The 72,089-nt window shown below is 34.6% G+C and overlaps 5 protein-coding genes and 1 long non-coding RNA gene across 14 annotated transcripts; 2 read left to right on the plus strand and 4 right to left on the minus strand.

Annotated features, from left to right (window-relative positions):
• Window positions 1–5,743: 5,743 nt before the first annotated feature.
• On the plus strand, window positions 5,744–8,192 carry LOC127107537 (protein NRT1/ PTR FAMILY 7.2). Its single transcript, XM_051044815.1, has 3 exons — window positions 5,744–6,297; window positions 6,560–7,107; window positions 7,271–8,192. The coding sequence occupies exons 1-3, from the start codon at window positions 6,058–6,060 to the stop codon at window positions 8,133–8,135; spliced, it is 1,653 nt and encodes a 550-aa protein (XP_050900772.1). The 5' UTR covers window positions 5,744–6,057; the 3' UTR covers window positions 8,136–8,192.
• Window positions 8,182–11,041, minus strand: LOC127107538 (arginase 1, mitochondrial). 4 transcript variants are annotated; one of them, XM_051044817.1, is made up of 7 exons: window positions 10,893–11,041; window positions 10,184–10,326; window positions 9,866–10,025; window positions 9,344–9,477; window positions 8,970–9,179; window positions 8,696–8,806; window positions 8,182–8,575 (listed from the first exon to the last, which is right to left on the minus strand). In XM_051044817.1, exons 2-7 carry the CDS (start codon window positions 10,322–10,324, stop codon window positions 8,315–8,317), a joined length of 1,017 nt encoding a protein of 338 aa, XP_050900774.1. In that variant the 5' UTR covers window positions 10,325–10,326; window positions 10,893–11,041; the 3' UTR covers window positions 8,182–8,314. The 4 variants fall into 4 exon arrangements, with proteins under 4 accessions (XP_050900774.1, XP_050900773.1, XP_050900776.1 ...); XM_051044816.1 differs by having other exon boundaries at window positions 9,866–10,021; window positions 10,180–10,326; XM_051044819.1 differs by lacking the exon at window positions 10,893–11,041 and adding an exon at window positions 10,794–10,891 and having other exon boundaries at window positions 9,866–10,021; window positions 10,180–10,326.
• A 13,019-nt stretch (window positions 11,042–24,060) lies between these two features.
• LOC127107539 (uncharacterized) lies at window positions 24,061–25,075 on the minus strand. The gene is made up of 2 exons (XR_007795769.1): window positions 24,751–25,075; window positions 24,061–24,609 (listed from the first exon to the last, which is right to left on the minus strand). It is a non-coding gene; the product is annotated as an uncharacterized LOC127107539 (long non-coding RNA).
• A 6,259-nt stretch (window positions 25,076–31,334) lies between these two features.
• Window positions 31,335–33,901, plus strand: LOC127107540 (uncharacterized). The gene is made up of 3 exons (XM_051044820.1): window positions 31,335–33,099; window positions 33,180–33,369; window positions 33,475–33,901. Exons 1-3 carry the CDS (start codon window positions 31,381–31,383, stop codon window positions 33,600–33,602), a joined length of 2,037 nt encoding a protein of 678 aa, XP_050900777.1. The 5' UTR covers window positions 31,335–31,380; the 3' UTR covers window positions 33,603–33,901.
• Window positions 33,902–43,076: 9,175 nt separating this feature from the next.
• Window positions 43,077–45,457, minus strand: LOC127107541 (ycf20-like protein). 3 transcript variants are annotated; one of them, XR_007795770.1, is made up of 4 exons: window positions 45,208–45,456; window positions 44,536–44,746; window positions 43,680–44,450; window positions 43,077–43,423 (listed from the first exon to the last, which is right to left on the minus strand). XR_007795770.1 is itself a non-coding variant. In XM_051044822.1 (3 exons), exons 2-3 carry the CDS (start codon window positions 44,709–44,711, stop codon window positions 44,060–44,062), a joined length of 567 nt encoding a protein of 188 aa, XP_050900779.1. In that variant the 5' UTR covers window positions 44,712–44,726; window positions 45,208–45,457; the 3' UTR covers window positions 43,512–44,059. The 3 variants fall into 3 exon arrangements, 2 of the variants coding, with proteins under 2 accessions (XP_050900779.1, XP_050900778.1); XM_051044822.1 differs by lacking the exon at window positions 43,077–43,423 and having other exon boundaries at window positions 43,512–44,450; window positions 44,536–44,726; window positions 45,208–45,457; XM_051044821.1 differs by lacking the exon at window positions 43,077–43,423 and having other exon boundaries at window positions 43,512–44,450.
• Window positions 45,458–49,005: 3,548 nt separating this feature from the next.
• LOC127107543 (uncharacterized) lies at window positions 49,006–51,535 on the minus strand. Of its 4 annotated transcripts, none has more exons than XM_051044825.1 (3): window positions 51,193–51,535; window positions 50,207–50,581; window positions 49,006–50,106 (listed from the first exon to the last, which is right to left on the minus strand). In XM_051044825.1, exons 2-3 carry the CDS (start codon window positions 50,551–50,553, stop codon window positions 49,452–49,454), a joined length of 1,002 nt encoding a protein of 333 aa, XP_050900782.1. In that variant the 5' UTR covers window positions 50,554–50,581; window positions 51,193–51,535; the 3' UTR covers window positions 49,006–49,451. The 4 variants fall into 4 exon arrangements, with proteins under 4 accessions (XP_050900782.1, XP_050900780.1, XP_050900783.1 ...); XM_051044823.1 differs by having other exon boundaries at window positions 50,207–50,587; XM_051044826.1 differs by having other exon boundaries at window positions 51,183–51,535.
• Between the last annotated feature and the right edge of the window lie 20,554 nt (window positions 51,536–72,089).

Here is a 72,089-nt window from a genome sequence, read left to right on the forward strand (position 1 = left end):
AGACGATTGCTTAGGCAGTCAAACCTGATTGATTGAGCCCCTTGTTTGGCTATAGTGCGTGTTATGTGGATATCTGATTGACATGATTGTGTGAGATGCCTGTTCTCATTTGATGTATGTTGATTGGTATGCTTGTATGCTTGTGTGCTAGCTTCTTTCCTGGTTAGGTTAGTTTGCTGATGCAAGTAGGATAGAAAACCGAACTTAGGGCGACTTTGCATGACAACATTAGGCTCGAGTCTCAGCTCCCTAGTCGTGTGTCTTTCCCCGGTTTCTGGTTAGCAATTTAGTCCCTTTCAGGGGAACTACATCGCCCTGATCCTTGTTCCAGACGAGGTATGTAGGCAGGTGGTCGTGCGAGACTACTCCGGGCAACCTTTTTCTTTTTTGCGTGTGTTTACTTGTTATCTGATTGTGTTTTGGCTCGGATGCCGACGTAAGTCCAGTAAGTGGCAGTCGGGCTCCACGTTTGCCCTTTTGAGTGTGTTTTGGTTCGGATGCCGACGTAATTCCATCAATTGGTTGTCGGGCTCCATGTTTGCCACCTTTGTTTGTTTGTGTTGTTTTGTGTTGTTTGGCGTGCGTAAGCCGAACTACAGTGGCTCTGATTCTTGTTCCCTACAAGATATGTAGGCATAAGGTGCGACGCCTTATCGAGCTCGTTTCTCTTAACCCCACCTGCGTTCCCCGTGTGTGTGTGGTGTTTAGCAACCTTTTCTTTATTCTAGGACGTGGATCCCTAGGAGTACCTAGGACGTGAGGGGTGCTAATACCTTCCCCTCGCGTAACCGACTCCCGAACCTTTTCTCTCTGGTCGCGAGACCATGTCTTTCCAGGTTTCTCTGAGCGTTTCCTTTCCCTATCTTGGGATAAATAACGTTTAGTGGCGGCTCTGTGTGTTTTTATTTTTAGGCTCGCCGGTTGATTTTTCGCAGGATGCGACAGAAGTATGCTAGCATTGTTAACATGTCGAATTAGGCTTGTTTGTTATGCCCAATTGTTTAAGTTAACTTGTTCTCTAAGTTAGCTTGTGTAATGGGATTGTGCGTAAAAGCCCATTAGTTTAGTGTGTTAGTTTTCTTATAAATAGCATACTAGTCTCTCATCATTGTATAACACAAATCTTGATTAGGGTGAGAGAGGTTATTTGATATTTTGTAATACTTATAATCTTGTTTCAAATAGGAAGTAAATAATATCACTTTATAACCAATTTCATCGTGTTCTTATTGTTTTCTTCTTTTATATCCTTGTAGGTTTCTTACCGATCAAGAAACCAATCATACTTTGTAATTTTGGCATCGTTTTCACAACAGATACCCAATGCTCCAATAGGTCTTATTGGCCTATTACATTTATATAGGATGCACCAATTAAGTTAAAGGGTCTTCCTTGGCCTATTAAATGCCATCCAATGTTACATGCATGAAAACTCAGACATAGTATCATGGGAAAATTTAACTTCTTCTTACTCATAATCAGTATTTTATCGCATATACTCCATTATTTTTATTCATAAACTTCACTATAAATACTACCTTCAGTCCATTCATTTTATCATCAACAAAACACTATAACCTACCACTTTTATTACTCAATTACTCATATTCTCATTCACCTTCTCATTAGAACAACTCTATTAGACATGGTAGAATCACATAAAAGAACATTCAACAACATTAATTCTTATGTAAGTTGTTTCTTCCTTTTCAATTTGATTGTTTTTTTAAGTTTTGGTAACTATACATTATAGTGAATAACTTATTTGGATCTTACTATGCTTTCTGTTTAGGACCTAAGCAAATTCCGCACTCGCGTCCATGAATATATCTTACTCACACTCTGAATTAATTCAACCTTATCTGGAGCACGTTGGTTTTGGTCATGTTATTAAATTTATGCCTTACTACATTAAGTGTATATCGACTGCGTGTATGATACACACATAATGCAATTCCTCAATTCTGGTACTGCTTAAAACACATTGCCTGCATGAATGTGTATCCGATATAGGCTGAACGCATTTATGTGATTCTGATACGACTCAAGCACATTCCATGTCTGACCACGTGTCTGATACAGACTTAACATAAATTTGCGATTTTGATAAGGCTTAAACGCACACCTTGCATCTAAGGTCTATTAATGCACTTTTAAGTAGCTGGTAACCCAATGCATTATGTGACTTGGTAAGAATGACACGTGCAAGGACAATTGCATCATCCTCACCTCTCTCAAACAACCAGACTCTATGCCCTCATATGCAATCCGCATAATATTTTGACAGATCAACAACACATTAATGGCATGGTCATCCCTGCCCTGCTCATTCTCTAGGATCTCCTCATGAGCAGGCCTAAATAGGACGTATAAGAGTGTCTGGTGTCACGACAGGGTGTGACACACTATTAAATCAAGTAATGTAACCATCTATAAAAAACCATTGAATCATGGCTGACATACTTTGATACTCCTATGGTACCAAATGACTCTCATAATCTGCTAGTATGTCATCAAGATGTCTGCGGACGATGCTGTTAAGACTAGACTCAAAGGAGAAACTTTGAATGATCTGCACATATCCAAACTAACGCATGCATCGTTCCAACAGATAGTTGTACATCATATTCCCCCCACATGCCAACCATCCTGAGTAAAACAAAATGGGGTTGAAGGCAACAATGTCCTGATGAGTGGTGTATGGTGTCCAGTCAATGTCATCATGTTGAGTTCAACCAATGTACACTCGCAATAGCCGCACAACATCATTCCCTTTGTACGGATAATATACACAAGCACGTGGCCAATTCTAAGTATACTCTACCACACGATCAAACCCGTGTATGCGGTGAAAATGGGATATGATACATCCCTTAAAATGAATAAGAAAAAATATTAGTAACAAGTTTTTTAAAAAAATGCTTTTAAAATTAACAGTGGCTCTGAAAATTATCGTCAACAGGGTGCAGGAGCATATCATTACCTTATCGTCCAAAGAGAACATTCGCTCAACTTGGAGGTAAAGGTATACCAAACAGGCGGTCCCCCAGTTCCACTCGGGAATGGTCGACAAGCCGATGAAGTACTTAAGGTATGCCACATTGACATAGGTTGAATTTTTATCCACAAACATGGATATGCCAACCAAGAATATGAGGAAACACCTCAAAGCATACTACCGATGATAGGTAACTTGTAGATCATCGTCGTCGACCAAATCCAAGTTTTCTTCATAAAGTTTCTTCAAGTATGAAAATTTGACACGAACACCTTTGGTGCTCTCACACTGAATCAGGGCATTCATTGGTTCAGCTCCCAAATAAATGACCATCATCTCCTGGGCTTCATCACGTTTGATTATGGAATGATCAAGTAACTTCTCTCTGATGAGAAGGTGTAGAAGGCAAGTGAGGTCATTTAGTGTAATCGTCATCTCACCATCGGGGAAAAGGAAATATGACGTTTCTTTATGCCATCTCTCAACAAAAGCCCTCTGCATCTCCAGAGGCTCCCTGACGAGAACATGACATATCAGGACATTTTTTGATATGCATCTCCGAAAATCCATAAGGACACAATTTGGAGATGCATCTCCGAATAAGCCCGTGTTTCTTAATAATGGAAGAAACACATATAAATCTTACTCTAACAACCCAAAATGCAACCAACTAAAAGTGCATGTCTCTAATATTTATCTATTCTGAATGTGACAACTACCTAATGCATTTAAAACAAACTATTTTACCTAATACATAATCAAAACTAAAAAAATAATGGGAAACTTACTCAAAAAAGTGTTGACGAGGATGAAAAATGTTGAATGCAGTAAGTGGAGTGAGTTGGGATTGAAAAGCTTGAAGTAGGGGTAATGTTGATCCTTGAAAAATGGACTGCAAGAATGTTGCTCACGAGCTCCAATGGAAGTATTTCAAAAGTTTTAGAAAACGAAAAAGGAGAATACAGAGGGTCTGCCGCGCGTTATATATTAATTAAACGCGTTCGAAGATGCATCTCCGAAGAACCTTCTGAATTTGAAAATAATGGTTAATCCAAAGATACATATGCAGACAAACACAAAAACATATATGGAGATACACCTTCGAATTTAATTTTGACAAAGTGAGATACGTTCACCCATCTTATTTTATGGGAAATTGATGTGTCCGGATGTATATCTCCGAAAATAGATAACAATTTTTTACTTTTTCACTAAAAATTAAAAAAAAAACATTTAAAGATAAAAAATAAATCCCCTTAATAAATACAATCAAATCGACCCATTTGTAAAGTAAAGCACCCCCTAAATATCTAACTATGCTTCATTCTACTTACATCAGTCATACATTCTGCACTTCAACTTTTCGCGCTGCACCTCAACCTTAACATTATATTAACAATATTTTATTGTATTATAAATTTATTTATGAGATTAATTACTATTACTTGTTTGCATTATTTTATGTATTATAAATTTATTAATGTCGATTCATCACCATCACCCGTTTGCATTATTTTAAAATAAAAGTCAAACTTATTTTAATATCCAACGTCTAAGATTAACTGACGGTGTAAAATCTTTTTACACTATCAGTGTATTTCAATTAAATCATTTATTTATTTATATTTAAAGATCTAGTTCATGTAAGAATTTAATTTTATAATTTTAATAGATTGAATTAATATTTTTTAATTACCAGTTCTAAATTAATTGTTAGTGTATTTTTTATTAATAATTTTGTTTACCTATTTAGTAAAAAAACCATCAAAAAAGTTTTTTAAAATAATTAGTATTTATAGCAATACTTTACACTTTAAATCATGAATATTTAAAATTTCAAATTCCATAATACTTTTTAATAATTTTTTGACAAAATTCATTTCTATAATAATAAAAATATAAAATATTATAATTAATAAATATACATTCTTTTTGACAAAAAAAATATATTTATCATAAACTATTACTCCGTTTTAAAATGAATATCGTTTTAAAAAAATTAATTATTTCAAAACGAATATATTTTTACTTTTTAATGTAAAAATGATTATTATTTTTTTCAATTGTATTTTTTAATTATTATTCTATACACTATTTTTAATATATTAATAAAAATATTTTAATAAAAATAAAAATATAATATCTTAAGATAATATATATATTTTTTTAAAGAAACCTTAAACACAGTCATTTTAAAAAGTATTTGATTTTTCTTGTTTCAATTCTTTGTATTGTATCTAAATAAGTATTTGATTTTACTTGAACAAAATGCTTACATAGAGTTTACAGAATTTGAAGACTGTGCTGTCTATAAGTCCAACGGCACTTGCAAGACACAGAAAGTGGATATTCATGCACAACATTCTATTGGAGACATATCTTTGACTCATTGAATTTAAAGGTGAAAGAAATATATATATATATATATATATATATATATAATTTTACTTTATATTTTTTACTAAAGTGATTTTGTTTAAGAAGGAGATTCAAGAGGCTAGGGGGAAAAAGAGACAAGGATGGCCAGTAGGGTAAGAGAGATTATATATATATATATATATATATATATATATTATATATATATATATATATAATATATATATATATATATATATATATATATATATTATTGTTATTTTCATTCATTTTATTAATTGGTTTTTGATTTGAATAGGTCTTTGAAATTGATAGCCATGAAGAGGAGAATACCAATCTTTGCACAAAAGATGGATCAGTTGATTAGGTATCCACACACTTCTTCAATGATATTCATATTGATGTTATATTAGAAAATACTATCTGCGCGTCTTTCAGCACACGCCAGATGGACTACTGTACAAGATCTAAAATTTGTGCAAGATGGACTACTGTACAAGATCTAAAATTTATTACAATTAAACTGTAGTTAAATAAAGTCTCGTAAAATATTTGTCCTGATTAAATTGAGGCCAACTATACAGTGCTTAAAAAAAACTTGAGATGACCCTGGAAACTATCTATCTTTTGTATGACTATAAACAAGATTATCATTAGAGACTTATTTTTTGGACACAAGTTTGATGAACTCTATAATTGAAACAGCGAATCAGTTTCTAGTTACATTGGCTTTCACTGGAGTTGAAGTAAATTTGGTTCTCTTTGCAAAGTTAGTGTTGAGACAAAGTAATGCAGAGTCAGCAAACACTTTCAGCACATGGATGGGAACTACCTATTTCTTCTCTCTAGTTGGAGCTTTTCTTAGTGACTCATACTTGGGAAGATACCTCACTTGCATCATATTTCAACTTGTACTCAACATTGTAAGTATTCAAATTCACATGCAACTTTATCATTACGTTTGTTTATTCTCCGTCTCAGGTTTGAATTCTACTGGGTGCCAACAATCTTTGTAGGTTTGAATTCTACTGGGTGCCAACAATCTTTGTGTTGGATCAGTCCAAACAGAACTTTGCTCTGACTTTAAATGGACCACCGCTAGTGGATGGTGGGATTGATCGGGATTAGTCGGTTTAGGATTTGTTGCTCCAAATCTAAAGTTCTATTTTCCTTTTCTTTATGTAGGGATTGGTGCTATTATCCTTATCAACTCATTTCTTGTTACTTAAGCCTCAAGGTTGTGGGAAAATAGGTTTTTTATGTGAACCTCAGTCACCACTTCATGTTGCAATACTTTACATATCAATATATCTAGTAGCACTAGGAAATGGAGCTGCTGATCCTGCATTAGCAACATTTGGTTCTGATCAATTTGATGAAGAAGAACCTAAAGAAGAAAAATCCAAGTCCTTATTTTTCAGCTACTTTTATGTCGCGTTGAATCTAGGATCATTAGCAGCAGAGACAGTTTTGGCTTACATAGAGACTTCAGGAAATTGGGTGCTTGGATTTTGGATATGTTTTGGTTGCGGCAGTTTTTCGTTTCTGGTTTTTATGGCCGGATCTCTTAGATACCGGCACATGAAGACGACTCGTAATCCTATCTTGAGGTTTGCGCAAGTGTTTGTGTCCTCTGTGAAGAAAATAAAACTTCAAGTACCTGCAAATGGAGACGGACTCTATGATGTTCGAGAAGGGGAAGATCGGAAAATGCACCATACTGAAGGTCTCAAGTAAGTGTTTTAAGGGCTTATCCTGATACAAGTGCTTACAAAAATAGCTTATGATATGTTAATAAGCAGTTTTCAACTTATTATTATAAGCTCTTTGAGAAAACTTATGAAAATATAGCTTAGCAGGAAAAATTTGAATTCATTTTATCTTGGTGAAAAACAGGTTTTTTGATAGAGCTGCGATTATTTCTACCAAGGAAGAGCACAAGTTGCTAGAGAAAAGCGAAAATCCAGATCCATGGAGTCTTTGCACCGTGACACAAGTCGAAGAAGTAAAATGCATTTTGAGACTATTGCCAGTATGGCTTTGCACGATCTTCTCGTCCGTCGTCTTCATACAGATGCTTTCTCTATTCGTCGAGCAAGGTTCAACAATGAACAGAAAGTTTTACAAGTTTGAAATCCCTCCTGCTAGCATGACAGCATTCGATATCATAAGCATGTCATTATTCATCATGATATTTGACATTCTCATTGTTCCATTATACGTGAAAATCGTCAAAAGAGAGCCAAAGCTTCCTAGCGAGCTACAAAGAATCGGCATTGGACTATCCATTACAATACTAGCCTTGATTGTCGCAGGTTTGGTAGAGAGGAAAAGACTCGAGTTCGCTAGCATTGACGGTAAAGAGACGAGTTCTTTGAGCATCTTTTGGCAAATACCGCAATATGTACTTGTAGGAGTAGCAGAAGCATTTGTGTATGTAGCACAGATGAATTTTTTTACATCACAAGCACCAGATGGATTGAAAAGCTTGGGAATGGGATTGTCCATGTCTACATCGGCGGTTGGTAGTTATGTCGCTGACGCTATTTTGTCTGTCGTAATGAAAATCACTTCGACTCGTGGAAGGCACGGTTGGGTTTCGCCTAATCTAAATGAAGGTCATTTAGATTGGTTTTTCTTCTTGTCTGCACTTTTAACTGGTACCAATTTCGTATTTTATAGTGTGTGCGCAAGAAGATATAAGTTAGTAGAAATGGAGAAACGAGAGGCGACAAATAAAGAGGAAGAAGTTGTGATTTGATTCGAGAGTTTGTCAGAAAAGTCGAATAAAATCACGATAAAACAAATTGAACTTCAATGCAGAGTTTTGTAATGCAATTTATTTGAAATATAAATCCGGTTCGATATTGTATAAGATCTTATATGAATACATCAACCTAGTAGAAATTTATTGTCCCTCTAAAATGTTAGTATCTTTTATCATTTTGAAATCTTTGCCGCAAGTTCTCTGACCAACTTAGCAGCTACCATAGCAGTCATTCCGTCAACAGTATCGCGTTGTGGGTTGAATTCAACGACATCTCCAGCAACAACATCACCTTGAAGATTGTGTAGGATGTTAAGAACATCGCGGAAAGAAAGGCCTCCCGGTTCAATATGAGACACTCCTGGAGCAAATGCAGGATCGAGACAATCCACGTCTATCGAGATATACACCCCTTTCACACCTTCCCCTAGTTTCTGCACAAGGAAATCACCAAGTCGGTATCTCTATACATGTTAGGAATTTACTATGAGCGCACTTGTGCATACGCGTGTAAACACACGCGCACACGAACACAGAGACAGAGAGAGACATACCAGGTTCTCTAGGAAGGGGCGATCTTTGGAAAATGTTCGCATTTCATATTGCTCGACCCCAAATTTTTTTGCTTGTGCGCGTCCTTCAGGTGTTATTGTTCGAAGACCAACCTGAAATAATATTAAAAAGCGTTATTTTGGCAAAAGCTACACTTTTTAGTTTCAACAAAATCACAGGGCCTTCTTGATTTTGCAAAACTCGCCGCAATCCAAACATACACTAAACTGTTTATGATATAAACAAAACATATACCTATCAAGAATAAAAGTTTACCTGCAAGAGTCGCCGAACATAGTCACCTTCCATGACACGAGCAAAGGAAGAAGCATGGGAATAAATGTTCCCTTCAAATGCATCATAGTTGTCGGGATGCGCATCAATATGAAGAACATCAACTGGTCCTCCAAGCTTCTCCGAGACAGCTCTAATAACCGGAAATGATATTGAGTGATCACCACCTAAAACTAAGGGTCTTAGTGGAGCCTGAAAGAATAAATAACACGATGATCAAGAAAGTTCGAACAGAAAGTTATCGACAAAACATTATAGTATTTCACATGATAGTGGAGTGAATGCTAAGAAACAATATATTGAGGATGATGAAGGTGCAATCTTTTTAAGTCCAAATCATAAATTGGCAAATTTACCTCTTCCATCACTAACTTGACAGATTCACCAATGACACTCATTAATCTTTCATCATCTACGCTACAATCTCGAAGTTCTTGAATAGGGACATCACCGACATCAGTTAGCACTCGTGGGTCTTTTAAATCCTTACCTGAAAAATCAAAACAGTATTGTTACTACAAGCTTATGATTATCATATATAATTACAGGGCTGATACAAGAAGCATGACGACACTGAAAACTGAGATTGCAATTAAGCTATATCCTGTTAAATAAGTTGCTTCTATGACCACTTTAGATTCATAGACAATGACTAATTGAATCGTGCTGTTAAATAGAGACTACATGGTAGCGGAGTTCGAACAAATTGATAACAATGCCTAAAATTGTATTCTTGATTCTTTCTACTACCCCTAGATTTCATGGAAAGAACAAACTACAATTTGCAGATGTGTTCACAAACGCATAATTTAGAGTCGGCTACACAAATAATCGTATTTAAGACTCCTATGATCCTAAGGAAAATCATGTGATGATACCTTCTTCGGTTGACGAGTTTGTGCTACCACACCAAATGGCCTCTCTAATGCGAGGTGGCGCAAATGCAGGCCCTTGAAGGAATGATGAATTGTGTCCCAAAGGAACTCCAAGAAGCGATGAAGTTGCAACAGCACCTCCCAAAGCTCGCACTAGTTCTCCCTGCAGAGAAGCAATTTCTACATTCATATTGTTTTCGTAGAAAGCTTATAATCAAAATCATCCAAATGAAATATAAAATTAAAGATTCATAGAATACAGCACCGAAAAAACAAGATTCAGTCAAGCAAAACAAAAGCAAAAACCGAACTATGACTTGCCTTAAGCTTTGCTCTTTCTCTAATGAGAGTAAGTGAAGCATCGATTACACGACTTTGGCCATTCTCTAGCAAAGCAGCAGATACCTTCGCGGAATTCAGTCTCTGCATGAAATGGATACCTCTGCGCGCAATCGTCGACATTTCTGTAACAAAATAATAGAACAATAAATACATAGAGACTAAAGAAATTCTACCAATTCTACTCATCACTGACTGAACTGGAATAACTTTGCAGGGTAGCTCAAGAATGAGACGGGAAGAGATTGGACGCAAAAGGGCGGCATCACACGGCGAGCATACTAGACATGAACCACACCACACGGTTCAGCCAGCGAGCTCCAACCCCAAGCCACATGAACCACATGACATACCATCAAACAAAGAGTGAAACCGATTCATTATATGCAGTGTTTCATTCCTTTTAAGCAGAAAATAAAACAGCAAAATACAAATCAGAAACATAGATTTCATTTTATAAGCAATCAAAATGAAAATGCTATATCTCAAATTACTATAACAACAAAAAAAAAAAACTTCGGAAAAAAACAAACATGGAGACTATCAATTATAATTTTGTGATAAAAAAAAAACAGACAAAACGATGAAACACCTATAATTGACGAGTGTTTAAGGTTTGAAAGTTGAAGAGTTAGGTTACAGATTCATGTATAATATTCAGAAGATGGTAAAAGTGAAGGGATAAAGATACCTGTGAAAGTTGGCAGAGAGAAGAGAGAAAACACGTTGCGGAGAGAGTGAAATTGCGGTATTTTATCATAAAATGTTCAGACAATGATTCATATCATTCTATTTTATTCTGCTCTATTAAATACACTTTATCTTATTTATTGATTTTTAAAAAGTAAAATTCTGTTAATAGATAAAAAAAGGGAAATTAATTCATCTTCTCGAAAGCATCAACACTTTTAGATTCTCAAATTAACATGTTAATCATAGTTTCCATTATTAAAATTTGATTAATTATTAATATGTTTTTAACCAAATTCATATTTTAGATATATTATTTTCTAAACAATTACTTTTTATAAATCTTTTTTCTTTTTGAAAACATTGTTTTTTTAAATATATATACATATAACATTTTTTTTTGGAAAAAACAATTATATCTTAAAAAAAAATTCTAAGCAATGATAGTGACAATGGTCCATCCTGAAGATACTCTGGTTGGATTCACTGCGTAATCGCATCCCATTTTCCTTACCAAGGACAAATTTATATAAAAAGTACCATCTCTTTATCTCTTTATCAGAAAAACACTTTTTTTTGCCATAAGGACAACTCAACTTTATATATAATATATATATATATATATATATATATATATATATATATATATATATATATATATATATATATATATATATTATATATATATATATATATATATATATATATATATATATATATATATATTATATATATATATATATATATATATATTGAGAATGTTTATATAAATAAATATAAAATTATTTTTGAATGCTAACAATTGTTAACATTTATTGATTATTAACTTTATATATATATATATTGAGAATATTATATTTAACATTTATTGATTATTAAATTTCATATGATTATAATACTTATTAAACTTTATTTATTGTCACTCTATTAAAAAGAAATAGGATAATAATAATAAGAATTCAAAGGTATTGAATAATTTTTTATCTTGTAACTTTTAATCTTTTTCTATAAATAAATATTACCTTTAAATGTATTTAAATATGCAATAAATATTTGTTATCATTTATTTATTTATAATTTATTATAAAATAGTTTTTTAATTTTTAAATCTTAAAGTATTTTTTTAGTACTTTTAGAAGTTGAGAAATATTAAAATAAAGGCATATTTTGAATATCATTGTTTTTTATTTTGTATCATTTTATTTTAACCTACCTATAAAAAAAGACACCCAATTAAATTGTTGTTTCAACTACATAATATGTTGAATAACATTTATTAACTCTATCTAATTTAAGAAAGAAAAAAACAAAATACATTGATAAAATAAAAGCATAAGTAGTGTTATTAGTACACACAATAAGCAGGAGTGGAGTCATGAAAGACTCACGGGTGCATTTGCTTCCACCCCCTCAATTAATTTTGAAATATTATATGATTTTTACACATTTTATTGAACTTGTTCGCAAATGTTTTTACCGAACAATTATGAATTAGATAATATATGAGATTAATTCGAAAAATTACGAAAATAATTTGTGCAAAACATGTGTACAAGAAAGTATGTGTGTAAAGTGATTGTGGATGTCTATATGCAGACAACGTGAGATAAATTTTATAGATGCATGTTCACGGGATACTCGAATGAGTTAAAACTTATAGGCTATGGTTCCTAGATCCAGGCCCCAGGAGGTGTATCACCAGTCAAGATATAATTTTCAATGAACTTGAGATGGATTTCAATAAAACTGGCGAAGTTAGTCAAATTTCACAGATATTTGAAGAAGAGCTAGGACATGAGGAGATTCATGTTTAGGTGGAGCATGTCGATGCTGAGTTGTGTATCCCAGATCAAGTTGAAGAAGAAGCACAAGATGCTGAAGATACTAAGGAAGTTGAGGAAACTGTCGATGACTACATGTTGGCAAGGGATAATCCGAGAAAATTCATCAAATCACCTCAAAGACTTGGGTATGCAGATCTCATAGCTTATGCCTTAATCTATGCAAGTGAGGTTCTAGATGAAGAACCCATAGACTATAAGGAAGTTATGAGGATTCGAAATAAGACTGAATGACAGAAAGTCATGGATGATGATATGAAGTCTCGTTATGATAACCACTCTTGATAACTGATCAAGAAACCTGTTGGAGCCAGGTTAATCAGATGTAAGTGGATTTCAAAGATAAGGAAGGAATCGAAGGAGTGACGTCGAAGAGATACATGACAAGATTGGTTGCAAGGGGTTTCACTCAGAAAGAAGGTGTGGACTTTAACAATGTGTTCTCCCCTGTTGTGAAACACATGTCCATTCAAATGTTCTTGCCATGATGGTATAATTTGACCTAGAACTGTAACAAATGGATGTGAAAACTGCTTTCTTGTATGAAGATCTAGATGAAACAATTCTGATGAGGCAACCTGAAGGATATGCAGAAAAACAAAAGGAAGATTATGTCTACAAGTTGAATAGATCTTTATATGGACTAAAGCAATCTCCCCGACAGTGGAATAGGAGATTCGACAAGTTCACAACACACATAGATTTCATTAGAAGTCAGTTCGACCACTGTATTTACTTCAGATTTTGACCTGGAAATTCATTTGTTATTTTGTTGCTTTATGTGGATGATATTCTCATAATAAGAAATAATGTCGAGGATATAATGAATGTGAAGTTTGTACTCGTTAACGAGTCTGATATGAAGGATATGGGAGTTGCATCCATGATTATTGGGATTGACATCCAAAGAGACAAAAAGCAGTCGAAAGTATGCTAATCTCAAGAGAAATACCTACGAAAGATTCTCGACAAATTTGGTATGTCGAATTCAAAGCCTGTTGTGACTCCGACAAACCCTTAATTCAAGCTGAGTATAGATCAATTTCCCAATACTAAGGTCGAAAGAGATTGAATATCATTCCATATGCTAACATAATAGGTTCTTTGATGTATGATATGGTTTGTACTAGATCCGACATAACATATGCAGTAAGTTTTGTAAGTAGGTACATGGAGAATCCTGAAAAGGCTCATTGACAAGCATTAAAGTGGATTCTAAGGTACATGAATGGGTCTCTAAGCAGAATCCTGATTTATGGTGGAGCATGTGGTGAAAATAGTAAAACAGAATTCGAAGGGTATGTCGACTATGATTATGCAGGTTATATGGATTCCAGAAAATCTATTTTGGATATGTGTTCATTATATTTGGCATAACAAACAGTTGGAAAGAAACACTTTAGAAGGTTGCTACCTTATCAACCACTGAAGTAGAATATATCGCCCTCACTAAAGCCGTGAAAGAAGCATTATGGCTTGAAGGTTTTGCTAAGGAGCTGAAACTTCAAGGTCAAGTTATCACTGTTAAATGTGATAGTCAAAGTGCTATCTACCTGTCAAAAAATTCATCCTATCATGAGCGAACCAAACACATCGATGTGAGATTGTATTTTGTCAGAGGGGTAATCGAGCATGGAGAAGTCTAAGTGCTAAAGGTTTCGACAAATCACAATGTTGCTAATATGATCACCAAGACATTACCAAGTTGCAGGTTTTTTCCACTGTATGCAATTGATAAAGTTGCATGAAGAAATCTAGTTTGTTCCCCTGATGTTATAGAGTTTGTTCCGAAATGGATATTTGTGTGATATTGGATCGAACTCTAGTATGGTCGAAGGGTAGTCTTGGTTTGACAACCCGACAGTACCATTAGCATGTCGTCAAAGTCTATTCACATGTTGTAGTCGAAGTATGCTAGGAATTGTTAGCATGTCGAATTAGGTTTGTTTGTTATGCCGATTTGTTTAAGTTAATCTGTGTAATGGGTCTGTGTGTAAAAACTCATTAGTTTAGTGTGTTAGTTTTTTTATAAATAAAATACTAGTCTCTCATCATTACATAATGCAAATCCTAATTATGGTGAGAAAGGTTATTTGCTATTCTATAACACGTATAATCTTGTTTCAAAGAGAAAGTAAAGAATATCAGTTTATAACCAATTTGTTGTGTTCTTCTTGCTTCTCGTTTTTTCTATCCCTGTGGGTTTCTTGCCGATCAAAAAACCTATTATATTTTGTTATTCCGATATCATTTTCACAACACACTATTTTATTCCTTTTAATTAGAAAATAAAACATCAAAATACAAATCAGAAACATTGATTTCATTTTATAAGCAACCAAAATGAAAATGTTATATCTCAAATTACTATAACAAAAAACAAAACTTTCGAAAAAAAGAAACATGGAGATTTTCAATCCTTATTTTAGGATAAAAGCAAAACAAACAAAATGGTGAAACACATATAATTGACAAGTGTTTAAGGTGATAGAGTCATCTATATAATATTCAGATCATGGTAAAATTTAAGGGATAAAGATACATGTGAAAGTTGGTACAAAGAACAGAGAAAACATGTTACGGAGAGAGACAAAGAAAGTGAAGTTGCGCTAATTAAAAAAAAAATATTTCGCTAGTGGTTTTTTTTATAGACATATTTCCGACATTCCTACGGTATACCCCATCCATTTTAATATTACTGTCGTTTAAGATTTTCACACATAAATTAAACCGCATTAAAGTATTGGAATTAATGTATAGTCATTTTATTTCGATCACTATTACATTAAAAAATTAGAATGACGGTCATTTTAAAACAAATTTTATGTATTATAGACTCATTTTGAAACTGAGGGAGTCATTTTTTTTATTATTTCTTTACTAAAAAATACCATTAAACCGAATCTGAAACCGATGAATGCATTAAATCACTTTCTATTTTTTTGTTTTGGACAAAATAACAAAATAAAAAAATGACTATATTTTATCATAAAATATTCGAGCGATGGAATGACATATTTATTTCATTTCATTCCGTCTCGCATCATTCCACTTTACTCCGCTTCATTTGTTTTACAATATCCAAACATAACATTCATGTTAAATTAATTCAATTAATAATTGTGCAAATACATCCATTATAGAGGTGGAGTTTCGAATCTGCGTCATCTTATTTATTAATTCTTAAAATTTTAAATTCGGATCACTAGACTAATATATTAAAAAAAGGAAAAATTAACTCACCTTCTCTGAGGTCAATTAAAATGACATCAACACCTTTATGGATGCTTAAATTAATCGATTATTTGAATTATTCATATCCATATCCAAGTTCGATTATTAAAATCGATTAATTATTAGTATGGTTTTAATCAAATTCATATTTTAGACATATTATTAGTATGATTTTAATCAAATCTATATTTTTGATATATATTATTAATATGATTTTAACAAAATCCATATAAAAAAATTAGTCTATTTTTTGAAAATCACAAAAAAAAAACTTCATTTTAAATTTTTTAAAATTAATTTTAAATTATTTTCTAAGAAAACGGTCTATAAATTGTTTTTCCTTCTGAAAACATTACTTTTTAAAATAAAAATAAAAGATGTTTTTTTGGAAAATAAATTTTTTTCCAAAAAATTATTCTATGAAATTAATGTTTTATGAAATATATTGAAATGGCATAGACACACTCCTAGGTATTGATGAAATTTATTTCTTAGTTTTTATTTGACACTAAAAATTTACTCCCTTCAATCTTAAATATAAACAACAAAAAAAATATTTAATGAACTTAAATATATGTAAAAATCATTTATAATTATTAATCACCTAGTGGAAGCAGGGTAAATTTAAAATATGGTATTAAATATTGGGGGTTCAACTCTCTTGAATTTATTTTTTCTAATTACTATTCATAGTATATGAATCGGACATGAATAGTATCGAAAAACAATAATGTTATCAAAAATAATTTTGAACAAATACTAAATTTGATTAATATAATATAAAATAAAATGTTGGTTAATAAAATTATATAGTTAATCAATCACACAATTTTATATCAATATTATTTAATATAATTTTTTAAAAATATTTATAAAAAAAATTATTATAATATTTTAATTTTTACTGTATTGATGAATAGTAAAAATACGGTATATCTGTATTATACTGTATGTGTTTTGGTGTATGGATAGCTTTTCTCAAATATATATATGGTGTAATTGTGAAGAAGGAATCTCGTGATAGGACAATGGTACATCCGGGATGTACCGTTTGGAATCTCAAATATTTATATTATTTTATTTAATCTCTTCCGTCTATTTCTAACTATAACAAGAACGTTAAATTCGAGTGACGTGATATGACAACAAAAACATTGATACGCATATGAGTCGGTATACGTAGTTAAAAGCTTATATATTGTTTAAACGGTAAGGTTATCCTAAAACAAAACCCGTGCAGTTTAAATAGTGTATCGATTTTTAATTATATATATTAATTCAAATTGTACATTTTTTTAGTTAAATGACACAAACGAAATATTAAAATAAGTTAAGAGACTTAATGACTAATTATGTATAAAATTAATTTTTGAAAGCTAATAATTCTTATAAGTTTTTAGTTTAATTAATAAAAAACTCGTGCCTACGTATATATTATCTAATATATATATTGTGTTAAAAAATTATATATTGAAAAATTAATATATTTTATATCAATAATATAAATTTTTTTCTTATAAAAGTAATTGTATTAATAATAGATTTTTTTCGTTTTTAAAATATTCATATTAATAATATATATTTTTTTGTTTATAAAAATATTTATATTAATAATATAATTTTTTCGGTTTATCGTAGACTTTTTTCTTATTTATAAAAATTATATATCAAGCATATATATTTTGTTGTTTATAAAAATATTTGTATTAACAATTATGTATTAAATTATCATAATTATAAAATACATTTTTTTAAGATGCAAAATTATGAATCACATTATCATAATTAATTTTGTTTAATATTTTTTAAAATAATTGTAAGGAAAATATATTTCATTGAGACATAATTGATATTAATACAATTAATGGAAAAATAATATTATTCTTATATTATTGGATTATTATAAAATAAATTATTAAAAATTACTATTTTAATCATTCATTTATCCCTAATTTATTATAAAATGTTTTTTTTTAAATCTTAAAGTTAATTAATTTATTTTTGTTTTAGTATTTTTATACATTGAAAAATGTTAGAAAAAAACATATTTTGAATATTATTGTTTTTAATTTTAGAGCAATGGTATTCTTACCCTCAAAATGTATACCGATATTTATACTAAATACTGTCACCGTATTTATATGGTGAATAATATATATTTTTTTATAAATAAAAAATACATTTTTAAAAATATTTTTATTTTTATTTTTTATTTATAACATAAATATATAATTTATGATTAACCACAAAAATATAGGTTATTAACTACTTATTTTTCTTATAATTTATTAATCAAATTTACTACTTCATTAACTAATAAATATTATAACATTAATCAAGTTCTGACATTAAAATATAAAATATAATAATCAGCTTTTATACTCTATTATATTTCATATTTTAACGTCAGAATTTGGTTAATATTATGAAATTTATTGATTAATAAAATAGTAAATTTGATTAATAAATTATAAATAAATTACGTGATTAATAATCTATATTTTTATGGTTAATTAAATAATAAAATTAATTAATTACATATTTTATATTTATATTATAAAAGTAATTTTTATTTATAAAAATAAAATAAAAAATTCTATTCACCATATAAATATGGTAAATAGTGTTAGATGTAAATATTTGATATATAGATTGACGTAAGAATAACATTATTGTTAATTTTATATAATTTATCTTATCCATTTTAACTTTCATATGAAAAGGACACCCAATTCAATTGTTGTTAATTTTATATCTTTATCTTATCCATTTTAACTTTCATATGAAAAGGACACACCCACTTTGATTGTTGTTTTAACCACATAATATAAGGAACAATAATAAGAAACAATAACGTTATTCTTATACCAATCTATACATCAAATATTTACATAGTGTTTTTTTATTTTTATTTTTATAAATAAAAAAATATTTATAAAAAAAATTATTTCTAAAATTATTTTATAACATAAATATAAAATTTGTAATTAATTAATTTTATTATTATATTAACCACAAAAATATAGATTATTAACCACATATTTTATTTATAATTCATTAACCAAATTTACTATTTTATTAACCAATAAATTTCATAATATTAATCAAATTTTAATATTAAAATATGAAATATAATAGAGTGTAAAAACTGATTATTATATTTTATATTTTAATGTTATGATATTTATTGGTTAATGAAGTAGGAAACTTGATTAATAAATTATTAAAAAAATATGTGATTAATAACCTATATTTTTATGGTTAATGCAATAATAAAATTGATTAATCATAAGTTATATATTTATGTTATAATTTTTTTTAAAAATAAAGTATTTTTTAAAAAACATTATTTTTTATTTATAAAAAAATTAAAAAAACAATATTCACCTATAAATAAGATTAAAAGTATTTAGTGTAAGATGTATATTTAGGGGTACGAATAACATTGATCTATAATGAATAACATTTATTAACTCTATCTAACTTTTTTTTGAAAAAATCCAAAATACATTGATAAAATGAAAGGTAAAGTAGTGCTATGGAGAGTGCATTTGCTTGCACGCCTCAATTTTGACTTTGCACCCTCTCAAAATTTGACTTTGCACCGCACAAACTTTTTGCCTCTACTTTTTGTGAAGTTCTCTTTCTTCTACAAATCGAGAATTAGCCTCTTTCTTCTTTATGGATGATTAAACCACTTTTTACAATATTCTCTTTCTTCTGTCAACATACTATAATTATCCAATATTTGACACAATAATGTAAGTATTTTTTTATCTAATATTGATTCAACAATTAAAGTAAACACAAAAACAAAAAATGTTAAATAATATTAATCTCAATTTCTAATCTCCCACAATTCCAAAGGTAAATTAACAGACAAAAACAACATTTATCAGTTTTAGACATTGTTTACTTTATCATGTACTTTCAAAGAATTATATGATGATAATAAAATGCTTCAATTTATGTAAACAAAAACATTTATTTCTTTAAAACTTAAATGACTATATTGAGAACAATATGCATATACTATGAAGTTTTTTTTTTTTACTAATATGTGACTTTTCCTATATCAAACATTATATCCACCTAAAATTGAGGTTGCAAATGGTATAGTATCCTCACAGATATAAGAAAAAAAAAACAAGGCAGTGAAAATATGTTAAAATGAGATTTTATTTTCAATTGAGAACAAACCATTGAGATAGTTTTCTCCACATCCACTTTATTTCTTCATGTTAAACGGTCTTTCAAATATTTCAATGCATCTCTTCATTTTTTTCTAGAAGAATATGTCATTCCAAAGATGACAAATTCACCAAATAAAATGTTAAGAGAAAAATCAAGACTTTGTTGAATGCAAAATAAAAAAGAAAGAAACCAATAAAATGTGACAAATTCTAATTCAACTAAGACTATCCTGTCAACAGAAAAATGATACTTATCAAATACATATTTGAATGACTATTTCTATTTACGGAAGGAAAAGAATCAATAGTAGGCTACAAGAAAATATAATATACATTTAAAAAATACATTATATGAAATATTAATTGGTACTGATATAACACAAATTCCTAACGACATCATTATATACATGTCCATAACATAAAATACTATGTATGACACATGGCATACAATAATGTCTAAAAAAATTAAGATCTATGTAAAATATCCTCAGTGCACATAATCTACAGTGAAAGATCACGATAACAAAGTTTTTGAAACATCATCGGACAAACTTGTCCTTGCCTTTAATATGCAAAGAATCAACTAAAAAAACAACAATAATAGTGGGATGAAATAATAATCTCAGTGAGTTCTCCTGTCCTATGGGTCCACTCGGCTTTAAAGGGATCTCTTATCGATTTCTTAACTTAAGTCATTCAACTTCATCTACCTTGTGTACACTTACACAATAAAGCAAGGACTTAAGCATCTAAGGGAATTTACGCTTCGTATGGAAAATACGTAACATGAGTTCATATAACTCAATGAATCACTATTCGGAAGCATGAAACATCATTCTCTGACCAGACCTACACCTAGGACAAGACTCAGTTCACGCATGTTCATATGATTCGACTTTCTTATGGATTCAGGCTATCCATAGGACTCGAACCCACTTCAAGAATTGTAACTCATATGTGACTCGAACCCACTTAGAGTATCTTTCATCGTATGGGTCTCGAACCCACTTAGAGTATCTTTCATCGTTGTGTCTCAAACCCACTTAGGAGTCCACTTCTCCTCAATGGATCCAATCCATAGTTGGAACTCAAACCCATTATGAGACACGAATAATTGGTGTCATATCCCCAATTTTACTTTAAATAAGCATCTCAATTGGGATGTGCACGATCAATGGTAATTTCTGAATACGTGACTAGTTCTAAACAAACAGCATGTGACTATTCACATTAAACACCATGTAATCATATCACAATCACCATGTATTGATATCACAAGTACCATATGATTATGTCACAATCACAATATATTACAATGTGTTTCCATACAGGTTAGTTCAATTCACAATTGGATCATCATTAACCATTCATGCCAACTGGCACTTTTCGTAAATGGAACGATCCATCTCTAGCAACTACTCATTCATAGATGCACATAGAGATATCTCTTAGATTCGAGCATTGCAACCTAAGTTATTTACCATAATCTAAGTTATCTTTCTAATTCATCCACCTAGTCACAAACCTATGTTTAGACTCACTTTTCATCATATGTTTTAACCAATTATTACACAATAAACACAAACAAGTAAGGCATAACATAATTCATGAAGTACATAATTGTTCATCGACAATAGGACTTTCGGAACAAAGGTTCCTCATTAAATAGCCAACCAATAATTGGAGTATAATCACGGGATAAGACAATCATAATCCAAAAATATGTCCACAAGTATTATTTTACTACACTATATAATAACTTCCTCGATAAGCTTTCAAATTCTTCGAGTCTCATATCAATCGGAATTACAGTTCCCGTTTTATGGTGAAAACAAGGAACAAAAACATTTTTCCAGCAAAACACAGCTCTCGGTTAGTGAAGCCCAGTGAGGCGCCCAAGCAAGCTCTCGCATAGCGGGAGTCTAGCGATGGCTTATAGAGTGATTATAGAAATTTAGTTTCCATAAAATTCCTTTGTCTCGCTTAACAATGACAGAGCGAGCTCCAAGTGAACCTTTGCTCAACGAGACATCTCTCTCGCTTAGCGAGAATGATAACACAGTTTTGTCATGGGAACTGGTTTGCTCGCTTAGCGAGTGGTTCCTCCGCTTAGAAAAATCTACAAAATTCAAACAATGGGAAAACGCAACAGGAAGGGAACAAATCTCATTTTTCTTCCACATGTGTCATCATAGTACACATCAATATATCACGTTTCAACACAAACATATAGGAAACAACAAGATATACATGCATCAAGATCAATTTCACACATAAGCATGTTATCACACAAAACCCAATTCTCAAATCATGCATTTTCTCCACCAAAACTAAATATACCTAGAAATCCACCTCAATCCAAGAAGATGATGAAGAAATTGAGATGAAGATGTCAAAATATTTTTTATTTTACAAATTAATAAAGGTCAACCTTACTGAGTGAGAATTAAGCTCAATTGAGTTCATTAATTACTCTATTTGTTCAACTGACAATAAATAGAACACATAGGAGCTCAATTCGTCCCAACTGACATGGAACGTAGCACTTAAAAGTATATGAGATATTATATTCTCCCCCTTAAATTGAAATTCATCTCCCAATTTATTCCAATTAAAGAAAGGAAACACTTCTTACGTCACTAACTTAGGTCAACTTTTGACTTTTCTTGGGTTCAATCCTCTGACATACTAAACCTTCCAACTTCTACTTACTGGCAATCTTCATTCCTTCTCGACTTCTTAAAACTTCTTGATCTAATCATATTCTTATTTTCAATCCTTGATTAACTTCTAACCTTCTTAAACTACCTCTTCTAATACACCATTCAGATCTATTTGGTCACTGATTTACCTGGAGTCTGCGACTCACTATTTCTTGCACTGAGTTAACCAAACTCCATAGTCACTACACCCTATCCTGATTGGATAGCCAACACTCTCAAATCTATGTGGCATTAACCAATGATTCCTGACTTACAAGCAATACTAATTACTATTCTCTTATAAACCTTTCAACAATTACGACAAGCTTTATAATCCACATGTTGATATCCTTATCAACTTCACTTGACCTGATATTGCATACTATACACGCACACGTATGATGTCTCACTTCATTAGCACGAATCCAATAAGATGTCACTTACTTAGTGCAAGAATGTCTTACTTCCAATCCTAGGAGCAATCACCCCTCCGATTCTCTATGAATTTTACTAAGCTCTTCCATTTATCACTTTCTAATGCGTTACTCTGACTCAAACAATGTGGAACACATGGGATACAAGTCCACTACTGATTTGTCATACTCTAAAATTATCCCACCATTATCTTTTTTCGTTTTAGTTTATCTTGCATTATATCCATTGCATTTTAAGGCCTAGATCAATTGAAACTTAAGGTAAAGTTGATCATGGTCACTCATTGCATTGCATTTTGTTGATAGTTTGATCACTTCTAAGTTATTGCACCTTCATTCATCTTGCTTTGCATTATCCATAGTAATAAGTCATTTTGGGGCCTTTTGCGATGGTTACTCATATTTGTTTTATGCACATCATCACCATTCAAATTGGAGCTTTGGGTTCACTTAGTCAAAAGGATTAATTTCTTTCTCTTGAATAAAACTTGGCATTTGGATAACAAAATAGTCATAGTTTTTTTTTTCATTTCTACTTCATGCCATCATCACCTTGTTTACATCTCATTTTATCATCATCATCATTTGAGATCAAATTCAAATTTAAAAATAAATAAGGTTGGAGCAAGTTGAATTTGGTTTCGTCATTCATGTCATTCATCATTCATGCGCATATTGCAATTGGTTTGAAATCAAAATAACATTAAAACAAATTTAAGTTCAATTGTTCCATTACATGAGCTTCCATCACATATCTCAATAATATACCACACACACACAATGATTTTTTTTTTGCATTTGAAATTCAAATAGTTATATTACAACATCAATATAACCTTTACACCATATTCATCCCATCAATGCATACATACATACAAAGAAGGGAAAAAAATTACAAACTTTTTCATGTTGTACCTAAGTCATCCCTTCACATACATTACATACATATATAAAAATGAAAAAGAATGGAAATATCTTGGACTTGAAGGAAGCACAAGCTTTATGTTGCAAGGGCATCACCATCTCAAACCATCAAACCATGCCTTGTTCATAGCAATCATCACACCTGCACCATCCATATGCATACATAAATGAATTAAAAAAAAGATAAAACAAGTGGAATTGAAGGTCACGAGTTCCCCATTGTTGCAACCATGTCATCTCCATCATACCATTGCATAACCTTGCACCATGCATCATTCATACATACACATTAAACGAAACGGAAAATTAAAAGAGGAGAAGAAATTAATTTGTTGTTGTCACGAGTTCCACAACCTTGCTACATCAACAACATACATCCATCTCCATATCCTACACCATCCATATACGTACATGAATAAATTAGAAAAAAATGAAGAAAAGACTCGCCGAAAGGAGCAAGAGAAGAAGGAGACAGAGTAGAAAAACCAAAGAAGAAAACATAAGCAGAAAGAATAGTTCAGACGAGATTACCTGAGGTATTGGACTCGTCGGAGTTCTCGCCGGAGATTACCTGAGCCCAAGGATGTATGTTTTGTGTTTTTGATGGTGGATTCATGATTTGTATGAAATTTAGGATAGGGTTTGTCTTTGGTTTTTATGAAATGGGGCTAAATTGAGAAATTTGGAAAAATCAAGGATGAGCACTCATAGTGTTCATCCATGTTCTTCATACGACCATTGTCCCAGATATTTAGCAAAAGAAGAAAGAGAGTGAAGTTGTTACACGATGGTGAGAAGAAATATAATTGGTAGGAAGAGAAAGAGAGAGAGAGAGAGGGAAAAGGAGAATGAGAATCACACGAGTCTTTCTCACTTTTGTTTTTTCCTCATTTTACTCCACCCTGACACATGGCGCATCTGTTTGCCCTTAGATGAGTTAACCTTTTTGCTTTGACCACAATCTCATGAACGCCTCTCCATCGTGGCTTTGTGCACACTCTCTCATAAGCCTTTGGATCTGGTGGCCACTTGATCCAACGCTGCAGGGTTGAGTCAAATTTGTTGACTCCCCTAGCCTTTCAACTGGGCCTGTGTATTGAGCCCTTTTGTTTTGGCACCCCTTTATTTCCAATTTGCATCGTTTTTTCTATTGTCTTTTTTTGGGGACAATGGGCCTTTGGTCCATTTGGCTTGTTTTTTTCTTACCTAATCTCTCATATACTATCTTATACATCCTCATTTCCCTTTATTTCATTTCTTTCACTATTTTTATTATTTTGGCTAATTAAAAAAATTATATTTTAATAAAATAAAATCAATCTTATTTTCAAATAAAATTCTTGATCTCAAGTATTTTCAAAAATCAAAACCTAAACTTATTTTATCAAATTCAAACACTTTTCAAATGCAAACCAAAACACTTGGTCATTGTCATTTCTTTTCAACTTTAAGTGTTTCCTTAAAGTCTCTTTCTTAATAAAATAAAATAAAATGATATTGGAGTGCACATTCCTTTGAAACCTTTGAATAATCGGCCCAAGGCACATGTCTTGGTATTATCAAGCATTCTTCTTCTATTATAAAACACTTAACCAAAATATGATGAAAAGGACATTCGGGTGCACACTTCTTTGAAACCTCGAACAATCGGCCCCGAGGCACACATGTTGATTTTACCGAACGTTCATATTTCACAAATAAATTTCATAAACACTTGGATGAAAAAGGACATTGGGGTGAACATTCCTTTGAAACCTCGAATAATCGGCCCTGAGGTACACATTTTGGTCTTATTGAGTGTTCGTCATCCTCCTAAAAAACAATTCAACACATCAAACCCTCTTTTCTCGCCCCTACGCGATCAAAAATATTTTCACAAATGGATAATGTTTTGTCCATTCTACCACAATAAAAACAAGTGCTTAAGCCTACAATTGCGAGCATACAAGAAACATTTAACCTCTAGAATGCAATCTAAACATTCATTCACTAAAATCAACCAACAAATATGTGGTTTTTTACCAAGAACTACGTAGCTTTGAGTTATCTATTGAACATGGGGATACGTATGAGCGAGATTCAACGTCTCGTCATGCACTATAACAAAAACTTAATAATATCTTTTTTCTTGCTCAGAACTACGTAACTTTGAATTTATCATTACACGTGAGGATACCTAGGAGCAAGACTCACAATCTTGTCAAGCACCTTAATAAAAACCTTTTTGAGACATTTTCTTTTTCCTCGTAGAACTTTTAATAATTAGTAGATAAAAATAACATAAGCTAACATTGTATTCACAAATCTAACTAAATGGTTCCCGTTAAATACAACGGATATGAAGGATGCTAATACCTTCCTCTTGCATAATCGACTCTTGAACCCGAATTTGGATAAAAGAAAGGTATTGTGTAGCGCATTATACGAGTATTCCAAACCAAGTTGCAAGTGCAACATTGCATAACTTAGTGAATGATGTTGGTTCATGGAAGTGGCAAAACTTGATGAATTGGCTTTCACAGGATATTCAGCAGAAGATTGGAGCCATATCACCTCTGCGTGATGATAATTGACCGGATGTAAGATCTAGGATTGGAGGAAACATGGTAGATTTTGATGTTGCTTGTATGTATACTAATATATGTGGCTTTAACAAGAATGCATCAGATCTTATTTGGTGTAAAATATGGAAATTAAATGTTCCAGAGAGAATTCCTCATTTTATGTGGCTGGTGATACATGGTAGGGTACTCCCTAATATGACTAAGAAGGCTATGGATATTGGATAAGACATGTTCTCGTTTTGTGGGGGAATAAAAGAGACAATTCTCCATGCTTTAAGAGATTGTCCTCCTGTAATGAATGTATGGTTGCAGCTAGTTCCTATAAATAATAGGAATATATTCTTTTTAGGGGAGTTATATTCTTTTTAGGCGAGTTAAATAATTAGATATATTGCAATATTATAATCCGAATATGTGGAGAGGTGGTGGTTTTTTGAGGGATATTTGGGAGAATGTAAACCATTGTTTGTGGACATGGAGGAACAAGGAAATGCATGATGAAGAATTTTTTTGCCTGACCAAACTTGTTCAACATGTTCATAAATTAAAAACAGATTATGATTATGCGATGAAAACGAATAAGTTGGTGATGGATCGAGAGTTTGTGATGACATTAATATGACGAGTCCCTTCGAAAATGAATTATGTAAAGTTGAATACAGATGGTGTGTGCAAAGAGAATAACATAGTCGATTATGGTGGAATGTTATGTGGTAGTCAAGGGAAATGGTTGGGTGATTTTGCAAAGTGTGTGGGTGAGCGTAATACTTTTGTGGTTGAGGTATGAGGGGTACTTGAAGGTTTGAAATATGCATGTCAGATGGGTTTTCGAGAGGTGGAGTTAAACATTGATTCCATGGTTGTTGTTAATGTTGTTAAGATCAATATAATCTCTAGCTTGATTGGGCTCTCTTTAGTAAAGAGTATCATGCATGTGTTGGAGAGAAATTAGGTGGTAGAGATCACACATTCTTACAGGGAGGCTAATCAATATGCAGATGCATTAGCAAACATTGATTGTAATATAGATTATACGCTAACTACCTATCCAAATTGTCTATAATACATAGGGAGATATTGACATTTGATGCTATGGGGTCACAACCCCTATAATGACTATTGTGTAATATTTCTTTTTTGATCTTTAGCCCTCTTTATTACCAAAAATAAAATAAAATTAAAATCTCTTTGCATTGAGTCAAACCTTTTAAAAACAACATATAATGGATTATAGAGTTTGTATAATCGATTATAGAAGTGAAATTTGACTTGTAATAAATTATGATACTTATGTAAATAATTAAGAGATAAAATTTACTCAATAATCAATTATAAACACCTATTATCATTTATGCTTTCGATCCAACAAAATTTTCCTTATTTGATATAGTCATAACATAATAAATTATGGTTTTTAATGGTTTTTTTACCGAGATAACCCACTTTTTCGAAAAAATTCCCAAAATATCCTAGTTTTCAGAAAATTTCCCAATCTACCCCACTTTTAGAAGGAGGCGCCAATTGAATTGGTGACTCCTCTTAAAAATTGCAAGGAGGCGCCAATCCAATTGGCGCCTATGTGTAATTTTTAAGAGGAGGCGCCAATTCAATTGGCGACTCCCTTAAAAAAGCCTCAAATGGAAAAACCTCCAACATGAAAGTTGTAGATAGTTTCAAAACAATGAATTTGGACATAAATTTTGCATCATTTGGAGTTTTTATGAGAAAGTTATAGGCAGTTGAAGTTGGACTTCTGAGTTTTTCAACTGTTATTTGACCTATAATGTTTTGCATTATCGCATGTGTTTATTTTAGGAATATGAAAATTTTTCCAACATAACATTTGAAGTAGACATCTCAAATTTTCCAATGCACTTGGTCCCACCTCAAAATAATTAAAAATGAGTGAGTTAGGTCCCTGCGAACTTGACCCAAAATTAGGGTTTCTGTCAAAACATGTGTATGTGAATTTTGCCAAAAGGGACCAATTTCAAGCCCTTATGTTTGAATGATAAAAACCTCAAACGACAAAACCTTCAACATAAAAGTTGTAGATCTTTTCAAGATAATGAATTTGGACTAAAATTTTGCATCATTTGCATTTTTTTTAGAAAGGTATGGGCACCTGAACTTGGACTCTTTGACATTTCAACTGTTATCTGACGTATAATGTTTTGCATTATCCCATGTGTTTCTTTTAGAATTATGAAATTTTGTCCAACATAACATTTGAAGTAGACATCACAAATTTTGCAATGCACTTGGTCCCACCTCAAAATAATTAAAAATGAGTGACTTAGGTCCTTGCGAACTTGACCCAAAATTAGGGTTTCTGTCAAAACATGTGTATGTGAATTTTGCCAAAAGGGACCAACTTCAAGCCCTTCTGTTTGAATGATAAAACCCTCAAATGACAAAACCTTCAACATAAAAGTTGTACATCTTTTCAAGATAATGAATTTGGACTAAAATTTTGCATCATTTGCATTTTTTTTGAGAAAGGTATGGGCACCTGAACTTGGACTCTTTGACATTTCAATTGTTATGTGCCCTATAATGTTTTGTATTATGACATGTGGAATGCATGAACGGGGTTTTCAAAGGAATTCTAAATCTGCCGATAACCGCCTTGGTAAGATCAACCTATTATAGGTTGGCTTCTATGTTCGCAACCAGAGGTGAAAGATGGAGTGCAGTGTTAATGTCCGGACAAGTATTCAGTGAGTGTTGCATGAAGGTCATGAAAGAGGAGAGCATCAAAGTTACGACACACTCTGTAACAGTGTTTGACCGTCATAAACAAAATTTCAGCGTCCAGGAAACAATGGGCAACAACGAGGGGAGACCAAATTTAGCCTACGCTGTTAGACTACACAGAAGTGGGTGCGATTGTGGAAAATTTCAGGCCTTCCGCATACCTTGCTCCCATGTCATTGCAGCATGCGCTTATACTCGTCAAGACGCTTACACCCATTTATCTGATGTGTACAAGGCCAACACCATCATGAATGTATATAGTCAAAGCTTTTCAGTACTACCAATGGAGGATTACTGGCCTCCATATGAAGGAGATATTGTTTGGCACAATGAAGAGATGCGTAAAAAGAAGAAAGGAAGGCCAAACAGCACACGTATCAGAACAGAGATGGATTCCACAGATAAAATGATAAGATTATGTAGTATCTGTCGTCAACCAGGACACAACAAAAACAACTGTCCCAATCAAGGAGCATCATCTAGATCTTAAGTTTTTTGTAACATTGTATCTAGATCTTAAGCTTTTTTTAACATTGTATTTCTGTAACAATCAATCATTATATATCATTAAGTTCTTGTTACAACGAGTTTCATAACCAACATCAGTACAAAACATCTGAAAACATAAATAATTCTAACTGATTACAACAATCAAATTAATGTCGTCTCGACCGAACATCATTTCCCTAGCATCCTTATCAGTCTTCATTCGCACCCAACCAAAGATACTGTCAAGTCTCTCAATACTTCTGAGTTTTTCCCCTTCTGGTATTTTCCCGTCTAACCATCGAACCAGCTCCCTCTTCAGTTGATCTAACGTGGTGATGTTCCAAAACAACATCAGCAATTGAGGTTTGTCTCTCGCATAAATCACCTTACCGTATCGGCGACGAACACCAAACATGATAGCCAAATGATCATATGAGTTGTGGAACAATTGGTCACACAACGCATCTATTTATAAGAGAAAAAAGGCATTTTATGAGGGAGTCGTCAATTGAGTTGACGCCTCCTCTTAAAACCTACACATAGGCGCCGATTGGATTGGCTAGGGCACCTGCCATAGCCAATCCAATTGGCGCCTCCATTCATGTTTTAACAACAGTTGCCATATGAACAAATTTCATGTTCATCAAAAATCCATTTGAAACTTGGAAGCTCATCATTCATTTCAAAACATTATAGGTCATTTTGACAAAAACCCTAATTTTGGGTCAAGTTCGCAGGGACCTAACTCACTCATTTTTAATTATTTTGAGGTGGGACCAAGTGCATTGGAAAATTTGAGATGTCTACTTCAAATGTTATGTTGGACAAATTTTCATATTCTTAAAAGAAACACATGTGATAATGCAAGACATTATAGGTCAGATAACAGTTGAAAAACTTAGAAGTCCAACTTCAACTGCCCATAACTTTCTCATAAAAACTCCAAATGAGGCTTTTTTAAGATCTACAACTTTCATGTTGGAGGTTTTTCCATTTGAGGCTTTTTTAAGGGAGTCGCCAATTGAATTGACGACTCCTCTTAAAAATTACACATAGGCACCAATTGGATTGGCTAGGGCACTCCTTGCAATTTTTAAGAGGAGTCGCCAATTCAATTGGCGTCTCCTCCTAAAAGTGGGGTAGATTGAGAAATTTTCTGAAAACTAGGGTATTTTGAGATTTTTTTCGAAAAAGTGGGTTATCTCGGTAAAAAAACCGTTTTTAATAGTAGAAAAAACTTTAATTGTGAAAAATGTTTTAAAGATTTACCATTTTATTGTGATTTGTTTGTAGAAACCTCGGCATTTTCTAGACCCACTAGAAGAATCCAATCCCTTGTCCATGGAGACACATGAGTTCAATTCAATGCATCAATTTCCCATTCCAAACTCAAACAAGAAACACAAACTCTTGTCTAACTCTAACCATTTATAACATGCCATCATCTTCTTCTCTCCCTCTCCGCAATTGCAACCAATTTCCATTCTTCCATTTCCTCCCAACAACAACAACTTTCAACAACAATCACTTTTCTCCTTTAATAACCAAATCCCAATCCATGTCATCATCTTTCTCTTCCTCTTCTTCATCCAACAATTCCACCAAACAACAACAACAACAACAACCTCAAATCTCAAACATTGAACAACAAGAACAACAACACAAACTCTCCCATGTCATCAAATACCACAACCAAACCAAACACAATTTCAACAACTATGCAAGAGGACCACATGGCCTTGATTGGGCCAACCAGCCAAATCCATTTCGTAGGTATCTCTCTTCCCCTCTTCTTTCTCTTCTCCATTTTACCCCTCAACAAGAACAACAATCACCCCTTTACTCTTCTCTCTTCAATTCTCTTCCATCTCCAAAACCCATTTCCAAATCCACTATTTCTCAGTTCCTCTATGATTCTCTCGCCCTCTCAGCTTGGAAAACTACAAGCTTTTCAACTTGGTCTCTAAGAGTAAACCCTAGCAGTGGTAATTTACATCCAACTGAAGCATATATCATTGCACCTTCCATTGAATCACTCTCTGATACACCTTTTGTTGCTCATTATGCTCCAAAGGAACATTCTTTGGAACTTAGAGCTCAAATCCCATCTGGTTTTTTTTCTAAATTTTTTCCACCCAATTCTTTTCTTGTTGGGTTTTCCTCCATTTTCTGGCGCGAGTCTTGGAAGTATGGTGAACGTGGCTTTAGATACTGTAACCATGATGTTGGCCATGCTATTGGTGCTGTTTCAATGGCTGCTGCTAGTCTTGGTTGGGATGTGAAGCTTTTGGATTCATTAGGGTTTGAAGAGTTGAAGTTTCTTATGGGAGTTCATGTTTTTCCTGAATTTGAAACACCTTCGCGTGCTGTTAAAGGTAAGATTCCTGAGATTGAGTTTGAACATCCTGATTGTGTGATGCTTGTTTTTCCAAGTGGGGTTAGTGGTTTTGATTTGGATTATAAAGAATTGAGTAATGCTATGTTGGAGTTTTCTAAGTTGGAGTGGAAAGGGAAACCTAATTCCCTTAGTAAAGAACATGTTTGTTGGGATATTATTTATAAAACTTCTGAAGTTGTTAAAAAGAGTTTAACTTTAGGAGATAGGTTTTTGGTAGATCCATTTCAAAGGAGTGGAATTTGTAGTGAAACTGAAAGTGAAAGTGTTTACAAGGGTTTGACTGTGAGGGAAGTTGTTAGGAAGCGTAGAAGTGCGGTTGATATGGATGGAGTTACTGGAATGGAGAGGGAAACATTTTATCAGATTTTGTCACATTGTCTTCCTTCTGGTTCACAAGCTGGAAAGAAGCAGGGGAAACAACTCTCTTTGCCGTTCCGAGCGTTTCCTTGGGATGCTGAGGTTCATGCTGCATTGTTTGTTCATAGAGTGGTGGGGTTACCTCAGGGATTGTATTTCCTTGTGAGGAATGAAGATCATTTTGCTGAGTTGAAGAAAGCTATGAATCCTGACTTTGTCTGGACCAAACCGGAGGGTTGTCCTGATGAGCTTCCTCTATATGAACTCTTTAGATCAGATTGTCGACGGCTTGCTAAGCAGCTTTCGTGCCATCAGGTATCGCAACTAGTTGTGATTGTCTGCTTGCCTTTTAAATTTGTTGCAGCCCATGTTTGAAATATGACTTCTACTTGCAGGACATTGCAAGTGACGGTTGTTTTAGCCTTGGTATGTTGGCCCGTATGGAACCTAGTTTGCGTGAGAATAACGTTTCGATGTATCCACGCTTATTTTGGGAAACTGGAGTTCTCGGACAGGTGTTGTACCTTGAAGCTCATGCAGTTGGAATCTCAGCGACTGGAATTGGCTGCTTCTTTGACGACCCTGGTATAATAGTTTTTCCTCGCCATTTGCTTTGAGATTTCTTGTCTAGTTTTTCCGTTGTATTTGGAATTAGTCTAGTAATAACAAAATTGTTGTGTTGTTTTGCAGTGCATCAGTTACTTGGGTTAAAAGGGTCAACCTTCCAAAGCCTATATCATTTTACGGTCGGAAGTCCTGTCGAGGATAAGCGTATAATGAGCTTACCAGCCTATCCAGGGCCCGAAGATGTTGCGTGATTTCATATTGCGATTCATCGTTAAGGTTAACTTGCATAACAAGTCGCCTGCCAAGTGATCTCTCTTCCTCTCTAAACACTTTTAGATTGTAATAACACCTTTGTATATGCGATTCCTCTGCATAGATAAAATTTTGCGCACACACATCCACACATTTGATATTTTTATGACGAGTTTAGTAATAAGTTTTGATTTGTTATCATAGTTAAAGGAATAACAAATGTGATGATGATGTATACATGGAAAATCATAACTTCTGTATAGTTTGAGATCAGTTATATTAGTTTGATCAGTCAGCATTTTTTTTTTCTTTCCTTTTTCTACATAAGTTGCATCATTGGCTAATTTGTTGTTAAGCCTTTGAGTTTTTCACTAAATTTCTCACAGATTTAATTCTAATCTTACATAGACCCTCCTCAATGCAACAACTTTTTGCTAGAGTTTTTATTCCGATTTTATACATTTTATTAGCACCTGGTTTGCGGTGATTTTATACATTTCAGTTTTGTTTTGGTCTGTTTCTAATATTTGATTGAGGTGTGTATACTTTTGGTGTATCTGGATATGCAGATTTTAGAGATATTATTGATTTTTTATAGAGGTGTGAGAATAAGCAATCCGCATCATTAAGGACTAGTCCAAGACGTGGCCACTGATAGAAGCAACTAGATGTCATTGTCTCGTTAAAAAGCTTGTGTGTTTCTTTACCCTCCCTCCATTTGAACTCATACAAAACCATTCCTTTTACCTTCCAAGAGTTACTTCCCAAAACTTTCTTACCAATTAATACAAGGGTCTTGCAATTATGTGCAGTAGCACCACCACATTCTCACAGATCCAAGGAATTACAATTCATGGCAATTGCATCCACAAACTACTCAGGGTCAAATTTGAATATAATAATATATTGTCACAATACATTACAGTAAATTAACTTTATTAATGTGTTGGTAGTTATGAAAAGAAGTTTTGAGATGAGTAAATTCTTTGATATAGATTTTATGGAGGAGAAGAAAGTTTCTCGCATTTGCAATATGCTGACAATAGGTTAATAATAGGTGAACAAAATGGGAGAATGGTAAATTTCTTGTTATTTTAGTTGATGTCTGTCATACTCCAAATTTATCTTACCTCTTATACAATTCTCATGACTCTAATGCATAGGCATATATTCATCATCTCATCATCTCATTTGCATTTACATAACAAGACTCAAGGCATGATGTTCATATCTGAGAATCATCAAGATCTCTTGATCATGTTGGGGTGTGCTCAATCTATCATGAATCTTAATTCTCATCTTCAAGCATTCTTTGACTTTGTGAGACTACATAATTCACCTTATTCACTTCCAAAAATCCTAATTGAAGGGTGAGCCTTGATTGGAAGCTTTGCTTGTTCATCTGGTCATCTAATTCTCAACCTTAATCCCTTGATCCTTTATGGCTTGTACAAGTCATCATTTGACTGTATGTTTTGACCTTGCCCTTGAGGAACCCTAATATCCAACCATTGGTTATACATTAACCTTGTGAAACTACACCAAGACATCTCATGCACCGAAACCCTAATTTGTATGACTTTGGCCCTTGAGGAACTTGTTGGTCCAAGAAACCCTAATTGTGTCCATTTGCTTCTATGTTTTTCCTTTTTCTTTGAAATCTTGCTTCATGGAGATTGCACTTGATCACCTTATCATCCATTGGTCAATTAACATCAAATCCAAGCTCATTCCAGTCACCATTCTTCCAAGGAACCCAAGAGATCAATTTTGGCCAAAGTTTGACTTTGGTCAACAATTGACTTTTTGGTCAACCCTGACCAATGTCAATACGTCTTTCCAAAGCCCTAATTTTCACAAATTTCAATCATCATCCACCAAAAATCTATCCACTTCATCCATAATTGGCAATACAAGTGAAAGTTTTGGTTTGATCATTTTTAATCATCAACTTAAAGTCACATAGGTTCATCCATAAGCATGGCCAATGATCATCTTACAAAGCATCAAGGCTTGGTTTCTATTAAGACTTTCTCATTTGATCTTCAAATAATCATCATTGTGTCTTGGAATTCAAGAAACATAAAAAAAATGCAACTTAGGGCAATATTGGTTTGGCCAAGTTTTGACAACTTTGACCTACCATTTGGTCCAAATCCCATAATTTTTTCATCTTTTAATCTTTTGATGATCTACTTAGAGCCAAATATCACAAATGAACTCCTCTCCAACTTTGTTTGAAGGCCCATAACCTAATTCAATACATAAGGACATCAAAATTGGGATTGGCCAAGTCAGGTCAAGTTGCCTAATCAAGCCTAAAAGCATGTCATGACCGCCACTTTGCACCATTTTCATTTTCACCTCACAACATATTTTGACCTAATTCTTTTTGCATTGTGTTAAGGACACGGCAAAAATGATTTGGCATGATTTTGATTCAAAATGGGCGAGCCAATTTTAATTGGCCCAAGTGCGAAAATCATGTCTTACCATGCTGCATGTTACAGGCCAGATAAGCCAAACCATGTTGCTTCACGTCCCAAACCCCCAAATTCATGCCCATTTTTTTCCATTTGAGCCAAGCATGTGAAGTAACAACCAAGGGCACTAAAATGCAAGTCCAAATGAAAGTAGCAAAGGGACATATGTGCAAGCAAACCGAATTCACAAAAGCACAAAAATTGCCAAAAATGGATACAAGCCAAATGAACCTCAGTAGGTGTAGAGACCACATTTGTCTCACAAAAAGCATCATGTTTGTAGAACAAAGTGGTGGGAAGGGAATTGCAGGTGACACATCACTCACCCTTAACCAACAAGTTTGGTTTTTGGCACATTTTCGGGTTTCAACCAATTCAGAGTTCTCAACCCTAAAGCTTCACCCTAATCACTCCCACAACTTCCCTATAAATAGAGATCACTTCTCCCTTCAACAACAAAGCTTTTCAGCCATTAAAATCCTGCAAAAATACACTTCATCTCCTTCAAAAACAGAGTATTCGGTTGGAACCTTCGAGCCATTTTCAACACCACAAAAGCATTCCAACACCTTCCCTGGACCTTCCTGAAAAGTTAACCAGATCGATAGAAGTGACGGAGCAACCTTCACCTGAGCTCCTGTATCCATCGGAACAACCACCCGAACATTTTTTCGACAAGGTAGTTAACATCATTATTTCATTCCAAGCAAGTTACCACTTTATTCTTCATGATCCACTGAAGCTTAACCCCATGTTTTGAGCTTCAATCACTGCACCTACACGATTTAATTTTTATTTTAGGTTTAACTGTTTGTTTTTGTTTGTCTGAAATTCCCCATACTCAGAGCCAACCGCTCATGAGTATGAAGGAGGAAACGAGGATCAAAGGGTAAGTGGAATCCATGGTTGATTCCACTTAAAACCTCGAGTTGCAGAATTGTGATTTTCGTGGTTCCAAGGTTGAAGATGAACTCATGTTCGTTGCTTTTCCTTTCTCAAATTTGATCTTGTTGACCTAATTCATCATTTGTCATTTATCTTTCTTGTCAATTTACTTTATTGTCATTTATTTTCAAGCACACATCCTCATATTTATCATCACTGTGTATATATCTCATGCATCTTTATTGTCATTACATAATAAAGAACAAAAACATGATAAAATCAAAAGACAAAAAATGCATTCATCTGTGACCCATTGATGGACTTAGAGGATTCATTAGAACCCTTGCATTTGGACCTTTCCCTAATTCTTGATCTATTGTTCTAACTTGGATTTTCATCTGTAACTTGCAATCTTTTATTGTAAGAATGGCATTCATGACACTACCATAGGGAGACATGCTCTTAAGCTCATTATCCACTTGTTAGCATAAGTCACTTTGCACACACAAGACTTTCTCTTTGACTATCTTACAATGAGACCCTTTATTTTTCGCATTTATTTCCTTGTAAATATTCATGTATATCACCATTGACAAATCAATAAGCAATAAACCTTTGATCCAACGTCAAGCGGCATTTTCTTAAACAACTTTAAAATACATAAAAATACAATTAAAATTGTGCGCCACGAGCCTTAATGAAGGAGAATAGCGATCCAAAAATGCAACGGAATTTTAAAATTTCTCCTTTGGTGATTCTTACGAATGAGCATGATCAGTGATAGAATCGTTACCTCTTGTGGCAATTGAATGATGACAACGCCTCTACTCAGTTCACACGAACGGATTCCTTCAATCTCAGTACTAGCTGCTACGAATGAAGGCTTTGAGTGAGAGAGAGGGAGAGAGAAACGAAATTACAACTGCACAAATGCTTCTGCACAAGGGTTCTATTTATAGAACCACTTGTGTGGGCTGCAAGCTAAAAAGCCCACTTAAGTGTATGTGGCTCATATCTTATGATATGCCAAAATCACTTAAGTGTGTGGTACCTTACCATATTTCGTATTCTACTTAAGTACGCCGTACCTTACGATGTTCTACAATTCACTTAAGTGCACCGTACCTTACGGTGTTCCTTAGTTATTCTCTCTCTCATCAATCCGTCCTTTTGTGTGTGACCCTGTAGGTTTTCGCGACATTAACAATTATATTAAATCACGTATTTAACATAATAAACAGTGAGCGGTATCTAGCAACACATCATTGCTACACAAGACACGAAAATGTCATGTGATATGATAAATCCTTTTGCGATAATACTTATGTGTACAATTATCCTTTTGCCCTTATGTCTATATTGAAACAAGGCATAGACGGTGTCATCCTTGTCCAGTTCAATAGTTGTCCCGTATACATTTATCCTTTTACACAGGATTGGCAAATTCCATCTAGGTCACTCATGTTCCTCAGCATGTTCCGTGGAGTACCCATCAACTGTCTTTATGGTCATCCAGTTACAGACAATGTTTGATCAACAATAAGGCACTCGACTCTACATCTAGGGTACATAGTGGTTTTAGGTCAAAGGGTGGTATACACCATTATCACCATGAGAATAACTTATGACACTTAGCATAACATTCTATATAGTATTCTCATTGCGGGTCAATCCAGTATAAATATTACTCTCAATATTCATACTTATGTTTAAGACTTGATAACTCCTTATCCATGAGATGTGATCATCAGTCTATATACATAATAGTCTTAATGTTTTAATGTTATCCCACTTCACAACAAAGCTCGACTACAAATACTTTAAGAATAATGTCATTATGTTTAATGGGATCTCATGATTAAGTCACACTTGATACATTAAACAGACTAGCTATTCTAGGAACTTTATTAAACAAACATAATAAAGAAAAAACCTTTTATTATTAAAAAATAATTCGATACAAGTACCAAAAGTATTGTCCTCTAGGGCTTACACCAACACTTAAGTGGTGGGAAATGAGTAAGAATGGAGTTTTTTTGTCCTTACTCTGGGTATTTTGGACACAAGATGTTTGGCTTGTTTATCTGAAATATTCACCTCCTCTTTAGTGCAATTCTAATAAAAAACATCTCTTTTCAAAAATCCCAAAACAAACATCAACTCATCAAAATTATTTTTGCATCTTAGGGCATCACTTAAAAAACCTTTTTTCAAGATAAAATCAACCAACACACAAATGTTTTTTACTCCGAATTACGAAGCTCTGATTCTTCATCCCCCGATGATGATACGTAGTTACAAGGGTCCCAATCCTTGGCGAGTACAATAATAAAAAAAATCAATATCATTCTTTCCCCATTTTCCTTAATAATAAGTAAACTTTAAGATAAATACCCGCGCACGTAGACAACATAAATGGTTCTCATGGAGTACCATGGACGTGGGGGTGCTAATATCTTCCTCTTGTTTAACCGACTTCCGAACCTATATTTGACTGTGAGACCAATCCTTTTCCATGTATTCTTTTTTCATTAGAGGATTTTATCAACTATTTTCCATTTCCTCTCTTTATGAGGAATAAATAAAATCCGTTGGAGATTTTGTGTCATTTTGTTTGACATTTTCAGTCAGTCGGTTTTTCACGGTAGCGACAATGTCGAGTTTAAAAGTTAATTTTCAAAAGAGATGCATCATCGGTGTAAACATATGCCATTGTTGGATTAAAGAACGACCAATATCCTAAATTGTAAGGTAGGAACAACTCCATTCAATTACCTTGAAATTTTGGTAGGAGCAAATCCGAGATCAAAAAAGATTTGACAAACTGTGATTCATCCAGTTAGATCTAGACTCTCCAAATGGAAACACAAACATCTATCCACAGATGGTCGAGTTGTAATGCTAAAATTAGTCTTATCAGCGATTTTAGTCTACTTTCTCTCCTTCAAAGCTTTGGTAGGTATTGTTTCAAACCTCAAATTTATGTTCAAACATTTCTTTTTGTGGTGGGAGAGAGGATGAAAGGAAACTAAATTAGGTGAAGTGGGATAGGATGTCCATGTTTGTCGATGAAGGAGGTTTAGGAATAAAAAAATTAAGGTTTTTCAACGATGCTCTTTTGAGTAAATGGGGATGCAAAATCAAACATGAGAATAGTGGCATGTGGCATAGATAATTGTCTTGTAGGTATGGTGAGAATGATGAATTTTTGAATTTAAACAATGAAATTGGTTCGATGTGGTGAAGAGATATCCGTAACTTAGATATAGTTATCATAGACTATGCTAAAGAGTATTCAGCTAAAGAGAGTTATAATGTAATGATGCTGGATAGGACAATGACTAATGTTTGGTGATCGATAATTTGCAATTGGATCGGTATATTTATATTACTTCAAAGAGAATCACCTTGAACAGTTTGAAGCTCTAACTAGAAGTGGAAGATCTTGTGCAAATAGATTAAGCGTGATGGGGTTTGCATGCATTTGGAACATATGGAAATCAGCCACCGACAAAGTTTTCAATAACAAATATATTTGTGTAGAGCAAGTGTTTCTAAATAATAAATCTAAGGAAATTTCTTAATGCACCTTATATATTACTAGGGCACCACGTGAAAAAATTAAAATGTCATAAGATTTCAGAGATGCACCTCCAGAGGCACCTCAAGCACACATAACTCATGCCAATTCTGAGTGACGCCCTAGGAGCGACCTTTTTATTAATCCGGAGATGCATCTCCGGAATCTATTCATAAATGCATTTCCATAACATTTTAAAACAGAAACAGAAGCACAAAAATCAGAACATAGGTGATGTCAATATAAAATCAAACATTAAATTTCAATATCCAGGTGGAAGCTTCAACATCTTCACAATATCTTCGACCGGTCTTGAAATTGTCGCTTCCAACTCGATCTGAATTTTTGTTTTGAAATGGATAAAGTATTCCACATAGCCCTTACATCTGCATCCATCTTCAACTCATAGTTGTTGTACTCAATCTTGTTGTCGTTGTTAATTGACATTGAACGGTACTTGAGTTTCATAATTTTTTCTATTATCTCTGTAAGATAGGAGATTAGGCACTTCGTATTACAGATCTGTAAAAGAGGTGTACTCATTAAGCTTAAACTTTCACCTGAGTGTCGTGCTGGAGAAGGAGACATTTGTGACAGACCATATTTTTATTTGTGACATTTAAAACATTTTATATTTTTATGAAATAAAAAACAAGAGCCTAAATTTATAGAAGTTGTAGACAAATACGGAACCACACTTCTTTTCTATAAGACAAGCACATGGTAGACCATAAACTTTCACAATTGTGCAACCACACTTTGCGATATCGGAGCCTACATTATCAACTTGCTTTGCTTCATGAAAGACATGATTCAAACCTGCTAGAGATATGTTGTCGACAAACTGACAATAAAGATTGTTGTCTTTAAATATGTGTTCCAACATTGTGATGTTTCAACCAAATGATGTTTGTATCTCATTATGCTGGTTCTGGATCATTTGGTTAACAGAGTCTCAATTTCTACACAAACCATCCATACTATTTCTCAACTAATTCTTCAATATAACATGGGCAGACTCAATTTGATTTGTTATTGTATTCCCGAGGTGTCTAACCTGATCGGTCTATGCACAACAAATTTCTCCTTTATCTGGTTCAAAATTGTGCTTTCAACATATTTCAACAAATTTGGATATTTCTCGCACACTTTCCTGAAATATATAACAAAATCGACATATATCTCTTTAGTAGAAGAGTTTACTATAAGATTTCATGCATCCCTTATGTTTTTTCCACTATCACACCCGCCTTCAACATTGTCTGACACACTTCTAAGGCCAAATAACATTCTCATCTTTTTTGCTCTCTAGAAATTCAAACTCGGCAAAATAGGTATTGTTAGTAGAGGTAACACCAACCATCTCTAGTGATAGAAGTTTGTACTTGTTGGTCTTGTATGTTGAATCAATGATGAGCAAAGTAGGAAACGTGTTGAACAAGTTAATGGAATCAGGATGCGTCCAAAGTATATCTCTAATGGTTACTTAATCCTCACACGTTCGGTACCTAGAAACATAATTGTTATCATCCAACAGTTTCAAGAGTTTTTGCATTTCAGTTCTATCCCCCCAACGCCTTGTTAGTTTAGTACCGAATATTATACACTTGCTTGATATTTGAGATACTTTCGGGTCTTTTATGTTTCAAAGTTGCAAGTATATTTTTCAGTTGAACCAACTTAAAGGGATACTCACATTTTCTAGAACCGGTGTCATCTCGTTTAAAATTCCGGAGAGGAGGTCTATATTTTCCACTTCTTTTGCATATCACTGTCGCAAATGCACCTCTTTTAGCCGAATCACTATTGAACCTTCCGATTATCACACTGAATCCCAATTTGAAAGACTCCGTACGAATCCATTGAAGCATGTGATCACGGAATTCAAACTCTTGCTCATTTTTAAATTGGTTGCAAACATCTCCTGCATTCACAACAACATTTTTGGCATCCGGAGACACAACATATTTGGAGAAAACATCGGGTGCATCATATCTAATGAAAACGGTTACAATAAAACACTCAATAAGTATTAATATTGTAAATAGAGCTGCAAAAATGAAAACAAACAGATACCTAAAGATGCATTTTTAGATGAGTTCATACAAACTACGACAATATGTCTATGAAATAAACGCACACTTTTCAGACTAAAAACAAAATTAATGTGAGCAACGAGACTTGAAATAAATGATTTTTACTTGCAATTTCAGCTTCTTTTGCTCTCTTTGATGTGATGAAACACAATATTAACGATTTGAAGTGAAAATGTGGATTGAGAATGAAAGGGTTTTTAGTAAGGGTTTTATCAACTTATTCCGGAGATGCATCTCCAAAAATATCAAAGATGTCACCGAAATTTTAAAATCTCGCCCAAACCTCCGTAGACGCATCTCCAAAAAATCCACTAGGTTGCTCAACTATCAATATATTTGTTGAAAATACCGAAGATACATCTCCATAATAAAATATTGTTTTATTCTTGGATGACACTCATTTGATGCGTCATAAGATGGTGTATGGTGTGTCCGAAGATACATCTTTAAAATTTGGGCTATTTCGATTTTCCATATGATGTTTTTCAACTTATAAGGTGGAATAAGAAATTCCCTAAATCTAATCGGTTAGTCTACCTTGAGTCTCGATGGTATTTGTCCCCTAAAAGGTATTTAGTGTAAAAGGTCCAAAGTGGAGTCCAATAAGTGGTGTGTTGATGGTTACAGCAGCAGTTCAGCCACTGTTTTGCAGAATCAAAATGCAGATGGCGATTTCATCTTATTTTCGCCTGGAATATTGAACCGGTGCAATGCTGGTCCGGGTATTATTCGGAATCTGTCAGTTTATAATGGTACTGGGAGGAGGATAGATCCATCTGCACATAGTTAAGGAGATTAAGGGGGTAAACTTGCAATCCTTGTTTTTTCATTGATAAGAATTTCAATAATCAAAGTAAACATTACTTTCAAGAGGTAACTTTACATAAAAAAATGCATGTTCTTTTCCCTAAACATGAACACTATCCATAAACATGATGGACGACTATTCAAAAGATCCACAAACATGGTACTGATTTAAACAAACAAACAAATGAATAAACAAATAAAATTATGTATTGTTCTTTACGGAACCTGGAAGACAAGTATTTGGTGTATTGTACAACTCGAGTCGAACTAGGTCACCCATCTGACATCAGTTTGCGTTTCTTCCGTCCGGAAGACTGCAAAGGGTATGCAGTTGAATGTTGTTGAATGTGTCAATGTGCTTTATACAGTTACATACTATGAAGCACCAAAGACCGGTGATAATGTGGAAAATAGTATAATTGAATGTAACCACGAGTGTAAGTGTCGTGTAGGTGTTGAACACCAAACACGTCTTTAATCTCAAGTGTCGGTACTTACATCACTTGACGATTCTAGCTTGTGATGGAAAACCAAAGGGTCGGTGTAGATTTGAGAAAATTTGTTTTTCATGTAAGATATTGTTGCGTCTCCGGTATAAAACCGAATTAATATTTGAACGAGTCCAAGAAAAGTCCCAACGTAAGGCCAGCTTTCCAATAATTAAACACTGAGATCAACCTTTTGATAACTAAAGGAAGAGAAGAGCTATACATGAGAGCACCAATCCCTTCCACAACAACAACAGCTAAGCCAGCCGATAGAATATCCCAATCCCCCGTTTGTCCAATAACCGTGGAAAACGCGGTTGCGCAATAAAACCCAACCAAAAAGAAAAGAAGTTTCACTGGAAGATTTTTCTTTACCTTCTCAACTTTAGAACCTAATTTAGTTTGAAACTCTTGAATCACTCTGATTATACGCGTCCTTCCGTTAGTTCCATTCGACGGACTAAAACTGCTGTCGTTTACGCTGCTTCTGACCGACCAACTCATCTTCCTGAAAAGGAATAAAAACAATTCAATGTTGCAAGAAACGCTCACAATTCTCTCACTATCATAACCATAAACTGCTACAGACTTACTTGAAACCGACGATTAAACACGGTTGAGCAAAACTATAGGAGAAGCCGCACCGCTTCTGGCCGAATGCAGTTTTGTAAAAGAACGCAGCGAGACCGACTTCAGAAACTCTTGAACTTATATAATCAAATGAGGATATGGATATAACTTTCGCACTTGTCATACGATTGGATAACATCGTTCTAGTCGGAAACTGTATGTAAAGCCTCACTCCTAGAGAATGGAGACAATATATAATACAAGAAACAACAATAAACACAATACTCTCAGATACTAAGAATGACTACAGAAGTGCAACCGCGAACAACTAAAATGCTCGCAAGGCGAAAGTTTAGTTTTTCGCGGCTACACAAGTTCATAGTAGAACCAGTAAACATAACATAACAAGTAATCCAATTTCTAGCAAACAGTTTCTTTAAATGTTCAAATCTGTTTACCTCGTATCTCTACATTTTGTTACAATTCTGTGACTCTAAATATATAAAACTTAAGAAACCAATCAGGGTTATGTCAATTATTGTCGATAAAAACAACATATTGAAATACCCTAATGATAAAAAAGTGAAATTTAGAATGAAATGAAACGGAAATGGTTGAAACAAGATGGAAACAGAAAAGGGGTGTTTCGGAAACATGAAGATAAGGGTAGAAATTGAAGTTAGAAGAAAGCTTACTGTGTGTTAGTGGGAAGTTGGAGAATAAAGGGGTTGTTTGTTGCTTTGCTGGGTTTGTTCTTGTTTCAACGAAACCTTTGTTGTGTGCATATTGTTATTTACTCCGAAGGAAAACATAGTCATATGTTTGTGAAGTGAGTTTTTGTGTGTCGAATGTTGATGTTCTTGTGTGTGCTTCTGTGCGGCGGGTGTGTTTGGGTGTCCAATGTCGATCTGTACTAGAAAATGATGATGGCCTTTCGTAAAGCTTTGTTTTTCTAATTAAAAATATAATATTAATATGAATTTAGTTGAAATAGACTGAAGTGTTTTTTTATTAATATGAATTTAATATAAAATATAATATATTATATATTTAAAATTGATATTAAAAATTATAATAATTTATGAGATTAATTAGTATACAAAATTTTATTAAAAATATAATAATTTATGAGATTAATTAGTATACAAAATTTTATATTTCATGGTTGCATTACTTTATAAGTTATTAAAATAAAAGTAATTTTTTTCAAAATTCAATCTATATAATTGATTAACTGTATAAATTTTTGTATATCATCCGTGTATTTAAATTAAATTCATAATCGATTATGTTGAATATATAAAATAATAAAAATTATATTAAATTAACTAATGAATAATTTTAAAAATAAAATAAAATAAATAAATAATAAATTAATATAATACTATATAATACTAGTAAGAAAATAAAGTATTAAAATGTATGTTTTTCAAAATGGATGAGAGGTGATTTTATTCTAAATTTGGTTACATTGACAAAAAAGATGATCTTGCTGAATTTTTAAATTTTGATAAATCTTTGAAAAACATTATGAGTGAAATTCCTCAAGCTTCTAAGAAACTTTTTTGAGGTAAAATAGTAGTTTTTGGTGATGATTTTAGACAAATTATGTTTATTGTTCCAAGAGATAGTAGATATAATATTATTGATGCAATAATGAATGCTTCTTATATTTGGGATGAGTGTAGAGTCCTCAGACTTAAAAAAAATATGTGACTTGAAGGTTGTCAAAGTACTTCTAATAAAGAGAAAGTCCGCATATTTTCAGAGTGGATATTGAATATTGTAAATGGTACCATGTCTGAGCCTAATGATGGTTATGTTGAACTTTCAATACATGATGTGTTTCTTATTTCTAATTTTTCACATCCTAGTGAGGCTATTGTTGAGAGTACATATCTTGATCTCATTCATAACTATCATGATTTTAATTATCTACAAAGCGGTGCAATATTGGATTCAACAATTAAGGTTCTCGATAACATCAATCAATACATCATTGATCTTCTACCAGGTCCAAAACATGTTATTTAATTGTTTTAAGGGTAATGTTAACTTGTGCTCTAGGGGCACAAGATAAGAAATAAAAAAAGTAATTTTGTGTTGAAAATTGTGCATTGACTATAATAAAGATATAAAATTAATTTTATAATTGATTTTTTCAATACAAACTTTCTACAAGTGGGTGTCTTATCTTGTGCCCCTAGGGCACAAGTTAGCATTACCCTTGTTTTAATGATAATAGTTTAGTATACTTTGTATTAATATTATTTTTACATTGTTATGTTGTTTAAATTTGTATGAGAAGAAAATGAATACTTTAATAATGATTATATTGATAGATTTGCCGCTATGGACTTTGATGCATTTGAGCACTTGACATCTGAATTTCAAATGCTCTGAAAACTTTTGGTTCATCTAATCATTCGATCAAGTTGAAGATTGATACCACTATTATGTTGATGCGGAACTTAGATCAGTCAGAAGGCTTATGTAATGGAACAAGACTAATTGTAACAAAGTTTGTTAATCATGTCATTGAAGTTAAGATCATTTCAGGGGAAAAATTATGTAACGCCATTTATATTCCTAGAATGTCTTTGTTCCTTTCACAATCATCATGGTCATTTAAGTTTGTGAGAAATAATTCTTAATTATTGTTTCTTTTGTTATGACAATTAACAAATCTCAAAGACAATCTTTAGATAATATTGGTTTATATCTGTCAAAGAATGTTTTTAGTCATGATCAATTGTATGTCACAATGTCTCGAGTTAAGAGTAAAGCAGGTCATAAAATTTCGATTCATGACAAAAACAAATTCTAATAACAATTAGCATTAACGTTGTATTCAAGGAATTTTTTCACAATATTTAATAGGTATGGCCTTCATTATTCAACTCTTTCATTAAGTGCTCAAATCAAAATATGATTGTTTTGATATGTAATTTAACTGTTTTCAGGTAAAATTTATGAAGCAAACTTGAAGATACTTCTTGTTCCTTTTGTAACATTTATGTTTATTGTTTCCAAGACATGTAGATTTTGTACTAATATTTTGATCATGACTAAGACACTAATCATATGTTGTCAAATTTACAATTGATTTTTTGGAATGCAATGCAATTCTTTTGTCTGAAAATTTCTCTATCTTTGGTCTTGATTATGCTTTCTCTATTCATTTGAGCATTATACAAATATTTCAAAATAGTTTATTTCTATCCTTACAAGTTAATTTTATCTGTGCGGGAGCACGAGTATTCTACTAGTAATAGTATATACTAGTAAGAAAATAAAATATTAAAATATATGTATTTCAAAATGGATCAGGGTGATTTTGTTTATAATTTGGTCACTCAAGTCATAAATAGAAAGATGAATTAGAGAATAAATACGACCTAAAAGGCACATTGAATTAGGACTCATCGGTCCTTGTAAACTCGGATGAAAGAGCTTGAAGGATCTTTTGACACATGACCATCAAGACAATGGTTAAAAAAACTCTAAAACTATACTATAAAATGAAACTATAAAGTAAAATTAAAGACGGAGACTCATATACACATAATTACTTGATTGTCAGAATGTTTGTAAGTACATCCACACACCTTTGCAAGCCAAGAAACAATGATAATCATCAAGTGTATCAACGATGTCCATATCATAGTGTTTGTAAGTACACCCACACACCTTTGCAAGTCAAGAAACAATGATAGTCACCAAGCGTGTCAACAATGTCCTCATCCTCATGTTCAATCAAATCATTTATGTGATTTGTGGAAATCGAAATTAATATTTTCATCGTAGTTTATAGAGGATCTTATGGTAAGTTTATGAAGAAGAATGGAGTTGGACCGAAATAATCTATTGACTATGAAACCAACTATCTCCGTAGAGATTTATTAGATTTATTGGTAGTGGTCTAGAGTTAATCTAAAACTGTTCGTGAACAAAATAATTGTCTGGAACAAGTGGAGTTGGGTGTCGAGGAACATAGGGGAAAAAGTACCTTGTCGATATTCTAGTAGGCCAAAGGTCGTATCTTTGTCGATCAGGTCCTCGGTACCCTCGCATCTCTGAGGCCTACATCAATGGATGAGGCCTACATCGATGGATTCAACAAAGAGGTTGTCCTAGTGAAGGATACAAATGATACGATAATGAGGTACATATTGCGCCAAGGGCTTCAGAAGTGTACTAGGTTTACTGCACCAAATCCATTTCCATATCGTTCTTCATTTAACTCTATTGTATATAAGGTTGTTTTATTATGCGGGTATTTTCACTGTTGCAAAGCTTGGACAAACTAAAATCTGAACTTCGACATTATAATCTCAACAAATTTCATTTTCTAAGGTTGTTTTTCATGAAACAAACACCTATCCAATGATCCATAAATATAATTCACACATCACACGACTAAAACCAACATGAACAAATATTGCATGGACTTCAGAGCTCCTCATCCATGGTTGAGGCACTACCAATCACCATGATTATCAATTTGAAACAATATATAACAAAATAATCTAGAAAATATAGTTAAATTATCACACCATTACACATGTTTGACGGAATCCCGCGTAAAACAGCAATCCGTTGCATGAAGATATGACTGCCAACTACAGCTAATCATAATCTACATAGAAACAATAATAAGAAGTATCTATTAAGCTAACCCTTTTAGAATAAGATCCCTCGATATAATACAGAGCTTCTTGCCTTCGTCGAGTCTTCGATCGAAAACTACAAATGACGCATCTCGCTTTTCCAGCACAGATCGATGAACTGCTGAGTAGAAAAATTGCTAACTCTCAGGACTGAAGCAAGAATTCACTAAGTTGATGATGACATGTTGCAATGAGCAAAGCAGTTTAGTGGCTTGAGGTCATTCAAAGCTGAAAAATTCTCGTGTTTTTTCGAAGAACCAATAAGGACGTTAAATTTTCGAACGTCTAAATTCAAACCATATCTCATAGTGATTAAATAGAAGACTGTCATGTGTATGCTTCCCAAGATACTCGAGTCCTAAACTCATAAGCCTCTTTGTGCATTCATCTCCTCCCATTCTTGAACAGAACTTTATATTATGTGATACAAAGATTCGTCCATCGAAGGGTTTCAACTTAGATGCTAATCTTTCCATTCCAACCCATACGAGTTTATCAGGCATATGAAGAAACACAGCACTAGCGTAAATCAAATCATACGTTACGTCGGAACCGAACTTACTGAAATCCATGTCTTCTCCCTTAACTATCAACGGTCGTTTGTGTAAGAGGCCTTGTGCCGGAAGCTCGTACCTAAATGCAGCCATCAGAGAGAGCTCGTCCCTTTCAAGACAATGAAAGTGTTCGGGATTTAGATATCGAATGAAATGCAAGCCAACTCGAAGTGTGCCACAGCCTATCTCCAGCACCTGTGAGTCTGGTCTGAGATGAATGGTTTGAGCAAGAAACTCGAACACATCCCTTCCACCTGCCCATGGTTCACCATAGTTACTATGGTGCTGTTCAACTAGAAGTTCCCCGGGGCATGGAAAGGCTGTGTGGTTGTTTGAGTCAGGTCCCTCATAGTGTGATATGCCCTTAAATCTGCACTTGGGGGGATAAACCATAATCAGGTAATCGAACAGGGAAGTCATGCATTCACACATATAAAAATGGATAAACAAGTTAAAAAGAACGGCCTTACTGTCTAAGATCCTCGAGTTGTTGAACCCTAGTGCGAGGATTAATACCCTTGCGCAGCACATTTTCTTGCATATGAAGTCCATTTGCTTGTATTTGATCTTTCACCCACTGAACATCCTCCTTCCTTGTTGCTAACAAACCATTACCACTACTAGACTCGGACAAACCAACAGCAGAGTTCTCTGCATTGTTGACAGGGGTGGATGAAGGTTGTGAAGGGCATGAGCAAGAAGAGAGAGAGGACAACAAGAAGAACAGAAAAACAGCGGCCGCCGAAACAGTGAGAATCAAAACAGGCACTGTCATCACTATGCCCTTCGACATAGCCCGAGAAACCGAAAGTGCCATCAATGACAAAACCTCTTAATCTCACCTTCTGAATCTAGCAAAAACAGCAAGATCAGCACTAAGCAAACCTTCCAATGCCAGTATCATCAATCACGAAAAGCAGAAAATAGCAATGTGTTCAAATCCCCTTTACGCTATAGTTCTATAACCCCGCAATATTTAACAATATTTTGTACTAACCGCCGTATCTATTGCGATATAGCACCGGTATAACCACTATTTGACAACAGTGGCAATTGCTCATAAGAATCTCAATTCTCACTAAACCACAATACTTAAAAAAAATCCTAATTTGAAAAGCATCAATTTTTTTCCTCAAACAGTGAAATGTCATTCATAAAGCTATAAAATAGTTAAATTAAATCAAACCCCATTTGAAAGCTCCATCTTTGGTAACTAGAAACATGAATCATCCAATGACATGGTTAAAAAAAACACCTAATTTTCACATTAGAAAGTGACCCAGTTAGACAATCAAACCAATTAGCAAGAAAATGAAGTAAAATCATAAACTAATAGAATGAAAAAGAAAAAAAAAACATATGAAGTGAAAACCTCAAAAACTATAGGAACCTAAACAAATCCAATACATTCAACAGATTAGGCATAAATCATGAAAAGGGCCATACAAATTTATACCCTTTTGAAGGTAGATCTAGTGAAAGGGGGATCACTTGAATGCGTTGAAAGAGAGAGAATCTCCGACAAGAGTCGCCGGAGACAACGACAGTAGACTATGTTGTCGGTGGATTTTGTTATTGATTGAAGAGCAATTGTTTATTGTTGATTAAACAATAAACAATTGTAGGGTGTGTCGTTCGAGTAATGTTGAAGAAGAAGCAATGGGTTTATGAATGAGAATCTTCTTTCTTGTGAAGAAATTTGGAGTGGTAGAGATCTGAATGATGATTGTATGTTTTGTTTTGTGGAATGTGGAAGGAAAGAAAAGGGGAGGAGAGAAATGTTAAAGAAAACTATTCAATATACTACCATTTCTTTTGTTTGGTTGTATTATGGATAATAGAAAGAAATTTTAACATGGGTCCCACCTTCACAGTTGGATTTTAAATTTTCTTTTTTTAAATTTAGAGTTAAGAAATTTAAAAATATTATAATATTTATATTGAATTAAAGTAATAACAACTATATTGTCTTCTTTATTAAAATTACTTAATCAAAATAGAAAAAAAAAAAAAATACTTATGTTATGTATTCTTTACATATAGTTAGTTCTATTTGTCAAAAACAAAGTTGTAAGAAATTTTAAAAAGTATTGTTTAATTATTATATTAAATTGAAATTATTATCATATCGTCATGCTTAATTACTATAATCTTAAAAATACTTAATTATAATTCAAGAATGTTTTCATCAAAGAATTCCCGCCAAAACCTTTTTCTTTACTTAATTAATTAATTAGTTATTATTTATTAATAATAAATATAACAATTATTAATTCTATAATTTAAAACTTTCCACAAAATAACATCATCATGCTTTAAATTATTATTTAATTGTAATTTAAAACTTCATTGCATTTTTCTTCCACAAATTAATTAAATAACTTTTCCTTCATTCTATTAATTAATTTATTGTTATTAATTAAATAATAATTAAATTAAAATATTTAATATTTTCTCCCTCAATTTTCTCTCCACTTTCTATAAACCACTTAACACTCTCTATTTATTGTTCAAACAACCTATTTCCACTCATATCATTTCTCTAACCTTCCATTTTAATTTTCTCATTCCATTTCTCTTGATTTTGTAGACATATTTAAAAGGTACGAGAATAATCTTGATTCATCCACAACTTCTACGTGTTCACCATAAGTGAAGTACAAGTTAAATAGGGGAGTTAAGAATAGTAAAAAGGGTGAAGAGAATGATGTGCATCGTGATCCTTCACAATGGAAGTATGATGATGGCTCACATGGGAGTCAGACTACAAAGAGGCGATGCACGAAACCAACAGGAAGTAAACCGTCAAATATTTTGGGTCAAAGTCAATCGTCCGCTGCATTTTCGAGGCATATTTACTTGTCTCAGTTTCCTGGTTTCTTGCATCCATACATTGATGACATTATTGACGATGGAAATTGTAGTTTTCGGGCTATTGCAGTTTTATTTGTATGGGACGAAGAGTCATGGTCATTGATTCGGACACAGTTAGATACTCAAGTTCATCAACACCCTAAATTATTTTCCGATTTGTTCTATGACACGACCTCTGAAGTTATGAATGCCTGAAAGTAGAACACTTTTGTGTGTAGGGTCGGGAAAAATGGTTGACGCTTCGTGATATGGGTTACCCTATTGGTTGTAGTTAGAGTGTCATATTTGTCTCATTGTCAAACAGACTTAACATTACATTCTCCCCGCTTATCTTAGCTTCACCTATGTATACGAGCAAACATAAAATCATTGTTGTTGGTTTTGTCAACAACAAACACTGGATTCAGGTTAAGTTTAAACTTAATAGTCCATTGTCTTCCGCCACTGGCCATTGGAGACAAAACTGTATTGAAGATGCAAAAGAATAAGAATCAGCATATGCATGACGGATTAAGCACTCGGAGAAGAAGTTATGAAGTCATCCTAATTTGTTTTGTAATCTTGTATGTATCACCGCTTTTGTAGAAAATATGTAACTATTGTATGTGGTGAGTTTTTATCGAACCATTCATGCAGACCAATGTGTCAAAAAAATAATGAAATTGTATGTTTTTTGAAATTTCGGGCTCATACCGGAAATATCAAAATTTTCTGATATTTCAAAATTTTTTAAACTTTCGGTAATCCGAAAATTTAAAATTTCTAAAATTTTATTCCATTTTACGTAAAATACATAATTTTTGATATACCTCAACCAAAAAAACATAAGATTCTCAAATTTTTCCATCCTTCTCAATCAATTTTATATTCTTTTTAATTTTTATTTCCTTCTTACACTATTTCTTTCGTAATTTTTTTTCTAATATCATTGTTTGTTGATTTATAAATTTTCGATAATTTATAGATAGCACAATTTTCCCTTTTCTTTCTCTCTCCAAATGTTATTATTTTACACTCTTTCCTTTTTTTCTTTTTATTAATTATGTTAAAATATATATTCTATTTTACATAAACAAAAATTATTAAATTATTGGGTATTAATAATTGATTTAGAAAAATTATTTAATTGTTGTAGTTAAATCGATAATCCTATTTGATTTTGTTATGTGATTAACGAAAGATGATGTTTAGTATGAAGAAATTTGCTTGTATATGGTGTATGAATATTTGAGTAGTTGATGCTTGTATCTGAATATGCATAATTGTTGGTGTGGTGGTGGTACTTCGAAGGGGAACTACGTTATTGTAAGTTATTTATGTTTTGATGTTGTTTATGGAACATTGTATGATTAATTGTTGTGATTATTATTTTTGCACAATGAGTTGATTAAATTGATGTGTTGTTTAAAATATAATTATGTTGAGATGAATTATTAGCATGCTTATGTTGCAGTGTTGATTGATAATATGCATTTTTTATTTTATTTTAGTGTGATGTAATCCAGAGAGGGGACTACTTGAGTTGTCGATACATTTATGTTAGAATCATATAGGGGTATTGATCAGTGTATTTTGATGCACATTCTTCTATAATTGTACTTGGGCATTTATCTGGTTTATTTTACTTATTTTAATATTTTATTATGTTTTTAGATTTAAGTTCATGTTTGCCTTTAATCTATTTTCGTTTGTTATTTTCAGTTTTAGCGGTCATTTGATACCTGTCGACTGTTTAGATCATAACTTGAGCTAAGGGATGCCGCTTTGCGTGTTCTAACATGCGCTAGAAAGCTAAGAGAAAGGGCTACAACTTTCACGTTGAAGCCAAAAGTTGATTCAGAGTGCAGACGTCTCAAATAATTCGTTGAAGTTTCGTACTTTAGGAAATAATTTCTTTTGGGCCATTTGTTGAGCCAAATTTAGGTTTTCCATCTCAATTTGAATTATAAGTGAAACCCTTATTCTGTTTAAAAGGGCAGCCGCGATACTGTAGCAAACACACATTATTCACGATAACTTTTTGCTTTTGTGCGATCATGAAGAGGAACTAATCTTCAAGAGTCAATCTGCTGAATCGAATTTCCAAGGCTTTGAGGTTTTTATCCTATTAATTTAATTTCGTTTCTCTTTCAATTCTATTTTATGAAAATTCATTTGCTTAATCTGTATTTTATAGAATGGTTTTGATTAAATTCGTATGCTTGCATTCCTAACTATTAATCGGCGTTTTCGTCGCTTTGTCGTTAAATTGCGTTTGTAAATCGTGTTTGCTTAATTCACGATTGTATTTATCCGTTTGCTTAATTCGAAATATAGGAATATAAATATGCCATATATCTATTGCACTTGTCAATCGAATAGAGATCGAAGCCGCTTAGGGAATTGGTAGGTAAAAACCAATGATTAGCCGGAAACCGAAAATAGAAGATTGACTTATTTTATAATCGCTTATTTTAATCACTTTTCATAATCACTTATTCTAAATCGAATCGAAACCCCCATGTTTTGTTTTCATACTTGGTTAATTTGTCAAGAGTCCTTGTGATACGATACTCAAGGTGTCGCTTTCCGTTTACTATATATTATTACTCGTTTTTTACCCGTGTGCGACAGCGGATCAAATTGGCGCCGTTGTCGGGGACTCTTGTAGATTTTAACCATTATTATAGTCTAACCATTATTATAGTTGTCATACGGTGAACTGGACTTTTTTGTGGTTTTAATCGCAATGTCGCGGTTAGCAAGAGTCGCCACCGACTTTTCTTTTATCCAATAAGGAAAGGTGGAAAAGAACAGGAAAGACCTTAATTTAGATTTTGGGTTCGGGAGGTACATTATACAAAGGGAAGGTGTTAGCACCCTTTGTATCCATGGTTATCCATGGGCTCTTAATTGCTCGATCACTTATATTATTTTTGTCTAAAAAAGTGTTTGTGAATTGTTTGGAAAATTGTTTTGAAAAGAGAATTTAACTTTGTAATGATTCTTGTATGAATGTATACAAAGTGGTTATCTCGTTTAGTTTTGAAAATGTTTAGAAAAATATAACTCGGTAATGATTCTAGTATGAATGTATACCAAGTGGTGATTTTCTGAAGGTATTTTGAAAGGTGTGAGGTGTGAAAAATGTTTTAGGTTGTGAGCCAGCAATTAAGAGTTATACCGACCCAAGGTCTTTATGAGTATTTCCTATCCTTATGAGGGTAAAACTGTCCTTATTATTGAGAAATAAGTAGTTTTATCCTTTGGATGTAAAAGGGTCATCGTAGGGTCATCGATTGGTCATTGAAGGCAACAGTTATGAGGATACCTTAGCATTCGAAGGGACTATCATCATTTAACCGTAGGCAACATCGGAGGGTCATCGAGGGACAAAGTTGTATATTCGAAGGCAACATCCGAGGGACTATAATTTATTTTATGATGATTTAACCGAAGGGTCTTTGCTAAGGGTATCCCCACGTTCGCGGGACATGACCGTAATATCGTAATCGTAAGGCAACAAAGAGAGGTCCAAGATCACTTATTCAAAGGCAAAGTTTTACAATTAATTATATAATTAGGATGAAACTCCCCATTAAAATTATTAAAAATAATATATTAAAAAATTAATACATTAGAAATTAATACATTAAAAATTAATTTAGGGTGAAACTCCACAAGGGTATCCCACAAATAAAGTGGAATACCTAGCCAATAACCTTTTCCTGGGATATGTGAACCTTTACGAAACTCAAAAAAAAGAAACATGTCAGAACACCAAATCAGGGTGCAATCGAAGATTACACCGGAGAAATATCACAACAATAAATAGGATAGGATGAATAATGCATGGCTATGATAAAACATAAAAAAAACAGACTAGAAGAATCAGGTACTGTCTCGTTCGCCTCTGCCTCGCCTAACGAAGGCCACGGATTTTGAATTTGAAAACAGCCCCATGTTAGGAACTTTGAATTTTATGGCATTTTATCACAGGAATAACATGGTCAAACATTCAGGGTATTCAGGCATATTTAAATTCCCATACGAAAGCAAATTATATATCAACATTTAATCATGATGCATTATATATGTAGATATGGCCAATTGAAAGTATAAACAATAGAGATACGCAAACCTGTTTGCCAATTCAAGGTTGAAGGGATTGACCACTTGTAGTATCGGAATAAGTTAGGCAGCGGGAATTGGACGGCGATGGCTTCGGTGCAGATGGGCTGCCTTCAGGGTTTCTTTACTCTGAATTCTCCGGGTAGGCAGGGTTCCTATGCCAAAGTTTCTATCCGTCCTTCTCTGTTCTCTCTCTTTCTTTTTCCTCAAGGTTTTGTTCCAAGGAAACCTCAGAGTGTTTTGCTTCTCTTCCTTCTTTCTCCAGTAAATCTCCCAGTGTAAACTCCAAGTCTAACTCCAAGTGTCACTCCCCTACTGAAACTTCAGTATTTATAGACTAATTTCGTGGGTAATGGGCTTGGAATGAGGGAGACCCAAGTCCAAAATAATTTGTTATATTTTATTTATATTTATTTATTATTTAATTAATTAATTAATTAATTAATTAATTTTTTTTTTTTTTTTTTTTTTTTTTTTTTTTTTTTTTTTTTTTTTTTTTTTTTTTTTGTTTTTTTATTTTTTTTTTTTTTTTTTTTTTTTCGTTTTTTTTTTTCGTTTTTTTTTTTTTTTTTAGGAAAAATGATGGGTAATTTTTGGGGTATGACAGCTGCCCCTGTTCAATATTCTTGAACCGAGAGAGTTAGGATGGCGTGTATGCCATTCGTGGTCTGGAGGTGGAAGATTATTGAACACTAGAATGCCCCAAAAATTTGCACTTGAGAATCGACAGTTGGTCTTGATGGAGATGGGCTTAAAGATGCCATCCGGGAGGTTTGATGACGAAAGCTTCAGATCGCGCCGTATATTAGGCCAATTTGAAGACATGGGTGCCACACTGGGTCGTACATTAGACCGAATAATGAGTCATCCATTAGGCTGCCGACTTCGCTGGGGAGTCGGAGTGTGTCATATGCTGTTGGGGATAAAGGATCAGAATGGACCGTACGCTAGATCGTATCTGAGTTGCAGAATGAGCCGTACGTTAGCTGAATCTGATGACGAAAGGGGTAGTCGTACATTAGACTACACTTCAGAAATGTACCGTATGTTAGGTAGGATCTGATGATGAAAGGGGTAGTCGTACGTTAGACTACACTTCAGAAATGTACCGTATGTTAGGTAGGATCTGATGATGAAAGGGGTAGTCGTACGTTAGACTACACTTCAGAAATGTACCGTATGTTAGGTAGCATCTGAGGGGATGGACATCCGAACGGGTCGTACGTTAGACCGTCGCAGAATGAGTCGTCTGTTAGGCCGCATCTGATGATGAAAGCGGTAGTCGTACGCCAGACTACACTTCAGAAATGTACCGTACGTTAGGTAGCATCTGAGGGTTGTAAGATCCAAACGGGTCGTACGTTAGACCGCGTTGGGGTTGTTGAAGTTCAGAATGGATCGTACGTTAGATCGTATCCGAGTTGTAGAATGAGCCGTCCGTTAGGCTGCATCTGAAAAAGAAAGTAGTCGTACGCTAGACTACACCCCTGAATGTACCGTACGCTAGGCAGCATCTGAGGATTTGAAGGTCCAAATGGGTCGTACGTTAGACCGCATTGGAGTTGCTGAAGAAGTCATATGTTGGGCTGAATCAGAATGAACCGTACGTTAGGCTGTATCTGATAACCTGTATATGTTGTACTTGCAATAAATGTCTGGGATGGGCTTAGAGATGCCATCGTTAGGAGGATATCGAAGTGTTGTCAGAATGAATGTTCCCATGAACTGTATTTGAAATATGTATCTGAATCTTGAATGTGATTGATAAAGGTGTCTGTCTGAATGAACCTTCTACTTTGACTATATCAGGAGGATAATTAACCTGCAAAGAAAAGTTAGCTTCATGCTATGTCATGATGCATGAGATGTTTCGTGTTATGCTAAAATAAATGTGAATGTTGTATGCATGCGTATGCTGTGAAAGGATGTAATGAATGAGTTATGCGTATGAGAAGTTCTGCTTGGGGACTCTACTGGGGAAAATAAATCCCCATCTACTGATTTGAGACATTTGTGTCGATGACCCTTTCTCGGCTGGGGATGCTTGATTTCTGTCTGATGGTGGAAATATTCAACAGAGCCTGGCTGGGGATGGATGAGATGATCAATCTGTCTGGTGACGCCGACCTCTGTTGGGGAGTAACTGGCTGTGCCTGGGGATACTGCCATTTTCTGAGGAAAAAAAACAGGCTTGCTGGGGAAGAGAATTGGTAGCGGATTCATTGGAAGCATGATTAGACCTTTTCCTTGATCCTGAAGTCGGGTAGTAATTGCTATTGCTATTCTATGCATGTATTTTTGGTAAACATCAGTCATATTCAAATGCACATATTAATTCAAATTAAATCAATGGACATTTACGCAACCAAAACAGAAAAGTAAAAAAAAGCATTTTTTTTTTGAAAGAGGGTTGTATTGATTTTGAAAGGAGGCCTATAAACAGGCAATTTGTGTACAAGGAGACAGAAATCCTAGTAAGAGGAAATTGTCGAAAACAAAGAGAAAGCTATGTGGAAGAAGTCCTATTGATTTTAAGCCTACTACTGTCATTATGTCTTCGAGCATCTCATCCCTTGCTGTCGGATAGAAGTGATTGGCTTGGTCAGTCCCTCGAACTTGGATGAAAGTTGACTGAGAACGGGACATAGTCATACGCTTTAATCCCTAATTTTTGCCTGGACCGCCTTTTCAGGTTTTCAGTCCACCAGGATACCCTTTTTTGCCCAAGCCGCCTTTTCAGGTTTTCGACTTGCCGGGTGTACATTTTTTTTTATATATCCCTAATTTTTGCCCGAACCCTTTTGGTTCGCCGGGATGCCCTTACTTTTGCCTAGATACGTCGATCTAGCGGGTCTCTTTTATGCGTAGTATTTTTTAACTATGTCCGCGTTCACGGGATGTGGGAAGTCTTCACCATCCATTGTAGCGAGTATCATGGCTCCACCTGAGAATACCTTCTTAACTACAAATGGCCCTTCGTATGTGGGAGTCCATTTGCCTCTGGGGTCAGTTTGTGGTAGGATGATGCGTTTGATTACCAAGTCGCCAATTTGATACACTTGTCTCTTGACCTTTTTGTTGAATGCCCTGGTCATGCGCTTCTGATATATCTGCCCGTGACATACAGCCGCAAGTCTCTTCTCATCCATCAAATTTATCTGATCGAGTCGAGTCTGAATCCATTCGTCCTCGTCTAAGCCCGCCTCTTTCATGATCCTTAGAGAGGGAATCTGAACTTCCACTGGTAAAACGGCTTCCATTCCGTAGACTAAAGAGAAAGGAGTTGCCCCTGTCGAAGTTCGCACGGAAGTACGATAACCATGAAGAGCAAATGGTAACATCTCATGCCAGTCTTTGTATGTTACCGTCATCTTTTGTATAATCTTCTTAATATTCTTATTAGCCGCTTCTACAGCGCCGTTCATCTTTGGCCGGTACGGAGAAGAGTTATGGTGTTTTATTTTGAACTGCGTGCAGAGTTCAGTAATCATCTTGTTGTTCAAATTAGTGCCATTGTCAGTGATAATTCTCTCAGGGACGCCGTATCGGCAGATGAGGCTGTTCTTGATGAATCGTGCCACCACATTCTTAGTAACAGAAGCAAATGAGGCTGCCTCCACCCACTTTGTGAAGTAATCAATAGCAACAAGGATGAAACGATGTCCATTAGAGGCGGTAGGTTTAATCTCGCCAATCATATCAATGCCCCACATTGCAAAGGGCCACGGCGCGGTCAACACGTTTAATGGAGCAGGAGGCACATGTACTTTATCCGCATAGATCTGGCACTTATGACAAGTTCTGGAGTGATGGTGGCAATCAGTTTCCATGGTAGACCAATAATACCCTGACCTCAGAATCTTCTTGGCCATTGTATGTCCACTAGAATGAGTCCCAAAGATACCGTCGTGCATGTCTTCCATAATCTTCTCTGATTCCTTTCTATCCACACAGCGAAGCAAAGTCGAATCATGGTTACGTTTGTACAATATTCCATTACTCAAAAAGAATTTAGCGGAGAACTTCCTCAGAAATTTCCTGTCATTGATGGATGTCCCTTCAGGGTATTCCTGAGCTTCTAAATATCTTTTTATCTCGTGGAACCAAGGCTTCTCTTCTACTTCATCAGCGTTAAGTTCATAACAATATGCTGGTTCGTCTAGTCGTTCAATGGTAATCCGGGGAGCTTCATTGTCCCATCTGACTCTGAACATAGATGACATGGTAGCCAATGCGTCTGCCAACTGGTTCTCCTCTCGGGGAATATGTTCGAATGTGATCTCTTCAAAGTATGGGATTAATGTCAACACCTGCTCTCGATAGGGGATGAGGTTCGGATGTTTAGTGTCCCATTCTCCTTTGACCTGACTGATTACTAAGGCTGAGTCTCCATACACCCTCAAAAACTTGATTCTCAGGTCTATAGCAGCTCTGAGTCCCAAAATACATGCTTCATACTCAGCCATATTGTTGGTACACTCAAAACATAGTCTAGCGGTGAAAGGCGTATGGCCACCCTTGGGGGAAATGATCACGACGCCAATACCGTTGCCCAATGCGTTAGACGATCCATCAAAAACCATAGTCCATCGGGATCCCACTTCGGGTCCTTCATTCGGTCCAGGTTCTTCATAATCAGTAACAAGCATGACATCCTCATCTGGGAACTCAAAATTCATAGACTGATAATCATTCACGGCCTGATGAGCCAAATGATCAGCTAGCACGCTTCCTTTGATTGCTTTTTGGGTGGTATACTGGATATCATACTCTGTTAAAATCATCTGCCATCTTGCTATTCTTCCGGAGAGGGCGGGTTTCTCAAATATGTATTTGATAGGATCCATCTTAGAAATCAACAAAGTGGTGTGATTCAACATATACTGTCTTAGTCGGCGAGCAGCCCAGGCCAAAGCACAGCAAGTTTTCTCGAGCAGTGAGTATCTTGTTTCACAGTCGGTAAACTTTTTGCTAAGGTAGTATATGGCATACTCTTTTCGACCGGACTCGTCATGTTGTCCCAACACGCACCCCATTGAGTTTTCTAAAACGGTTAAATACATGATTAGAGGTCTTCCCTCAACTGGTGGCACCAGAATTGGAGGTTCTTGGAGGTACTTCTTGATTTTGTCGAAAGCTTCTTGACATTCATCATTCCATATCATCTCTTGATTTTTTCTCAGTAACTTGAAGATGGGTTTGCAAGTAGCGGTCAAATGGGAAATAAATCGGGCAATGTAATTCAAACGTCCCAAGAAACCTCTGACTTCTTTATCCGTACGGGGAACTGGCATCTCTTGAATAGCTCTCACCTTGGCTGGGTCGACCTCAATACCTTTACCACTGACAATAAAGCCCAAGAGTTTACCAGATCTTACTCCAAAGGTGCATTTGTTCGGGTTCAATCTCAACTTGTATTTCTTCAGCCTCTCAAACAGTTTGTATAAATGATCGAGATGTTCTTCTTCAGTATGAGACCTGGCTATCATATCGTCCACATATACTTCTATTTCATGATGGATCATGTCATGGAACAAAACCACCATAGCACGCTGGTACGTTGCTCCTGCGTTCTTTAAACCAAACGGCATTACTTTATAACAGAAGGTGCCCCATTGCGTCACAAACGTAGTCTTCTCCATGTCCTCAGGTGCCATTTTGATCTGGTTATAACCCGAGAATCCATCCATGAAGGAGAATACCTTGTGTTGAGCGGTGTTGTCTACCAGAACATCAATGTGTGGCAGTGGGAAATCATCCTTGGGACTCGCTCTATTCAAATCTCTGTAATCCACACACATTCGCACCTTACCATCCTTCTTTGGCACTGGTACCACATTAGCAACCCATTGAGGATAAGAAGTAACCGCCAGAAAACCAGCATCGAATTGTTTCATGACTTCGGCCTTGATTTTCTCGGACATTTCAGGACGCATGCGACGAACCTTTTGCTTAACAGGACGACAATCTTCCTTCGTCGGCAAACGATGCACTACTATATCGGTATCCAGCCCTGGCATGTCTTCGTAAGACCAAGCAAAAATCTCCACATAGTCATGTAGCATTTGAATCAATCTTCTTTTGACACTGATTTCCAAGCCTGCTCCTATTTTGACTTCTCTCTTGTCCACCTCGGTACCCAGATTTACAGTCTCAACTGACTCCTCATGCGGCTGTATAGTCCTTTCTTCTTGTAGTAACATCTGGCAAGTTCTTCAGGTACTTCACAATCTTCCTCACTTCCATCTTCGGCTCGGTAGATCGGATTTTCAAAGTCATAATGAACAGTAGTAGAACTATTATCAACAGGATCCAGAGTGGATAGGGATCTGCAATTCGTTACGTGCGTGTGTGTAAGAAAACATAGCTCGTTTGAAAGATAATAGGAAAGACAAAGAGCGCAATATTTGAATGCAAAACGTCCATTGATTTATTGAATATAAATATGCTTATGAAAATGACAAAACCCTTAACAAATTAGCTATTGTGCCTCGGGCATAGACACAATGCTTTAAGAAGTTTTGTATTAAAATTTGCAATTCTAGAATAAACAATAACAATTACTCCTGACTAAAGGAAATCGGGATAATGTCTTCAGTCTTCCAATTGTTGAGTCCGTCACCAATTGTTGGGAAAATCCAGCTATCCAAGTCGCAATCACTATCAGCATCTTCCATAGCATTAATCTGATTTTTGACTATCTTTCCAGAGTTAAACCCCAGGCCAGCTTTATCAGACTTGTACGGTACATTGATCAGTTGACCCCAACCAGCACGATCACCATTTTCAATCGCGGCTTGAGCATCTTTCAGAGAGATCATGACAGGGGGAGCACGAACAACCTTGGGCACAAGGGGAGTTGGCTTAAGGACAGGACTGGGTGGAGGAACCACTTCAAATGACTGAGAAGGAGTCTCAAAGAATTCACCATCCATCTCGACGTATTTGAAGGCTTGCACACTACTGACAATATACTCTTCTTCTCCACATACAGTGACAACCATGCCTGCTATTGGATACTTCAGCTTTTGATGAAGCGACGAAGCTACCGCACCTGCCCCATGGATCCAAGGGCGCCCCAACAAGCAGGAGTAGGCGGGACGAATGTCCATCACGTGAAAGGTAGTGTTGAAGACTTGAGGTCCTATCTTGATAGGGAGAACCACTTCACCATAGACAACACTCTTCGCACCATCGTAAGCACGCACCACAACATCACTAGGTTTCAGTTCAATGCCTTTGTAGTCAAATTTATCGAGTACAGCTTTCGGGAGCACATTCAAGGAAGAGCCGTTGTCGATCAACACGTGAGCCAGGGTGATCCCCTCACACTCGATGGAGATATGCAGAGCTTTATTGTGATTCTTTCCTGCTGGCGTCAGGTCAGCATCGGAAAAGCCTAGGCCATTGTCAACAGTCAAATTAGCAACATAATGTTCGAATTGATCGACGGATGTTTCTTGAGGCACATGAGCGGTCTTCAAGAATTTCATCAATGCATTGGCATGGGATTCAGAGGATAATAACAAGGACAACATTGAGATTTTAGACGGAGTATGCCCCAATTGTTCCACTACATCAAAATCGCTCTTACGGATGATTTTCAGCATCTCTTCCATTTCCTGTTTGGCAACATCTTCAGAAGTAACTTCGACCGATGTCTCTGACTGAGGAGGATTGACTGGTCTTTTTCCTCGAATTTCGGGAGCGGGAGGTGAGATTTCTGGGGAGTAGATCCTTCCACTTCGAGTAACTTTACTAGTCCCCACAATATCATTAGGATTAGCAGAACTACCAACTTGCTTTATGCCATGGATGTAAACGTCGCCTCCATAGTTCCACGGAATAGCTTTGCTGGAGGAATATGGCACGGGGCCAGGTGCGGTAATAATCAGGGGAGCCACTTTGGGCTCAGCGGTAATCTTCACAGGCACTCTAGTAGCGGTAATCTTCACTGGAGCTTTGGACCTAGCAATCACAGATACCTCTTCAATAGAGTTGTCCACCTTAGGAACCCTTTCAAATAGAATTGTACGATCATCCATCAGCCGTTGAATGCCGTTCTTCAACTTCAAACAATCATTGGGTCGGAGTACACAGAGATCGCAATCTTCAGCACAACCTGGAAATAAACCAGCTTGCAATAAATTCTTCTTAACGATCAGGAGAGGAGATGCTAAATCAGCAACGTCAGTAACGTGAGAATTGTCGTCCACAACATTAACATTCTGGTCATGATTAGGCATAGGTGCTGTGATGACATTGGGGGTCGCCGGAGGATCAAATTCAATTTCTCCAGCGTCGATCATATCCTGAATCTTGTTCTTCAACAACCAGCAATCATTCGTATCATGCCCGGGGCTATCGGAGTGATAGGCACACCTGGCGTTGGGATTATAACGAGGAGAAGTAGTGTTGGGATTTGCAGGAGGGCCTCTGAGGGTAATCAAATTGGCCTTTAACATACTCTGCAGTGCTTGGGTTAAAGTCATATTGATCTTGGTAAACTGTCTTCTCGACCTGTCTTGTCTGTGTTGGAAGTTCTGAGATGGCGGTGCGGCAATTGTAACTGCCCCAACAGTATGGTCACGATTCTTCTTGTTATGCTTCCTCTCACTGTACACAGCATTTGATTCATTCTTTCCCTGATAGGACTTTTTGGTGCTTGCAGAAGTAGCTGCCTGTATCTTTCCACTTCGAATGCCGCTTTCAACCCGTTCACCTGTCAAGATAAGTTCAGTGAAACCTGACGAGGAACTTCCCAGTAGATGGCTGTAGAATGGGCCAGTCAGTGTACCCATGAACATGTCCACTAACTCTCGATCAGTCATAGGGGGTTTGACTCTGCCAGCCAAATCTCTCCACTTTTGAGCATATTCTTTGAAACTTTCTTTAGAGCCCATAGTCATATTTTGTAGCTGTAGCCGAGTAGGCGCTAACTCAGAATTATACTGGTAGTGCTTGTAGAAAGCTGTTGCTAAATCAGTCCATGTGCGGATGTTAGAGCTCTCAAGCTGATAATACCACTCTAACTGTGTGCCAGACAGACTCTCTTGGAAGAAATGGATCCACAGTTTCTTATCAGTAGTGTGCGGCTGAATCTTTCTCACATAAGCCCTTAGATGCATCTGAGGACAAGAGGCACCATCATACTTAGTGAAAATGGGAACCTTGAATTTGCGGGGAATGACCACATCAGAGACCAGACCCAAGTTTTCGAAATCCAGACCGGGCACTTTCTCCCCTCCATAGCTAGCATACGTTCTTCCAGCAACTTGTACTTATCATCCTTCGGAGAGTACTGTTCATGTTCATAATCTTCATCGTCGTCCTCAGAATTGACGAGATTAGGATTCTCATCTTCCGAATCATTCTCGGTCTCTTCTTCTGAATCCTTCGGAATTCTAATCTTGACTCCTGTAACCTGTCCCTTAAGCCTTCTCCCCGGGTTGATGTAACCCACAGGTTTCTGGTCCTTCTTCTTCTCCATCAAAAGAGCTTTCAGTTCTTCCTGCCCCTTAGATAAGCTCAGCATCATTTCCTGGAATTGAGCATTCTGGGCCTGGAGATCTTTGACAGTTTGTTCGAGAGCCATTGTTCAATCTGTTTGAATCTGCTGGAATCTGTTTGATAGGAAAATCGTGAGAACACTGATCCTTTAGAATACCTGTTATGCGATGCAATGCAATGTATGAAATGTTTTCAAGGACTTTCGGGATTTAACTTTGCATAAACTAACAAAAAGAGCTTTTTTTTTCTTTTCTCTTTTGTTTTTGCTTTTGTTTTTTTTTTTTGTTTTTTTTTTTTTAGCAGAGTTAAATCCCTAAATCCTTGAAATGGTTAGTACAATGCCATGATGTTATGATGTTATGTTGTTATGATGTCATGTTGTTAGATAAATAACAAGCACAAGCAAGTCACACAACAATCATTCCTAGGTTTTAAGGCTTGCGTGAGTTCCATAGGTAAATACCCTCCCCACTGAAGTTTGGTTGGTTCAACCTGTCTTAGAATAGTAACCGGGTTCTAGAAGGATCTCAAATCATTGACCTTTCCTTAAGTCCACTTCAGTGCAACACCAAGTGGTTGACCGAAGCTTCCCTAAAGTCCAATCTCAAAGAGTGTAGTATCGAGTCTCAACCAACTCCAGTCGGAACCGAAGCCAGTTATCTCACTACTTTCTAATGGCCAGGATGAGTCAATTAGGGTTCTAAAGGTCTGGTTAATGCTTTTATGACACCACGCGAATGCCAAATATTTCCTCAACTAACATGAGGAACATCAGGACATCCAAAGTGCCACATTAACCGTAGCCATCATTTTGACCATTCCAGTATACGCCGGACAGTCGCGATGATCTCTTGCTACTTACCTAAGGTACACTAGATCCGGGTGTAGGATCTTTCACTCAAGCATAACATACCCAAGCAATCCCTTAAAAATAAATCAGACAAATTGAATAAGTGATCTTGTTTTTAAGGTAACCTCTCTTTTTAAATATTTAGGATCCCCAGCAGAGTCGCCAGTTCTGTCATACGGTGAACTGGACTTTTTTGTGGTTTTAATCGCAATGTCGCGGTTAGCAAGAGTCGCCACCGACTTTTCTTTTATCCAATAAGGAAAGGTGGAAAAGAACAGGAAAGACCTTAATTTAGATTTTGGGTTCGGGAGGTACATTATACAAAGGGAAGGTGTTAGCACCCTTTGTATCCATGGTTATCCATGGGCTCTTAATTGCTCGATCACTTATATTATTTTTGTCTAAAAAAGTGTTTGTGAATTGTTTGGAAAATTGTTTTGAAAAGAGAATTTAACTTTGTAATGATTCTTGTATGAATGTATACAAAGTGGTTATCTCGTTTAGTTTTGAAAATTGTTTAGAAAAATATAACTCGGTAATGATTCTAGTATGAATGTATACCAAGTGGTGATTTTCTGAAGGTATTTTGAAAGGTGTGAGGTGTGAAAAATGTTTTAGGTTGTGAGCCAGCAATTAAGAGTTATACCGACCCAAGGTCTTTATGAGTATTTCCTATCCTTATGAGGGTAAAACTGTCCTTATTATTGAGAAATAAGTAGTTTTATCCTTTGGATGTAAAAGGGTCATCGTAGGGTCATCGATTGGTCATTGAAGGCAACAGTTACGAGGATACCTTAGCATTCGAAGGGACTATCATCATTTAACCGTAGGCAACATCGGAGGGTCATCGAGGGACAAAGTTGTATATTCGAAGGCAACATCCGAGGGACTATAATTTATTTTATGATGATTTAACCGAAGGGTCTTTGCTAAGGGTATCCCCACGTTCGCGGGACATGACCGTAATATCGTAATCGTAAGGCAACAAAGAGAGGTCCAAGATCACTTATTCAAAGGCAAAGTTTTACAATTAATTATATAATTAGGATGAAACTCCACATTAAAATTATTAAAAATAATATATTAAAAAAATTAATACATTAGAAATTAATACATTAAAAATTAATTTAGGGTGAAACTCCACAAGGGTATCCCACAAATAAAGTGGAATACCTAGCCAATAACCTTTTCCTGGGATATGTGAACCTTTACGAAACTAAAAAAAAAGAAACATGTCAGAACACCAAATCAGGGTGCAATCGAAGATTACACCGGAGAAATATCACAACAATAAATAGGATAGGATAAATAATGCATGGCTATGATAAAACATAAAAAAAAAACAGACTAGAAGAATCAGGTACTGTCTCGTTCGCCTCTGCCTCGCCTAGCGAAGGCCACGGATTTTGAATTTGAAAACAGCCCCATGTTAGGAACTTTGAATTTTATGGCATTTTATCACAGGAATAACATGGTCAAACATTCAGGGTATTCAGGCATATTTAAATTCCCATACGAAAGCAAATTATATATCAACATTTAATCATGATGCATTATATATGTAGATATGGCCAATTGAAAGTATAAACAATAGAGATACGCAAACCTGTTTGCCAATTCAAGGTTGAAGGGATTGACCACTTGTAGTATCGGAATAAGTTAGGCAGCGGGAATTGGACGGCGATGGCTTCGGTGCAGATGGGCTGCCTTCAGGGTTTCTTTACTCTGAATTCTCCGGGTAGGCAGGGTTCCTATGCCAAAGTTTTTATCCGTCCTTCTCTGTTCTCTCTCTTTCTTTTTCCTCAAGGTTTTGTTCCAAGGAAACCTCAGAGTGTTTTGCTTCTCTTCCTTCTTTCTCCAGTAAATCTCCCAGTGTAAACTCCAAGTCTAACTCCAAGTGTCACTCCCCCTACTGAAACTTCAGTATTTATAGACTAATTTCGTGGGTAATGGGCTTGGAATGAGGGAGACCCAAGTCCAAAATAATTTGTTATATTTTATTTATATATTTATTTTAATTATTTAATTATTTAATTAATTAATTAATTAATTAATAATTTTTTTTTTTTTTTTTTCGTTTTTTTTTTTTCGTTTTTTTTTTTTCGTTTTTTTTTTTTTTTTTTTTTTTTTTTTTTTTTTTTTTAGGAAAAATGATGGGTAATTTTTGGGGTATGACAATAGTCATAGGTGTTTTTTTTTAGCATTTTTTTGCCTTAACTTTTTTGCGTTCGGGTCTTTTTGCGGTTTAGGAAAAAAAAATCAGTTTTTAAGAAAATCGTCTCAGAATATTCCGATTATTTGTCTATTTATTAGGAAAAAATCAAGGATCAAAAGCCTTTATTTAGAGACTAAATAGTGGACGCCACCCTAAAAAATCGAAATTCCCTAATTTTCTATTTTTTATGATTTATTTTCTATTTTGGTAGTTTCAAAAAATTCTGAAAAAAATTCTCAAAGTTCTTAATTGACGTTATTAGATTAATTTTTGTGTTTTTGTATTTTTTGTATTTTATTTTAATCATTTTTTCGTATTTCAATTGTTTTTACTTAATAGGGACATTGTCGGTATTTTTCTATTTATTGTTGCATTGCTGAATTAGTTGTGTTTTCTCACTGTTTGTTGATTTTTTTCTTTTCTATTGAGTTTAACATGGCTGACCAAAGAATCCTCGGAGAACTTGTCGCCCCTGATGTTAATTATAATGCTTTATGTATTGAATTTCCTGTTGCTGTTGTACCTTTCGAATTGAAATATGGTTTAATACACTTGTTGCCAAGGTTTAATGGTTTTGCAGGTGAGGATCCGCATAGGCATCTAAAAGAATTTCAGATTGTGTGTTCTACATCATTGAGGCCTCAAGGAATTACTGAAGATCATGTTAATCTTAGAGCATTTCCATTCTCACTACAAGGTGCTGCAAAAGATTGGTTATATTATCTTGAGCCAAATTCTATTACAAGTTGGAATAATATGAAGAAAATATTCTTAGAAAGATTTTTCCCTACTTCAAGAGCTTCTTCAATCAGAAAAGAAATATGTGGTATTAGACAGGCTGACATGGAATCATTGGCTGAATATTGGGAGAGATTCAAGCAGTTAGTATCGAGTTGTCCTCACCACCAGATTTCTGAACAATTACTAATACAATACTTTTATGAGGGATTGCTACCAATGGAAAGAAACATTTTAGATGCTGCTGGTGGTGGAGCACTTGTTGATAAGACTTCAACTGCTGCCAAATCCTTGATTGAGAAGATGTCACTTAACTCCCAACAGTTCACAACAAGGGATAAGATTCAGGTTTCTTCTTCCAACAAAGCTCTAGAAACCAGAATTGATGAACTTACTTCTTTAGTGAAACAATTGATGTTGCCCCTTCCACCACCACCACCATATAACCCTCCACAAATAACCACCTTTTCACCTTCTGAACCTTCACTAGAGGAACTCGTCAAGCAAATGGTTGTAAACAGTCTCAAATTTCAGCAGCGAACAGATTATAGTATTCAGGCTTTGCAAACACAAATTGGATAACTTACCACTTCAATTAAATGTCATGCAACAAGCTCGAGGATTGAACAAACTACCTGCCCAAACAGTAGTTAATCCAAAAGGCTCTAATGTGAGTGCAATTTCCTTGAGATCCGAAAAAGTTACAGAACCAGCCCCAAAAAAAAATTAAAACATTGTTAGTGTAACACCTGAAAATAAACCTGAACCCTCTATTGTTATTGAGGTCGAAAAAAAGTATATATCACCAATCCCTTTCCCACAAGGAGTACTGAAAAATAAGAAGGTTGATGAGGAAAAGCATTATGTTTTTCAAATAGAGTTGGTTTATGAAGTTGTTGATGAAGCTTATTCTGATTTGTTTTCAGTTGATTTTCCAACTTTATCTGGTTTTGATGATATTTACTCATGTGATGATTGTACTAACACTAACTTTTGTGTTGTTTGTGTTGAGATTGATGTTGCCTTGCAGGGTGATAGTGTAAATTAAGTTGTTTATATAGCTGAAGCTCTTGACATTCCGGCTGCCCCAAACATACCATCCATTGAACAACCACATTCTATAGAGCCTAAACCACTTCCCAAGAATTCATATTATTCATCAAAGCTTCAACTTAAACAGAAACATAAGAAGGGAATTGGATGGACATTGGCTGACACTCGTGATATTAGCCATTCCATATGTATGTATAGGATCTCACTTAAAGATGAAATAAAAGTAGTGAGGCAGCCCCATCATCCTTTGATTCTTAATATTGTGAAAAAGGAGATCACTTTCACGCACCCATTCAACACTTTTACTTATCAAAGATTCTTCTTTGATTCTGGAATACAAGGCGAATGCACTAATCAAAATTTCAAGGTCAATGGACACTACCCAAAGCTACTACATGAGAACCCGACTTTGGAAGAAGAGATTGTAGAAGAACTCTCTTTGGGAAAGGCTGCTTATGTGATCATTTATCTGCTTTGACTTCTCGGGTGTGTTCTTTCCTTTCTCTCACTCTTATTTTTTATTTATGGTCTTTCATTGAGGACAATGTATGTTTTAAGTGTGGGGGAGGGAACCATTTATTTGTTTTGTTTCTTTGTTTTGTTTTTTAGTTTTTCTCTGCTTTGGTTTTTGTTTGCTTTCTTGGGGAAAAAATTGCATGCTTTTTCCTTTGGTTTTTGAGTTACAATTATGAGTATTTTTCTTAGTTCTCTTGACTAAAGTCTTGTGGTGTGATGTGAAAAATTCGTTGTGCATTTTTAGTATGATAGGTAGAACTAGACTCTAAATTGTATATCTTTAACAGTAGATCATTAACCCTGGTGAGCTTTGAGCCTTATATGGATAACATACAAAAATCCATCTCTTTCTTTTTTGTGTGATTCACTCATGTCTGTTAGTCTCTAGAACTTGAATTGACTCTTGTTGATGTTGTTGTTTACTTGTGCACACTGATGTGATAAAGACAATTTTGTTTTTGTTTTTTTGTTTTTTTAGCTAGTTAGC

The sequence above is a fragment of the Lathyrus oleraceus genome, chromosome 7 (assembly GCF_024323335.1).
Source record: "Lathyrus oleraceus cultivar Zhongwan6 chromosome 7, CAAS_Psat_ZW6_1.0, whole genome shotgun sequence".
NCBI lineage: Eukaryota > Viridiplantae > Streptophyta > Magnoliopsida > Fabales > Fabaceae > Lathyrus > Lathyrus oleraceus.

What these genes read in the sequence shown, in the direction of transcription:
- LOC127107541 (XM_051044822.1), bottom strand. Translation starts at nt 44,711, where the DNA reads ATGTTATCCAATCGTATGACAAGTGCGAAAGTTATATCCATATCCTCA. An exon ending in TGTTTAATCGTCGGTTTCAA is followed by an intron (nt 44,451 to 44,535) that starts GTAAGTCTGTAG and finishes ATTCCTTTTCAG; the next exon opens with GAAGATGAGTTGGTCGGTCA.
- LOC127107538 (XM_051044817.1), bottom strand. Translation starts at nt 10,324, where the DNA reads ATGTCGACGATTGCGCGCAGAGGTATCCATTTCATGCAGAGACTGAAT. An exon ending in ATGTTCGGCGACTCTTGCAG is followed by an intron (nt 8,807 to 8,969) that starts GTAAACTTTTAT and finishes ATATTATTTCAG; the next exon opens with GTTGGTCTTCGAACAATAAC. An exon ending in GCCCCTTCCTAGAGAACCTG is followed by an intron (nt 8,576 to 8,695) that starts GTATGTCTCTCT and finishes TTCCTTGTGCAG; the next exon opens with AAACTAGGGGAAGGTGTGAA.
- LOC127107537 (XM_051044815.1), top strand. Translation starts at nt 6,058, where the DNA reads ATGAACTCTATAATTGAAACAGCGAATCAGTTTCTAGTTACATTGGCT. An exon ending in TTCAACTTGTACTCAACATT is followed by an intron (nt 6,298 to 6,559) that starts GTAAGTATTCAA and finishes TTCTTTATGTAG; the next exon opens with GGATTGGTGCTATTATCCTT. An exon ending in CACCATACTGAAGGTCTCAA is followed by an intron (nt 7,108 to 7,270) that starts GTAAGTGTTTTA and finishes GGTGAAAAACAG; the next exon opens with GTTTTTTGATAGAGCTGCGA.
- LOC127107540 (XM_051044820.1), top strand. Translation starts at nt 31,381, where the DNA reads ATGAGTTCAATTCAATGCATCAATTTCCCATTCCAAACTCAAACAAGA. An exon ending in AGCAGCTTTCGTGCCATCAG is followed by an intron (nt 33,100 to 33,179) that starts GTATCGCAACTA and finishes TTCTACTTGCAG; the next exon opens with GACATTGCAAGTGACGGTTG. An exon ending in CTGCTTCTTTGACGACCCTG is followed by an intron (nt 33,370 to 33,474) that starts GTATAATAGTTT and finishes GTTGTTTTGCAG; the next exon opens with TGCATCAGTTACTTGGGTTA.
- LOC127107543 (XM_051044825.1), bottom strand. Translation starts at nt 50,553, where the DNA reads ATGGCACTTTCGGTTTCTCGGGCTATGTCGAAGGGCATAGTGATGACA. An exon ending in CAACTCGAGGATCTTAGACA is followed by an intron (nt 50,107 to 50,206) that starts GTAAGGCCGTTC and finishes CCCCAAGTGCAG; the next exon opens with ATTTAAGGGCATATCACACT.